At 33.7% G+C, this 72,089-nt stretch overlaps 4 protein-coding genes, 1 long non-coding RNA gene and 1 pseudogene across 8 annotated transcripts; 4 read left to right on the top strand and 2 right to left on the bottom strand.

Annotated features, from left to right (window-relative positions):
- The first annotated feature begins 1,841 nt into the window (after positions 1-1,841).
- On the top strand, positions 1,842-25,888 carry PIR121 (transcription activator). 3 transcript variants are annotated; one of them, XR_015018738.1, is made up of 30 exons: positions 1,842-2,032; positions 3,188-3,260; positions 3,430-3,494; positions 3,579-3,656; positions 4,217-4,336; positions 4,450-4,520; positions 4,595-4,687; positions 5,409-5,478; positions 5,638-5,702; positions 6,264-6,459; positions 6,793-6,944; positions 7,724-7,817; positions 7,926-8,117; positions 9,730-9,941; positions 11,681-11,828; positions 13,671-13,839; positions 14,776-14,852; positions 15,058-15,228; positions 15,544-15,620; positions 15,707-15,809; positions 17,259-17,378; positions 17,486-17,629; positions 17,842-17,985; positions 19,001-19,144; positions 20,131-20,218; positions 21,003-21,130; positions 23,020-23,237; positions 24,603-24,775; positions 25,007-25,216; positions 25,448-25,888. XR_015018738.1 is itself a non-coding variant. In XM_085725879.1 (30 exons), the coding sequence occupies exons 5-30, from the start codon at positions 4,312-4,314 to the stop codon at positions 25,640-25,642; spliced, it is 3,492 nt and encodes a 1,163-aa protein (XP_085582005.1). In that variant the 5' UTR covers positions 1,842-2,032; positions 3,188-3,260; positions 3,430-3,494; positions 3,579-3,656; positions 4,217-4,311; the 3' UTR covers positions 25,643-25,888. The 3 variants fall into 3 exon arrangements, 2 of the variants coding, with proteins under 2 accessions (XP_085582005.1, XP_085582004.1); XM_085725879.1 differs by having other exon boundaries at positions 4,217-4,359; positions 23,020-23,227; XM_085725878.1 differs by having other exon boundaries at positions 23,020-23,227.
- Positions 25,889-27,211: 1,323 nt separating this feature from the next.
- On the top strand, positions 27,212-32,469 carry LOC146911610 (uncharacterized; annotated as a pseudogene). Its single transcript, XR_015018739.1, has 4 exons — positions 27,212-27,344; positions 30,341-31,378; positions 31,470-31,633; positions 32,022-32,469. The product of XR_015018739.1 is annotated as an uncharacterized LOC146911610 (transcript).
- A 3,534-nt stretch (positions 32,470-36,003) lies between these two features.
- Positions 36,004-38,753, top strand: LOC146911611 (U-box domain-containing protein 9-like). Its single transcript, XM_085725964.1, has 3 exons — positions 36,004-36,507; positions 37,287-38,377; positions 38,583-38,753. The coding sequence occupies exons 1-2, from the start codon at positions 36,220-36,222 to the stop codon at positions 38,364-38,366; spliced, it is 1,368 nt and encodes a 455-aa protein (XP_085582090.1). The 5' UTR covers positions 36,004-36,219; the 3' UTR covers positions 38,367-38,377; positions 38,583-38,753.
- LOC146911612 (uncharacterized) lies at positions 36,509-41,734 on the bottom strand. The gene is made up of 2 exons (XR_015018794.1): positions 38,583-41,734; positions 36,509-38,377 (listed from the first exon to the last, which is right to left on the bottom strand). It is a non-coding gene; the product is annotated as an uncharacterized LOC146911612 (long non-coding RNA).
- Positions 41,735-46,578: 4,844 nt separating this feature from the next.
- LOC146911613 (ubiquitin hydrolase) lies at positions 46,579-48,486 on the bottom strand. The gene is made up of 4 exons (XM_085725884.1): positions 47,877-48,486; positions 47,565-47,777; positions 46,908-47,144; positions 46,579-46,799 (listed from the first exon to the last, which is right to left on the bottom strand). The coding sequence occupies exons 1-4, from the start codon at positions 47,880-47,882 to the stop codon at positions 46,743-46,745; spliced, it is 513 nt and encodes a 170-aa protein (XP_085582010.1). The 5' UTR covers positions 47,883-48,486; the 3' UTR covers positions 46,579-46,742.
- A 21,695-nt stretch (positions 48,487-70,181) lies between these two features.
- On the top strand, positions 70,182-70,731 carry LOC146911614 (uncharacterized). Its single transcript, XM_085729531.1, has 2 exons — positions 70,182-70,578; positions 70,715-70,731. Exons 1-2 carry the CDS (start codon positions 70,182-70,184, stop codon positions 70,729-70,731), a joined length of 414 nt encoding a protein of 137 aa, XP_085585657.1.
- The last annotated feature ends 1,358 nt before the right edge of the window (positions 70,732-72,089 follow it).

The following is a 72,089-nucleotide window of genomic DNA, read 5'->3' on the forward strand; positions in this document are numbered from 1 at the left end:
TTTAAGAGTTGGTGAATAAAATATAGAAACCCTTAAAAATCAATTGATGAATATAGAAACCCTTAAAAATCAATTGGAAACTTGGAACTTACTTCTATGAGCTTTAGTGTTTTGAATGAGCTTTAGTGTTTTGAATGATGATCTTTTGTGTTTCTGCAAAAAGAAAGGCTTATAACTATGATTTGAGCCTTTCTAATTGAAAGTATGCGAGCATTGAGGAAATACGTGGACATGGATTTACATATCGAAATTTACGTTCATGCTTTTCAATTTAGTCAAGCCTAAGCTCAAGCCATAACCATAAGCCTTAATTTTTGTGGCAAACACTAAAAGATCATCGTTCAAGACACTAAACTCGTAAGAACTAATTGTTTTTTTATCACACCCATTGTTTTCACCCTTACTTTCACAGCCCTTTTCCACAAACTTGGTTCACACTTGGTCAAAACCCATATTGTAAACACACACTCCTAAATCTAACCAAACAAAAAGATTAAGTTGAACTAATGACTTTTCCCATTTAAAAATTCGCATGTTACAACTGATATCATGAGAATATCTGGTAGCTTCTTTAGGCATATGCTCGATTTTGTTTTTATTTCATCATCAAAATTTAATGTCATAATATAATACCTAAAATAAGGATTGTCTTTTCTAAGAAAGAAAAATAAATAATCTAAGATAAAATGAACAATTCCATTGAGAAAGACAGACATGTCAAATTTTAAACTCCTATTACAAGTAAAAAAAAATCTCCAATGATTTTCCTTCAAACAAACACCTTTCTTTGGTTTATAAAATTTAACAATCCAAGAACGAAGATTAAAACTCGTTAGAGTTATCACATAAACGAAACACCATGCTATTATCCTTGTGATCACATTCAAGAACACCTTTAAGATCTACATCAACACTCATATGCAGTTGCTCTAGATTGGGATGGACAATCAATTTTATGTTGCTAATAAACATTGAACTTTATTGTAACTAGTTGCAGAACGAAAAAAATAAATATTCAAGTATAGGTTGAAGCTAAAATCTTACTTAATTTAGCAAAGAATTTTATAATATCTTTAAAAAACCTAAAAAATATTTTTTTAGGTAATTTGTATAATTGAGCAATTTTGTTATTTTATCTTTGAAAAAAAAATCTAGTTGAAGGAAGAAACTAGAATAACATTTTTATAATGCATTTTGAGCTTGTTTTAATGAAAAATATTTAACCTTTGAAAACCTTGAGAAAAACATCTTGGTAGACTCAAATTTGTAAATGACTTTTGCACGTAATCAAAATGATATTTTAAAAAAGAGCATTGCTATTTATCTGGAGAGTTTTTATCAAGAATTTATCAAGAAAAAGTCTCAACCAATTAAATTTGTTATTTGACGGAAATTAAGGAAGGTAATGATGTGTAATTAAGGAAAAATGTTAACAAATATACCGTCTTGAAATTTTCTTAATAAATTTTGTCACTGTATTATATCTATCATTTTCCTTTAAAAAATATGTCATGGTTAATCTTCGCCTTTACAAAATAAATGAATATTCAAATAAAGAGCGAATAATATTCACAATATTTTTTGTACGGTAAAAATAAGGATTTAATATTTCTTTTCTTGAAAACTTTGTTATTTTTGAATCTATCATTTACTATGTTACCAACAAAATCTATCATTTATTAATTATTTTTGCTTAGGTTCAAAGCAAATCAAGGAAGATTAGCTTAATACAAAAGAAATTTTAAAATCACCACCTTCCCTCATACAGTAAAGTAGCAGAAATGGAAAATAGAGCAAAGAAGGAGGGCATAATAGTCAACACAGAAGTTGTACCTGCTCAACCTTGCAAATGAAGACTCTACCAACTAGAGAGTGAAAGTGGAGAGAGAAACGAAGCAATTGTACTTGATCTTCTTCTTCTTCTTCTTTCTATGCTTCACACTTTCGTTTTCCTTCAAGATTTCTAGAACATTCTGTTATGGCAGTTCCCGTTGAAGAAGCCATTGCAGCTCTCTCCACATTCTCGCTTGAGGTATCGCATTTCTGCTACATTTTTCTCATTTCATTTGCTACCAAATTTCAAATGCGCTAATGGATCGTTCTTTTTTCTTTGCAACGGTTTGGTCGGATTCGGTCAATTATTCCCTAAATTCGCGTTAATTCTATTTATAGAAATGTTTAGTAATCTAATTATTATTATTATTAAGTGTAAATTCATAGATTTGAAAGAACTTTGTATCTTTCAATACTGACATAAGCATTTATGAGACTGTTTGGAAGAACTTATGAAAATAAGTTATGACATTTTCATCATCTATTTTCAGCTTATTCTCATAAACTCTCCAGGATAGATTATGAGAACAGCTTAAAATTTTTAGCTTATTCTCATAATCTATTTCTTTAATTCAAGTTAATTCTAATTATTGAAATGTTTAGTAATCTAATAAGCATTTGAGAATGTTTGGATTATGAAAATAGGTTATGACATTTTCATACTCTATTTTCAGTTTATTTCCGTAAGCTCTTCAGGATAGCATATGAAAACAACTTATAGCTTATAAGAAAACATTTTGACTTTATTTTATCTTTTCATTACAAAAATAGCTTATACATAAGCACTTATATGGTAAGTGTTTGTTCTTTAAGCTGCAAAATAAGCTGTTTATCCAAAATTTATGATAAGCTTTTTCCTTCATTTGCTACCAATTATGAAATGCGCTTATTATGGATCACTTTTTATTTTTTGCTACTGTTTTGTCTGATTCGGTCAATTAGTCCCGAAATCCACATTAATTCTAATTATAGAAATGTTTAGTAATCTAATAATCACTTAGGATTGCGTAATGGCATAAGCACTTATGAGACTGTTGGAAGAACTTGAGAAAATAAGTTATGAAATTTTCATAATCTATTTTCAGCTTATTTTCATAAGCTCTCCATGATAGATTATGAAAATAGCTTAAAGGTTATACCAAAACATTTTGACTTTATTTTATCTTTTATTACAAAAGTAGCTTATACATAAGCGCTTATATGATAACCACTTATGCTCTAAGCTTCAAAATAAGTTGTGTATCCAAACAGTCTGTATTTGCAAAATAACGCATTTCAGGAACTTGAAGTTCTTATTTCGGTATATACGAGTTAATTTTTCATGTGATTCGTATTTTGTTCATTAATTATGTAGGATGAGCAACCAGAGGTGCAAGGACCTGGAGTGTGGGTATCAACTGAGAGAGGTGCAACAGAGAGTCCAATAGGTAACTTCTTCTTCCATAGTTCAACTATTATTCTCCGGATATGTCACTAATTTGAGATTGCGCTGTAAATTTACTTGAAAATAACGTCAGAGTCTTTTGCATTTTGCTTGAAAGATGCAGAGTTATTGGTAATTGCTATTTAATGCCGTCTCTCTTTTTTTTTTTGTAGAATATTGTGATGTTGCGGCATACAGACTATCTCTGTCAGAGGATACAAAAGCTCTCAATCAGCTGGTATGATGCTTGCTCTTGGGATATTTTTGTTGTTTAACCCCGTCTGTTGTAAATTTTAACTGCTTTTGCTAATACACAATGCAGAATTCTCTTACCCAAGAGGGAAAGGAGATGGCATCGGTGCTTTACACATATCGTAGTTGTGTCAAAGCACTTCCTCAGGTAATATTTCTATCATCTATCGGTAGTTAAAGCCAGTCAATGGACATTAAGTATGCTGTTTTACTGGTTAATGAGGAAATATTTTCAGAAGGGAAAGGGTTACTTTTTAGACATGAAGTACATATTATATTTGAATTTTCCTGGCACTAAATCTGAAGTTACCGCGATTGTATGCTAGTTTCACATGAAATGTTTACCTTGCATTTTGCAAAGGCAAATTTTTTACAGTGCAAGAACGCAACAATGTCACCAGTTTTTTTTTTTTGTTGGATAGTCCATACACAAAGTTCTAATGTCAAACCTAGATTTTTGGGACAGTGAATGAAATCAAGTAGTTGAAGCTTCATAAGTAAATGATAGCTTTGCTTAATGCAAGTATGCAACATGATATCTTGCATGCATTCATTTTCAAAATCAATTTTTGGTCTGTTGATATATTTGATAATATTAAAATGACCCTATCAGAAATACATTTTCATTCCCTAAAAAAAAAAAAAAAATCCATTTTCATATGTTTATAGTTTCTCCTTTAACTTGTGCATTTTGCCACAATGGGACAGCTTCCTGATTCTATGAAGCAAAGCCAAGCTGACTTATATTTGGAAACATATCAAGTTCTGGATTTGGAAATGAGTCGTTTGCGTGAAATTCAGCGATGGCAAGCATCGGCTTCCTCAAAAGTACGGGTTGTGCTTTACATATTGTATGATCCTCTTTTTTATTTTTCAGAAACTTAATTTGATTCAGACATTTAGCATGTTAAGTAAATTCATTCATGTCTTTTTTTATGCAGTTAGCGACTGACATGCAACGTTTTTCTAGACCTGAGCGGCGCATTAATGGGCCTACAATATCTCATCTTTGGTGTGTTATAATGCTTATTTTGTTGTTTTTGTCACTGTTATTTATTTATTTAATAGCTTTATTCTTGACTCTAGGTCTATGTTGAAGTTGTTTGATGTTCTGGTGCAACTTGACCATCTTAAAAATGCTAAGGCAAGCATACCTAATGACTTTTCATGGTACAAAAGGTATGCATTTAGTTTCTGCCTATGTTACTTTATCTTCATGTAGAGGATCTTCAACTTTACTTTCAGGTTCTGTTCGTTATGACTTTCTTTTATTCCTTCTTTGAATCCTTTTATATTAATGGTGCTTTTAGGAGTCTGTAGTTTAACATGTAAATTAATGAGCAGAGATTTTGTCCATTTATCAATGTTGTTCTTGAATTTAACTTCTGTAGTACATTCGATCCAGTGCTTTGTTGATTGTAACACCTACTTCAAATTGAGGCACTTTAGGGATCTAACTTTTTGCCTCACCTAAAATGTTAACTATTATATACTATAGGAATAACCAGCTAGTGTTGACTACGAGATTTCCTGACGAAAGTGTCTGATTGGGTACTATGTGGTGACCAAAATGTGATTGAAGAAACTAAATGGGCATACAGTTGATAATATCACCTTCTTATAAAACAGCATGACCTAGAGTGCATGAGGGTTGCATGACATTCCTAGCTACTTTAGTTTGATATACAACATAAAAAATATTAGGCATCCACATTCTCCAGTAAAGTTACACTGTTTTGTTAAATTCAGTTTCTTTCAGTTTTCTTTGTACTTTAAGATGATGGATTAATTCTGTGTTTGGTTTGAGAGAATGAAGACATAAATTTTGAATATTTTAAATTTTCTCCTTTACTTAATGAAGTTTCTCATGCATTCATGTTGGTTCTCCCCACTTTGTCAGGACTTTCACACAAGTTAGTGGTCAGTGGCAAGACACTGATTCAATGAGGGAGGAATTAGACGATTTACAGGTGCATAATCGTTGAAATTTCCCAGTGTTTGAAATTCAGAAATATGTACATTTATTATTTATTGTTTGATTTCCATAATCTTCATCATTTACATTTTATTTTGATTGAAAATCCTGGCAAAAATGGATTATTGACCTTTCTTTATCATTGCATGTGCAGATTTTCTTGAGCACTAGATGGGCTATTTTGTTGAATTTGCATGTTGAGATGTTCCGTGTAAATAAGTATCCTGAATACTTCACATTTTTTCCCTTTCCACATGGCTACCATCATTTCCACTTTTCTGCTTTAATTGTAATTGTAATTGTTTGTTTATTTATTATTTATTTTTGGATAGAAGTTATCTATGCTTAGGATAATCGTGGGAACTGATTCCATCTGACAGATAAAATGGTCTATTGAGAAGAAGATTTGAGTGCTAGTTTATGTTGAAATTTTAGTTATGAGAAAGAGTGTAGGATATCAACGGACTTTCTCCTTGATGCATATTTACTTTCATTCAAAAGAAACGAGCAGATTTGGTTCGAGTCTCAGCTAGGAAATGAAGAAACTGTTCTATTCAAGTTTTCAATCTAAACCAAGTTGGAGGAAATCTAGCTGATTAGAATAATTTTTAATCTAAATTTTACTTCTTGGGTTTTGTCTTTAATACTGTCTGTGCAAATAATCCTGTTGTTTTATCACACCCCGACTAAATTTTTACTTGTATGTGTATCACCATTTTTAACTTTAATTTTTGTATACCCCCTCTTCTATTTTTTATTCAATTCCTTGACCTGAATTAGTGTAGAAGACATTCTTCAAGTTCTTATAGTATTTGCTGTAGAGTCCTTGGAATTGGACTTTGCACTTCTCTTTCCAGAGCGCCACATTCTTTTGCGTGTTTTGCCTGTTCTTGTTGTCCTAGTGACATCTTCAGAAAAAGACAGCGAGTCTCTGTACAAGAGGGTAAAAATCAACAGACTGATCAATATATTTAAGGTACTGTTACATACATACACCACACACACACACAGACACACACACACACACATATATACGTATATACGTATATATATATATATATATATATATATATATATATATATATATATGTATGTATATATGTATGTATGTATATACGTATGTGTGTGTGTATATATATATATATGTATATATGTGTGTGTGTGTGTGTGTGTGTGTAGTGATAAATTATAATTTATATCTACTGGGTTCAGAAAAGATGGTGCTATTGAATTACCTGAAGAACTTTACATTTCATGCACTGAATTCTTCTCTGTTGACTGGAAATTGAGATCTGTTTATCTTATACAGAACGAAGCAGTTATTCCTGCTTTTCCAGATCTGCATCTCTCTCCAGCTGCGATAATGAAGGAATTATCAACATACTTCCCAAAATTTTCTTCCCAAACTCGCCTTCTCACCCTTCCAGCACCTCACGAGCTTCCACCTCGTGAAGCACAAGAATATCCTCTAAATTGGTTTTCGTTTTAACTGATAATTTGATGCTAATATTTGTTATTATTGAGCCAATATTTCATTTCCTTGACCTTTGTCATGAACAAATATTACTTGTTACCACTTTCACCACAAATAGATGGATTGTGACTATGACATATACTTTAGGATAACAAATTGCATGCTTTCTGTTCTTTCGAGTTAAACAATGCAAGGAGGGTGCTCTGTAGTTCTTTCAACTTCTGGTTGATTAACTCTGTTTGAAATGAGAATGAGAAAGTGAAGAAAAATAATAGAAAATGAAGATGTAAAGAGAGATGAGACAGAAAGAGCTTTAATATGAAACAACCTCAAGATAAAGTTCTCATATATGTACATTCGGTTTAGCAGAATCTAGCAATAAATTAACTGCCTGATTATGTATATATAGAGGGGAACTAAAACACTGATCATTGAAAATTTTATTATATTGTATTTTAGCCAGAATTGAATAATACATTTGTTGAAAACCGTATCGGTTGTCTCAGCGTTGAAAATTTGGTGCAATAGTTTTTCTCTTCCTGCATAATTGTGCTTTTCGTGGTTAGATAGCGTGGAAAACTTGATAGGTTTAATATATGCTCTCACAACACATGATGTATTTGGATAATTAGATTAATTTATAGATAAATTTAATTATGGAATTTCGATTATTGAGAAATTCTTTACTTCTGAAGCTTTTAATTTGTATCAATGTATGAAGCATCTTCCTTCTTTGTCTTAAGAAAGTAACCTTGACATGAGACACGTATCAGCGACATTATCTAATTGTCAATCATATTGGAGCTGTTCGTGCTGAGCATGATGATTTCACAATTCGTTTTGCTTCAGCAATGAATCAGGTAATGCCCCCTGCTCTGCATTGGAAAAGCTCTCCCTGAAAGCTTATTTGTATTGTTTCATGCCATTTAAAACCTGCGTGAGTTTGTTATCTAACACTGTTTTTGCAGCTGTTGTTGTTGAAGTCCACCGATGGTTCTGATGTTGATTGGAGCAAAGAGGTCAAAGGGAACATGTATGATATGATTGTTGAAGGTTTTCAATTATTAAGCAGATGGACTGCACGCATTTGGGAACAATGTGCATGGAAGTTTTCTCGACCATGCAAGGATGCATCCCCATCTTTCTCTGACTATGAAAAGGTAAGGAATGATCAAATCTTCTAATTATTTTCATCCTCTATTATCTTGTGCTTTTTTCTTCTCATTCTTTTTGTAGCCCAATAATTGCTTGTTTTCACTGGCTGTGATGTTTAATCAGTGTTCTAATCTGGTACAGGCACTATGGTGCTGCTTTGCCTTATTTTTTTTATTTGTATAAAATAATTTACTATTCATGTCAAAGAGCAATTCTGACATTGCAATTTGTATTTATAGTGGTGTTGATACCGCCTGTAACTTTTCCCCATCAAACTTAAATCAACTGAATTTGTATTTATTTCCATTGCCCCCATCAAATTAGGTATTCTAATATTATTTTTTTTGAAAACTCGGTATCTGATCCAAGAATCGACTAATCCTAGGGGACCAATCCCACCGCCCACTTGCGGGGGCCCCGTTTAAAGCCAGAGCAAGCTCTGTATGGACTTAGCCCACCGAAATTGGCACCAGAGGGAATCGAACTTGAGATCTCTGGAGGAGCAAACTCCAAGATCCCAAGCCAACCACTAGGCCAACCCCAAATGGGTTAGGTATTCTAATATTAACCAATAGTTCCATCACTTTTTTTATTCGTATGCAACAATTAACTGTTCATGTTAAAAGAGTAATTCTAAAATAGAACGTGCTTACAGTGATTTTAATACTCCTTGTCACTTCAATCATGTTAAACTTGAATTATCCATTTGCGTAGTGGTTAATAGCGGATAGCGGCGCGTAGCGGCCGACCCCAAAAATGCTATGGCGGGATAGCGCATAGCGCTATGACCGCTATTTCATAAAAACAAAAACAACAAAAATAAGGAAACAGAGAGAGCATAATAGAGTTTTATATGAACAAAACAGAGGATTGTTTGTACAAACTACAAACGGAAACAGAGAGAGCAGAATGGAGTTTGGAATCAATAATAACAGAAAACTAGAACAAAAAAGTAACAGGACAACAGAGTTTTGAGATTGTTAAACAAAAAAATAACAGGATAACAGAGCAAACACGACAAAGTAGAGGAAGATTTACAGCAGAGGTGAAGAAGTTTCACAGAACAGCAGAAAAGCAGAGGAAGATTTACAGAAATACCCTTGCTTTTTTTTAAACCAAGGACAATTTTGTATTTTCTCTTAAAATGAAATAGCGGTTCTAAACTGCAAAACCGCTACGAAGCGTTGCACCGCTATAGCGCCGCTATCTCACACCGCAACGCTATGGCTTGTTGCGTAGCGCTCTGGCACCGCACCGCATCGCGCGGCCGCTATAGCGGCGCTATTGGCCGCTATTGACTATCAACCGCATGAATCTGAACCATGTATCACTTAAACTCATCTGAACCCACTTGGGTTGGTCCGGTGGTGTTGGCTTGGGACCTTGGAGTGTGCTCCTCTGAAGGTCTCAGGTTCGATTCTCTCCCGGTGCCAATTTCGGTGAGCTAGTTTGGCTTCTTCAAAAAAAGAATTATGCACAAACATGAACTAGGTTAATTGTTGCTAGGTTTTATTTAATTAAAAGTTGCCACTGTACCACTTGTGTACCTTGAATTGTTTCTTATTAAAATATTGAAATATATTATATAATAACATAAATACTATTTTTTGCTTGTAGGTAGTACGATATAATTACAGCGCAGAAGAAAGGAAAGCACTGGTCGAACTTGTGAGCTACATAAAGAGTGTTGGTTCTATGATGCAGCGGTGTGATACACTGGTTGCCGATGCTTTATGGGAAACAATACATGCTGAGGTCCAAGATTTTGTCCAAAACACATTAGCTTCTATGTTGCGGACAACCTTCAGAAAGAAGAAAGATCTCTCTAGGTAGGATTCTAATTTCAGTTGTGTGGTATAAACTTGTTAATTTTGTAACTTGCTATGCTCCTTGGACAAATGATTGATAGAGGTTTTGAAGATGTGCTCTTTGACTGTGTCATGAGAACATAATTCTTCTCGAGCAGAATCAAATGTAAAATATCTTCATAATGCAAATTGATGATAGTTGGCTTCAAAATACAATTTCACTTTTGTAGAATTAACTGGAATTGAAAGAGAAAACCCTTCTGTTGAAACTACAGAAGTGAATAATTCCTTATGTTTCGTCTTATTTATCTAAATGTGTGGACTATGTAGACTGTATGTAAATAAAACAACATAAATAAGACAACTAGCATTAATCTGCCACTGTTTTAGGCTTTTAGCAATACAGGCCTATTTTATTTCTAGAATTTTTATAATCGAAGAGTTTCAGCCTGCAAGGAGCTTTCTGCAGAAAAGTTGTTTGTGTAAAAATTTAGCCAAAATGTGCAGTCATTATAATCTATGTTAGTTCTTTTGATATCTGTGAACAAAGAAGATTGAATGTGTTGTGTGCAAGTGAGTTATATGTCCCACATCGGATAGGTGATGGCCTAACAATCTGTTTATAAATGAGGGGGTGTGTTAAGAGTCCCACATCGGATAAGAGATGGTCTGACAATGTGTTTATAAGTGGGGGCAATCCTCACCTCACAAGCCGGTTTTGTGGGGCTGTGTTAGGCCCAACCGCCATTTCTAAGAGAATGATTATAGGGAGTGTCCTTTCAAGGGAGTGTCCTTTCAATAAAAGGGGTGTGCGTGTGCTTTATTTTTAGTATGAAACTGAAATAAACATTCGGAAAGACGTAACAGATCCAGGAGAGTTTCAGTTTTAAATAATCAAATGCTCGTTTGAGCTGATGTAAGTTGCATGCTACTTGCACTTGCACATATGTGAACAGATTATTCTTTGGGTTAATTATGTTTCTAGTCCCTATAAAATAGCGACCTTGTAAGTTTAGTCCCTACTTAATTTTAATAGCATATTTAGTCCCTATAAAAAAAAATTTACTTATAATTTTAGTCCCTGCTAAAACAAAGTTTGATTAATTATCCTTAAACTTTTAAATTTTTGAACGATTTTTTTGAGACAAGATTAGAACACTATGAAAGGTTCGTTTACTAAAATTTAGAATTTTCTAACATGAAATGAATTAAATATGAATTTTTTAAAACGACAAAAGTTAAAGATAAAAAGTAATAAAATCTGGATGTAGAAATCAAATTTTGCGATAATTTTTTGCGGACGAACTTTTAGTAATGTTCTAAACATTTCTGCAAAAAATTGTTCAAAAATTTAAGAGTTTAAGCATAAATTAAACAAATTTGAATTGAGTAGGGACTAATACTCAGTGCAGAAAAACAAAATTAGGGACTAAAAATGCTATTAAAATTAAGTAGGGACTAAACTTATAAGGTCGCTATTTTATAGGGACCAGAAACATAATTAACCCTTATTCTTTTATGTGAAGTGATTGTAATGCATTCTGTTGATCATGTAAACCTTTTCTCTCTCTTATGTAGATTTAATGAGTATGGGTAGATTTATTAGTGTTATTTTTTTTTATTGGAAGAGTAATTAGTGTTATTGGTTTCACCTTTTTGGTAAGGTTGAGTTTTATTTGATATGGGGTCTCTGAACTTTATCCTTTTTGCCTCAACTCTTTTAGATTGCACCTATCAATTACCCAAATGTGGATTTTCAGGATTCTTTCTGATATGAGGACCCTTTCAGCTGATTGGATGGCTAATACAAATAAGTCAGAATCTGAGCTACAGTCCTCACAACATGGAGGTGAAGAAAGCAAAGCAAACATATTTTATCCAAGGGCAGTTGCCCCAACTGCTGCTCAGGTCTGCATTATTTCTGTTCTCTTTTTGTTGTGTTGTAGTAACTTGTTACCATTGGTATGCCTAGAAGTGAATTGATAAGAGCTCAAAGCGTCAAAGCTATTTATTGAACTGTGCCATTTGCGTAGATGTTTTGTTAAACTTGCACATGAACTTACTATGCTTTGATAGAAAATAGGCCAAATTACACTGTGGGTCCTTTAAGTTTGAGGTTTGTAACACATAGGTCCTTTAAGTTATTTTTTCCCACATCAGTCCTTAAAGTGTATAAAAGTTTGCAGCGTCACCCTTCAATTAACTTGCCGTTATTAAAAATCTGAATTGGCTGTTAAGTTGGTGACATGGCATGACAAGGCAGTTATAGTGTAGATGTGGCTGTACAAATCATCAAATTGATTTTTTTTTAATGAAATTTTTTTAGAATAATCTATCTTCATCATCTTCATGATCTTGTTCATATCTTCATCGTCATGTTCATATGAATCCAGAAAAAGGAACAAAAAAAAACACCAATTCATCACAAAAGATGATACTATCAATCTCAAATTTGAAAACCTAATAACGTTGATGGTCGACAAAACAACTAGATGGACAACCTACACAAACTCGGAAAATACACAAAGCAGTACATTACATTACCAGTAACACCTCCTTCATGTATAGATTTAAGAGGCAAAACATTACCAACAACAAGAGTAGTTTTCGGAAAAAGAAAAAAGCAAAGCTTTCTCGCATAATCATTGATGGTGGTGTGATAATGGTTTTTTTTTTTTTTTTTTTTTCAAATTAAGACATTTTCACATCTACATCGAATTGTTTTTACTACTTTTTTCTCAATCTTTTTTAACCGTATGAAATTGTGAAAGGGAAGAAATGGAAGGAATTCCTTTGTTTGAATCTAATTAATTAGTAAACCCTTTGTTTGGATTTTATTAGGAAAGGAAAGAAGGGGATAGGAAAATGCCCAATTTATAATGAAAATTAGTTCTCTAAAGGTTTATATCCCCTTAAAAAATTCATGTGTTTTCTTGAAATTGATTGAGGGATTCTCTTAATTGATGTCCAACGATTTTATATCCTAAAAATCTCAGTAAAATCTTGCATGTACAAAGAGATCGAGTCGGGTCGCAATCCGGGTAAAAACCCATTTGCAGTGTGCGGGCGATGATGAATCTTCTTGGATTTTTTTGTTCCTTCTGGTTTTTAATAAAAAAAATCATTTTTTTTATTTACTGTTTTGTAGCGCCACATCAGCACTATAACTGCCATGTCACCAACTTAACGGCCAAGTCAGCTTTTTTGTTAACGTCAAATTAACAGAAGGGTAACAATGCAAACGTTTATATACTTAAAGGAGTGATGTGAAACAAAAATAACTTAAAGGACCTATGTGTTACAAACCTCAAACTTAAAGGACCTCTGGTGTAATTTAGCCTAGAAAATAAATATGCATAAAGAGGTTCACACATGCTTTTGGTCTGAAATGTTGAACCAACGTTGTTTATGGTGGGAATGCATGTAGGTAGACATGTACGTATGATTATGAAAAAACATTTTCTTTTGTTTTTGTAATTACTTTTTTCAAACTCAGGTCTTTTGAACAAATTTTCTTGTGTATTCACGTTCATTGTACTCTGATGATTTAGAGGGCCTTCCCTGATGATCTTTTATTGCCTTAGAGGGTCTTCCCTGATGATTTTTTATGGGGAAGCTTATAAAAAATTGTTGGCAAAGATTTGACATATCTAGGCTTGAGTTGCTTTATGAATTATTTCCGTTGATATGTATAAATTTGTGGTTTGTACTTCCCACATTATAATTGCTTAACCAATGTCTTCAATACAGGTGCACTGTCTGCAGTTCTTAATATATGAGGTGGTTTCTGGTGGTAACCTTAGAAGACCAGGCGGACTTTTTGGCAATAGTGGCTCAGAAGTCCCGGTTAATGATTTAAAACAGCTGGAGACATTTTTTTACAAGCTTGGTTTTTTCCTGCATATTTTAGACTACTCAGGTAATGATGTCTTAGATTGACCCTAGCATCAATTTTACTCCAAAAACTTGTCCTTTGGGATCATTCTCCATTTATAGATTAAATATCTTCACTGACAGCCCCCCTCCTCTGTCTTGATATCCACTTCCACTATCAGTAGTTCCTCTCCTATATTAGTGAGCTAGTTTGGAATCATTACATTGTGTTATATCTGTGTTAGTGATTAATATTTGGTCCCCAAAATATACATGGCTTCACAGCGAGCTTCTTCCGACAGGGCTTTTCTACCCTCTTTTTTTTCTTCTTTTTATCTGATTTAATGAATGGGTTGCTAGTCGAACACCCTGGAATTGAAATGGTACATACATGCAGTGGGCTGACAGATGCCTAATATCATTCGTGTGTTTATGAAATCCTTCGACTTTTACCAATGTTAAAACATCCAATACAAAACTATAAACCATTGGGTTGAGAAGGCAAATGGATGTTTAAAGAATAGTGGAATGCAACATTAAGCTGACATCTCACTTTCTTAATTAGGAAAATGAATGAACAAGGTTATGCTTGTTGGGCGCATTCTAATAATTCCAGTTATGAAAAATTATAGGCCTCCCCTCAAATTTTTTTGCTCCTTTCATGAGTACTAGAAAACTAAGATTGTTCGTTTTAAAGCATCCAAACAAATTTTGTGCTTGTGATTTTACAGTCACATTACATTATATATTCACTGATTATTATAGGTCTACCAAATGAGAGGCCATAATGCCGCCGATTCTTTTAAAAAGTATCCCAGAAGATTTTATTTTCTCTGACTAGAGAAGAAATGTATTAGAATGAAGGAAATCCTGAAAGATTTGTACTCTCTACCATTTAAAACAATTAAATAATATAGAGTGCTTTGCACCATTGCTTTTTTGCATCCTCCGGGGTAATTGACTTGGGTGGTGATGCTTGCAGTGACTGTTGCCACATTGACAGATCTTGGTTTCTTATGGTTTAGAGAATTTTATTTAGAGTCTTCACGAGTCATTCAGGTAACACTTATTACTTATTACCACACAATTATTTGAATTTGAAAATCTATATTGTGACCTAAGAATTCTTCTAAATAGGAGCAGCTGCAAATTTCCTAGATACTTGCAACATATTGCATTGCATTTCGACCTTTCACTTTTAGTTGCAATTGATTCAAACCATCAAATTATGATAGGCTAAAATTAATTAATTTGTTCCCTGCAGTTTCCCATTGAATGCTCTCTTCCCTGGATGTTGGTGGATTGTGTACTCGAGTCGCCAAACTCTGGTCTCCTTGAAAGTGTTCTGATGCCATTTGACATCTATAATGATTCAGCTCAGCAAGCCTTGGTGTTGCTGAAGCAACGGTTTCTCTATGATGAAATTGAGGCTGAGGTATTACACACTCTGAACTTAGTGCTAGATGATTGCGTGGTGAATTTCACGAAGCAGTATAATGTCTGATTCGGAAGGAAGCAGGACCCCTCAAGAGCACATTTTTATGTCTCTGCTTTCATTTAATTTTCTAATTAACAGTTACTTATAAATCCTACCTTGCGTAAAAAAATAATAATCCTACCTTCTCTTTTTGATATCAGTTTATATCAGTGGCAGAGTGAACTTTAATGTTAATACAATTTCAGCTCTGAATACTTGTTTCCTATCATGGACTCTCTATTGATCAAATGTTCTGTTTACCTTTTTTTACAGGTGGATCATTGTTTTGACATATTTGTTTCCAGATTGTGCGAAACCATTTTCACATATTACAAAAGTTGGGCAGCAAGGTCTGTCATTTTTCTGTCTTATCAAGCTTTTCTTTTGATACTCCTCGTACTAACCTTTCCTATTGATGGATGCCGCAATCATGCAGTGAATTGCTTGATCCTACCTTTCTCTTTGCCTCAGAAAATGCAGAAAAGTACGCTGTGCAGCCTATGAGGCTCAATATGCTGCTAAAAATGACCAGGGTGAAGGCAAGTGGGTTACATTATCATAATGTTTCTCTTCTGTGATTTGATTTGATGCTTTGAAATATAACCTGGGCATATCTAACCTGCTCAACAATTTTTGGATAAGTCAACTTTCATTTAAAGTGTCCAGAGTGGGGAAATAATGGGGAGATTGAAAAACATAATTACACAAGTATTATGCTACTATGCTCATCTTTATATTTTGTCCGTTTAGAATGTAAAACACTTGACTGATGCCTGCTCAAAGTGAAGAAGCTTAACTCTATTACTCCCTCCGGTCCTTTTTATAAGAGACAAATTGAGAGATTCACACAGACCAAAGAAAGGAGTTTGTCTATTATTAATTCTAAAAACTTATTTTTTATTTAAAAATTATCCCTTGATTAAACGACTGCACCGATAATTAATGTACTCCTTTTTTTTTTTATAAGCAATAAATGTAATCCTATAATTAATGTTCTTGTAACCAATAACACCAATTATACTTAATTCCAATGACTCAATCACCCAGCTAGTCATAAAAATTGACGTCTCTGTTCGTTAATTTAATTCAAGAATAACTAATCATAATATGCTATATTAACTGATTGGTCTGGGTGCCAAACAATTTAACATGGGGAATAGTTATCTTACATATGCAATTGTATTGAAAGGGGTTATTCGGTGTTTATATAATAAGGGTATAAATGGAATTGTATATTTGATAAAGTTTAAATTTAAAGAGTGTTTCTTATAAAAAGGACCAAAAGAAAGTCTCAGATTGTCTCTTATAAAAAGAACCGGAAGGAGTACCATTTTAGCATTTGCTAGGGTGTTACCAATGGAAAAGGATAAGTTGTTCAAACATTCTTCCGCAAAAATGTAATATTATACTGATGCTTATCAGTTAGTTTTGTTAAAATCTTTTGGTTACTGTTGCTTGTTGGTTAGAGTGGCAATGTCTTAGATTTGGAGTCTTGTGAATTGAGAAAAAACAGGCATGGATTTAGTTTTATTACCCCAAGTAAGCCCATCTAGCCTATCTTGGACTATCCAAGGCTCGAAGTTGTTTCTAGATATCTAGGATCTCAAATGGTGTCTGAGAGAAGAAATATGTTTTTTTCATTGGTTGAGTTTTAAATATTGTTTCCAGTGTAACTCCAGTTTCTTGAGTTGATAAAGTTCTGGTGTTAGAAGCATGAAAAGCACGTTATGTCATCACAAAGTCCAGACGCAACCTGCCGCACACTAATGGAGACTGTTTAAGAAAATGCTTATGAATATTATGATTAAGATTGATACTTAACATTATTTATGAACTAATAGTTTCACGGTGTACTCTCCTTTCATTTATAAGATCTCCGTGTGTCTCTATTTTTCTTTCACACAAGTTCTGCTGGATATCATTATTAGAATTTAAGCGAGTTACAATTACTCTCCCATGGGATTAATTGTTTTGTTGTTGATGTGCAGCTACTTGGAAGGATGATCAACTTGCGAAGTTTGATAACTGAACGGATAAATAAAATTTTCCGTGAAAATATTGAGTTTCTGTTTGATCGTTTTGAGTGTCAAGATCTGTGTGCCATAGTGGTTAGTGATTTTACCTTTACTAATTCCTTTGCATGTAATCATGAATTTTTTATTATGTTTTTTCAGTATTTGTCAAACTAAAATAATACTCTGACTATTTATTTCAGGAATTAGAGAAGTTGTTGGATGTCTTAAAACATTCCCATGAACTACTGTCAAGAGATCTTTCTGTAGACTCTTTTAGTCTCATGTTGAATGAGATGCAAGAGAACATCTCCCTTGTGTCATTTTCTAGCCGACTGGCCTCACAGGTTTTTCCTTTTGAACTCTAAACGTGTGCTTCAATTTGATGTCTCTCTTTGTTCTCTGCTCAGTAGCATTACACAACATCTTGTATCGAAATTAAATTTATGTTATTTTGTATTAAATGCTCACGTCAAACCCGCTAGTTGAATGATTATTGATGATAAAATGAGTTGATCTGTATTCTGCAATTTCATTGATCAACTTTTGTGTATGCTAGATTTGGTCTGAGATGCAAAGTGACTTTTTGCCAAATTTCATCCTCTGCAATACTACTCAACGTTTTATCAGATCATCAAAGACAGTTCCTGTTCAAAAGCCCTCCATACCCTCTGCTAAGCCTAGTTTTTATTGTGGTACTCAAGTAAGCATCCTTTTACTGCCATTTTCCAATCTTTGTAAAATGCATTGCAAATAGTGTTAATGGTTTACTTAGTCATATGTGTGATAATAAACATATTACATACACATATTACAATTTTAGACCATATGCATCTGTACACTGTTAGGACCCAGGCTAGTCAGTGATAAGTAATAGGCAAGAGTGCCAAGTCAAATCAATTTATAAGTGGTGAATAAAAGTATTGTTCTAAAGGGATTGTATTTTAATTATGAACTCACCAAGTAGTCGCTATCTGAATCTGAACTCTGATTTGGAAATTGAAAAGAATGAAAGAATTTGCATTTTAAAGAATTAAGTACAAAATTACTGTAATGAATTCAAAGAATCAACATACAAAATGGTGATGGTTAGAATCCTTTCAATCTTCATTTACATTTCGATTCAACTATTTATTCTAGAGAAGTCCATTGATTGAAGATCAAATTCACAATTCAGGCTAGCACCAATTTCTCGATTTTTAATTCTTTTCTTTAAAATCAAAAACCCTAATTCCTGAGGCATTTCTGATTCGAACAACCATTAAGCTTGGGAATTTATAAGTTCACACAATGATGGAGTCTTATTCCTAGGATCTCAACAATTATGGTGATTTGCCTCAAGTACCAATTTTCCAATTGAGCATAAGATAAATTTTTAGGTGGCCGACCCAATAAGAGAATTAGGCATAAAAACAGCCACTCAATTTAGAAAGGTAAATTTGAATTGAGGTAAAAGACGGAGACATTAGAATCAGATTCATACTTCTCTAAATAGAGATATAGTTACAAATGCTAAAAGAAAAGAAAATAACAAGAGAGTGCAGGGGAGGAGAGAGAGAGAGAGCGAGCTGAGGCTATTTAGGTTTCATGCGTGGTTTTCTTTTTTTCCACCCATTTGTAGTGAGAGATGAATAGTTGTTGTGTGTATATGTATGTTATTGTTTTCTGGGTAAATACAAAGTTCTCGAATCTCATTAGCTCACTATATGTAATAATAGGATTTAAATTCTGCACATCAAAGTTTTGCGCGACTGCATAGCGGATTCTTTGGAATACCTCATATGTTTTCTATCGTTCGACTTTTGGGATCCCGCTCATTACCTTGGCTTATTAGAGCCCTTCTTGATCATATATCGAACAAGGTATACTATCATTTATCTTTATTTTATTTTTTTGACAAATATCTTAAATTGTTAATAAGTTTATTGCATGATATTTTATTTTCTTTGAAAACCTCCTAAACAGTATAATATGTTAAAATATGTGATAATATCTTTGATTTTATTTTAGAGTAATGTAGATAATCTGAAAATTGTTTTCCATATTTCCTTATATATCTCGGTTTGTTTCTTTGTTTAAGGATTGGTATATTATCTTCTTTAGTAGCATCTAACATACCATTTTTGTTGGTATCAATATTCTTTGAATTTGGGCTCAAGCCTAAGTCATCCTCACAAAATTGGTTTAATAGGCAATGAATGCCTGAACCTTATAAGCTCTTCCAAAGCCATATCTTTAATAGATTTGGGACTGTCAAAATACTGCATCACATTCATGATTGAATATCTGAAGTATGGACTAATGTGGGTGGAATAATAAGGATCTCAATACCCCCTCACACCCAGGACTAGACGTCTAGAGAGTGAATTAGTGCTAGTAGATTTACAGAGATCTTGGCTTAGTAACACTTACTAGACATCCTGAGGCTTTTCTAATAACAAGTTACTTAGTGCAATGTTGTTTGAGCTTAGTAGAACTTATGAAACTAAATCAGAAGCAATGAGAAGATTGTGGCAAGTTTTTATTGAACAAATATTGAAGTGACAAAACTTTTCAGGATATGAATGAATGTGAAAGTTTAACCATACTGTCTAATGTGTTGGTCAATTCACACATATGCTAATAATATGAGAAATGAGTGAGGATACACTGCATGAATTTTCAGATATATAGATTCCACAATGATGTTAACTAAAAGTTCTAACTTTTTTAACGATATTGGGCAACTAATTTTCATCTAGAGAATGGCAGCCATACTGGTTGCATATAGTTTGCGCATGTCTATTTTTGTTGATTTTATAATAAAAATAGTTGTGCTTTCTAACAATGTAAGGTGTGTTATTCCTAGATTACTTTGCTTGAACCAATGATAACAGGATTACAAGAATCCATGCCAAAATCAATTGGCCTTCTTCCTTTTGATGGAGGCGTGACAGGTACATGACATTTTTCCTTTCACTTTTTTTAACCTTTATTCTGAAATTTACATATGTCCGAATGCTTACAAGTGTAGCTTATTATAAATAAGATTACAAGGACATTTAGTTCTACCACATTACTCCCTCCGTTTCAAAATGAATGTCGTTTAAGGTTTTTACACACATATTAAGAAATGCATTAATGAGAAGAAAGAGAGATGTTATTTACCAAATTATTCTAATCAACTATTGGTTTGTTTTTCATTAAAGAAAAAATAATACTTTGGAAGTAAGGTATATAGTATTAATTGAAGGGTAAAATTGAAAAGAAAAAGTTATTAATACATTGGAAACTGAAAGTGACATTCATTTTGAAACAATTTTTTTTGGCTAAAACGACACTCATTTTGAAACAGAGGGAGTATTATCTTTGGAAAATAGTGTCGGTATACATTTCTAAAGATGTGTGCATAACCTTAAACGAAAGTTAATGTGAGACGGAGAATTAATCATTAGTAGCATGTTTTACCTCATCCTTTATTTGAGTTAAAAAAAAAATGCCACTGTCGTTGATGGGGGGATTGGGACAATTTTCAATGTCTCAGAGCACTGAAACCACCTAATGGTATAAGGTGTTGTCTTCGTCTAAGTGCCGTAAGATTTTGCTGGAAATTTATTGAGACAGCTATATTTCATGCTCGTTACAAATAGTGTTTTCTGACAAATTATGAGTACTGATGAATCAGGAACATAAATGCATGGTCAAATCCAATTAATTAATTATTTTATTGTTTCTACACAGGTTGTGTAAGACTTGTTAAAGAACATCTTAACTGGGAGACAAAATTGGAGCTGAAAGCCGAGGTTCTTCACGGTATCAAAGAGATTGGGAGTGTATTATACTGGATGGGGCTTCTAGATATTGTGTTGGTGGGTAATCTAATGCTTTTATCAATTTATTTATTGTAATGGTCATCAGCAGAAGTGAATAAATATGTATTTTGAAGGTAACTGTTTTGAAAATAATGTATTTTGAAGGTAACTGTTTTGAAAATAATTTGCTGTTTTTGTGAAACAAACAGAGCCTTAAAAGAAACCAGACAGGTTAAAAAAACTAAAGAAACCAGACGGGTTAAAACAAACTAAACAAGCCACTGAAGAAACCAGACAGGTTAAAAAAACTAAAGAAACCAGACGGGTTAAAACAAACTAAACAAGCCACTTATAGCATATTAAGTATAGCATATTAAGTTTGTTGAAATTGGGGCCTATCTCATATTACAAAACCTGTTCATAACGTGTGGAGTGCTTCCTTTTTATAAACTCTTATCAAGAGTCTTATCTATCTGATGTGGGACTTGAGTTTTTCCCAATACACCCCCCTCACGCCCAACACTCTCTGGGCTTAGTGCGTGGATAGGCAGGTGGCCCTTGAATTTGACAAGCTCTGATACCATGTTTAATGGGCTTGGATCTCATCCCAAAAGCTAGCTCTACTTCCTAAGATACATTGAACTTCTTCTACTTGCTATAAAATGAATTTAAACTATTTGGGAAGTGGAGCATTGAAGAGGTCTAGGAAAGTGAAACATTAATTAGCTGTTTGTTTCCAACAAAGTTAAATGATACTACCTCCGTCCCAATTTAATTGACACAATTTTGTTTTTCACACATATTAAGAAAAATGTATAAATAAAGGGGAAAGTGGAATATATTGTATTGGGAATGATAAAAGTAGTATTATTTAGTGTTATATTGTATTGGGAATGATGAAAGTTGTATTGAAAATTGAAATGGGTCAGTTATTCCGGGACGGAGGGAGTATATTATTAGACATGATTTATGACAAGACGCTATGATGGTATTTGGTCCAAGCTGGCTCCTTCTAGAGAGAAAAAGGGTTTAGTTGTTGTATATATAGGATATAAAGTACCAATGAAAATTAGACGAGTATTGAAACTTGAAACCCTAGAAACGTTTGATACTTATTATGATTGAAAAGAAACCTTTATGTTTGCAGTTGAATCATCCTTATTTAGTCAGAAACTTTAAATAAATGGACAGTGCAAAGTTATCTAGGTAGTAATAGAAGAACTTGTGCTTTGCAGGCAGATATGTGAGTGAGAAGTATAGTGTTCTTGGGCCAGGTTTGCGAATCTATTCCTGTTCCAATATTTTGATCAGGCCAATATTTTGGATTTCGATAGGGACGGCTCTATATTCACACAAATTTTAAAAATTCAAGAATAAATTATAAAACTTTAGTAGTAGGAAGACTTGGATGTCTTGACAATCTTCTATTCATTGAAACAAATTACAAAATGTCTAAATCTGGGCATTGTGTGTATTTAAATTATAAAATTTTGGAAGTAGGAAACTTAAAGTAAGGGATGTTTAAAAATAATATATTTTGAAATACGTTATATCAATTTAGATATACTATGCAGAATGTATTGTCCTTTATAATAGTCAAAAAGATTGTTTTAAAATAGGTTGCTTTGGACCAACCCAAAGTAGTGCACAAACTTTATCCGATAATAGATAGAGCCACCGTTAGAGCTATTTAGGGAGTTTGGAATCTCTCGCATAGGCTTTTAATGAATTTTAGCTAAAGGAGATCTCATGTCAGTCAACCAGTGATCATCATCAAACTCCAAACATAAATCTTACAAGGATATCGACATTTTACACAATGGTGATTTTGTTGCCTAAGGTGGGGGGAGGATAGCCTCACTCTCCTTTACTGTAGGTTATTAACATTTTCCTGTTCACTACTTTGGTTTGTGAGTAATAGTTACTAAATTTTGCATTCTTGACAGAGAGAAACAGATACTATGAATTTCATGCAAACTGCTCCCTGGCTGGGCTTGCTTCCTGGAGCAGATGGACAAATATTACCTTCTCAAGATGGTGGAGATAGCCCTGTTGTCAGTCTCTTTAAATCTACAGCTGCTGCAATGGTTTCATATCCTGGTTGCCCATCACCTGCTTCTTTCCACATCATGTCAAAACAAGCAGAAGCTGCAGGTGTGATATTGTATGTCTGTTCATATTTCCTTTGTTAGCTTGGCTTGATCACTGGCTAAATAAAAGGTGTATCTTTGATGTTAAAATAAAGTTGAGAACAAGCGTAGATTGTAACAATAGGAAATATAATGGCATTCAGGTATTTCAGAACGATAGAGTCATGGAAGAATTGAAATAAATGTAAAGCAAAAAATCTATAACTGAAATTAGTATAATATTAGCATTCTGCAGTAGACATAGCTGTTCTAAGCATATTCAATAATCGTGAAAAGTTGAAAGTGGAATCTCTTTATGTCAAAAGTGAGCTATCAGATATTCACTCGAAAAATGAATTGCCGTTACTTCTTAGTTCTTGGTTGCTCTGATAGTACTATAGCGATCATGAAAATGACGGTATATGTTTTAGACAAAGCATGTCAATTTGACTTTCACATGTTTTTCTTGGTCTTTGTTTCTTCTTTCCTCTCATAAGTTATAATTTACTACCCAAATTATAAAGAAGTTATTAAACAAACAAATAAAACTATTCTTTTTCGTTGTATTCTATTTTTGTCTAGTGATGGTGACGCAGTTTTTCGTCTATTATGATTGTCGTCTATATTATGAGTACTACACTGCAGCTTCAATACTCACTTTTATGTTATTTTCTCAAAGTGAATGTAAAAAGAATTAAACACGGAGGAAGCTAATTGATGATCCTGATGAGAAATGTTAAAACTGTAAAAGGGCAACCCGGTGCACTGAAGCTCCCGCATATGCAGGGTCCGGGAAGGGGTCCCACCATTTGGTGTATTGTACGCAGCCTTACCCTGTTTTTACACAAGAGGCTGTTTCCAGGACTTGAACCCGTGACCTTAACAGTCACATGACAACAACTTTACCAGTTGCGCCAAGGTTACCCCTCAGAAATGTTAAAACTGTAATGCTAAATATACTTGCTATTTTGAAAAGTTTGTTTTCATTTTTTTTTTTTTTTGCATCATTCATGGTCTGTCGTGTTTTATACTGGGTTTGTTATTTAGAGCTGTTCTCCCTTTTTCTTTGTCACTGCTTCTAGAGATCTCCTTGTTGTGTCTTCTATACATTTACTTTTATGTTGTTATGTCTTTTATACATTTACTTTTAGGGAAATGTTAACTTGTGTCCTTGGGGCATAAGTTAAGAAGACAAATGTAGAGCGTTTTTCTTGGAACTTGTGCATTCAATATCTTAAAAGTTGCAAAATTTATACTTTCAATATAAAAATTATTTTTAATTTCCTTTTTAAGCTCCTTAACTTGTGCCCTAAGGGCACAAGTTAACATGACCCTTACTTTTATGATATTTTATAATTTTATTTTTATTAATGGTTCAGGCATTGTCTCTTTTATTACAGATCTTTTATATAAGGCTAACTTGAATACTGGAAGTGTTCTGGAGTATGCGCTTGCTTTCACAAGTGCTGCATTAGATAAATATTGTAGTAAATGGAGTGCTGCGCCCAAGACAGGCTTCATTGACATTACAATTTCAAAAGATTTCTACCGGATATACAGTGGTCTCCAAATTGTAAGTAGCAACCCTCTACAGCTCTTGCATTTAATTATTTACACTATAATGTCAAAGGGTATACATCAATTACAGAACTCTTCTCTATTTGGCTTCATGTGTAAACCAAAAATTAACTTGAACCACTTTGTAAGATTTGGTCAAATTCATTAATGAATTTGCTAGTGTCCTTTTCTTTCTTTTTTATCTCTTAATTTTCTATTGACACGTGCTTTTACTTGAGCTACATAGGGATACTTGGAAGAGTCTGCCCAAGTACAATCAAGTAGTCCTGAAAGACTGGGAGATTCAGTTGCTTGGGGAGGCTGCACCATAATTTATTTGCTTGGGCAACAGCTACATTTTGAGCTCTTTGACTTCTCATATCAGATCCTCAATATCGCAGAAGTGGAAGCTGCATCTGTCGTGCAAACACAAAAGAACTCTCACTTTGCTGTTCAGGTTTATTTCCCGGTCGAGCCAAAATATTTTTTCACTGCTTTACATAAGCATAATGTATTATATTAATAAAATTATTGTCCTCCTTATAGTAATAACTGAAACCACGCAATGAAAATCATTTTCATTTTCATCAGAAATAATATCATATCTTATTTTTCTCTCATTTCTAGAATTTTATGATTATGTATAATTTATGCTGGTTATTGATTGCATTTACTTTTGTTTTAACAGGGATGGGAAGCCTTATTAGAGGCAATGAAAAAAGCAAGGAGATTAAATAACCATGTATTCTCCATGCTTAAAGCCCGCTGCCCCCTTGAAGAAAAGACAGCATGCGCTATTAAGCAAAGTGGTGCTCCATTACATCGTATAAGATTTGAAAACACAGTTTCAGCGTTTGAAACTCTGCCACAGAAAGGTGCTTAAACGAGTGCAAGTTACAGACTTCCGTCAAACTATGTGCATTGTTCTCTTACGTGTAATGTTGAGGTGGTTAATGTAATAGATAGATATATTATATATGCTAGGTGGCTTCTAAGATGAGCTCTAGCCATTATAAAAAAAAATAAATAGAGATTGTCCTTTGAGGCCAGAAACATGTCATCTTTGAAGATTCTTCGGTCTCCAATCGCATTCCCGAATACCAATTAATCTTAATTGCTTCATCGACAACTTTAGTATCTACCACAAAATCATTCCAATTAGACCTCGGATAATACACAACTTCAAATGCCCTATCAGTTAACTTCTCCTTTGTGTTGGTATTGGGTGATTGACCAAGGTATTGAGATGGTTTCCAAAACACAATATCTTTGAAACGTTGTTATGGAAATCAAGTTACCGATATTGTTCTCAGCATTTTATTCTAATAACTAACATTTTATTAAAATTTGATTTGAAGGATAACACCATTTTAGAAATGATGGAATCATATTGATTATTGTTATTTTAAACAGTAACATATATTAAGGATATTCATGAATTTTTAATGTTTCTTCATGTCAGTCATTTTTTGTTAGCTTTTAAGATATATATTTTTCAGTGCTGCTATTTACCCCGAAAAAATAATCCCGATTTGATCCTGAAAAGCCATCACCCAATTAAATTCTTTCCTGGCCCACAATACAAGGGAGAGGTGGGGTATAACTTAAGAGCTTTGCTATATATAGCGAAAGCAATTACACGAAATCCTAGCGAATGCACTCTCACCGTTGGATGTTTATATGGCACAATACATGAGTGGTTGGTACAATAAATGAGTGGGTGAATAAAAATTAGGAAAGACTCCAATACATGTCGCTATGTAATCGTGAAGAAAGTTTTCGCTATACATAGCTTTTTCCATAACTTAATAATGACACTGTGTAAAAATCTTATCGGGATGCTTTCGTGGAATAGTTGTTCGGGACAACCAGCAATATTCTATATTTTTTTCCTTCAAAACTCGCTTCTACCTTTATGGTTTACCTATAATCTCGTTCTATTACCGTCACTGATTCCGCTAAGTTTTTACATCCCATCCTTGTGGCTATAGTGGTTGAAATGCTGATACACAGAGCTGCTAGTGACAGAGAACCAGGAGAGATAGGCAGACAGGTTCGTCGGGAGAGAGACAACAGTGTAAAACGACGACGTGAGAGGCAACAACAATAACATCAACGATGGGAGAAAATGGCGGCAATACGAGACTATGAGAATATGGAGTAGTGGTTGTAGTGTGTCTCTATCTGCCATTTGGTATCTTTGAAGACAGCAACCATGGCGGCAATGATAACTACATAGATAAGCTCTGCTGAAGAGATCTGTTTCTAATCTTATTCATAATTAATATAGAATCCCAAACATAAATGTGTTATTTTCTCTTCCGCATATTGTTGTTCTACTTTTAATTGTTTGTTTTAAATAACAAATTTGAGTTTAAAAAGGAAACAATGGATAACAATGGAAAGTGCACGTGACTCTGAGTTTATAACGTTGGTTGGTTTTACTGTTATGTATGTTACGATTATTAAGTAAGAGTCTCACAAACAAAGTGAATAGCAGAGCGGTGCCGCTGCAAAATACATAATTCGGTGAGTTCTTCCTTGTTTCCAGAATCTCGACTCCCTTGCACAGCATCTTCTTCTGAGTGAGTTATCATCTAATCTCTCAAAATTCTCTTATTTCGATGATTTTTTAATTATTGCAATTAAAGCAGACGATAATTAGGTTCACATGTTGGAGTGGAATCATTTCATGATGGATTGGTGAAAGGAACTGTCACATGATTTTATTTTCAGAATAATAATACTCCATTTAACTAGTTTGTAACATCAGTTTTGATTCATTGTTATACAATGTTATTTGTTCTAACGCACATAATAAGATCAATATACTTTCATAAGGTGGCATTTAGCCTACACACTACACAAATTTGTGTAGCATACACAAGTTATAGAAAAGTTATTTTTAACCATTAGATTGAAGAGGAACATTGATCTTATTATAGTCTATCTACACTATATTTTTTTTCATTTTGTCTTCAACCTCCCACTTTTCATCACCACCACCACCACCAAACTCAACCATTTCTTACTCTCAACACTGTTTTTTTTATATAAAATCTTCCTCCACCACCCTTCTCTTCCCCACTCACCCACTTCTTGCTGTCAATCTCCTTCCTTCTCTCATCCGTTGCAATCTCCTGCCTCATCTTTTCTCTCTCTCCATGGTCTCCGATATCTCCAGTTTTAGATACCTTGTCCCTCCTCCGACAGTTGTTTTTCAACAAACAAGTTCTCCGACGCCGGCGCCGACGACGGTTCCGACGGTGGTAGCAGTTTCAGATTAAATTGGTTAAAATAACCACTACTTTCCTCATCAATATTTTCTTTTAATTGCTCAAAACCATCAACAAATGTGTGCTTTCAAGAAATTTCAGATCTGAGTTTTTTATGTTCTTGGTGTGGTTGAGTTATTGGTTTTTGCATGTGTTGATTTCAGAATATCTAATGGATTTATTACAAATTCGATCTTTGATTTCAGAAAATCTCACATCACTATAAAACAGTAACAAATTAATTTCAGAAAATCTAATTGGAACTTTGATTTCAAACAACTACAATTGAGGAACATATGAATTTGTTGTGAGTGGAGGAGAAGATGATGACAACGAAGAGGATGATGATGCAATCAGAACTTTTTGGGATTGTGATAATGAAGATTGAAGAACATTTTTCTTTAATGTTGATTTTTTTATAAAAATAAAATGTAATTCATGTGGTACAAAAGCAAAAACGGAGAGAGAAAGCCAAGTTTTTTATCAAGTGTTGAGTGACTGTTGTAATATTGTGTTCTTAACATGATCCAATGGTTCACATAAAACTTGTGCATTGAAGAAGTTACTTTGTACATATACACAAATTTGTGTTGTGTGCATGCTAAATGCCACCCTTTCATAATCTCACGGTAGGAGACCTACCAAGGGGTGCCATTTAGTATACACACTACATAAATTTGTGCATATTTACAAAGTTACTTTTTCAATGCACAAGTTTTTTGTACACCATTAGATCAATGAGTAGTACCAATTTTATCATGGTCTAGCTGTACTATATTTTTTTCATTTTGTCTTCAAAACCTCCAATGAGTACTGTTTTTTCAGATCTCAGAATTTTACATTCACACACCACTAATCAAATACTACCTCCGTCCCAATTTAATTGACACAATTTTGTTTTTCACACATATTAAGAAAAATGAATAAATAAAGGGGAAAGTGGAATATATTGTATTGAGAATGATAAAAGTAGTACTCCCTCCGTTTCAAAATGAGTGTCGCTTTAGCCAAAAAAATTTGTTTCAAAATGAATGTCGCTTTCAGTTTTCAATGCAATAATAACTTTTTCTTTTCAATTGTACCCTTCAATTAATACTCTGCACACTACTTCCAAAGTATTACTTTTAAAACTAACCAATAGTTAATAAGGATAATTTGGTAAAATAACAATTCTCTTTCTCTTAATCATTGCATTTCTTAATATGTGTGTAAACACCTAAAACGACACTCATTTTAAAACGGAGGGAGTATTATTTAGTGTTATATTGTATTGGGAATGATGAAAGTTGTATTGAATATTGAAATGGGTCAGTTATTTTGAGACACTTTTTTTTTAGAAAATGGGTCAATTATTCCTGGACGGAGGGAGTATCATTTTTCACCCAAGTCAAAATCTTATTCCAGAAAATCTCAAACAGTAACAAATTAATTCCAAAAAATCTAATGGATAATCAATTCTCTTAGTTCTTTTTACACCATATATGTATCAATTTTTTACTCTATAAATCACATGAGAAGCTTCATATCTAGACTTTAGTAATGGAGCGGCGGCATTAGACTACCATGAAGGTTTGTTCAATTGCTTCCTTTCCAACTTCTTCAACAAAAACCCTTTTGAGTGTGCTTCACAGGCTTCAGAGTCAGACAAGACAAAATCTTGTCAAAGCTATTCACGTTGTTGCATCCATCACAGTTTTGACGAATCAGAATTATCTTAACTCCATCATTAGCAACTACACCATCAATGACTTCAACATCATTGTTCAAAGCAGCACAATCAGAATCAATAAAGTTCTAATTTTAATCACAAAACAAATGATGGGTCTCTTCAATTCCAAAAAAAAAAAAAACCTTTTGACACTTTTAGAGCTGAATTTGAATTGGGATAAAATAACTGAACAAGGAAACGAGATTGAAAATTGACATCAGGATTAAGAGGGTGAGGTCTAATAAAGTGAAATAATTCGTGCTATTGGTTTGGTAGTGGTGGTGTTGGTGGTGAAAAAGGGAGATAGAACAGTGGTTGAGGATAAAGTAAGAAATATGTGGTGTGGGTAGCCTATAATAAAGATCAGTGTTCTTTTTAATCTAATGATTTAGAAAAAACTTTCCTTAACTTGTGTATGATACACAAATTTGTGCATTGTGTAGGCTAAATGTCACCCTACCAAGGTCCTCCACCTTAGATTGAGCCTCAGATTGCATCTTACATATAAACAATGATTTTGATTTTCACTGGGATTATATAAATTTCTTTTCCACTTTGCATCTTTTCATTGCAGCTACAAAAATATATTAAATTTCAGGTGCCCTGGGACCATTTTCTTTAAGACCAAAAAATGGATGATCGCATTAGTAAGTTGTCTGATGACATCTTATCTTATATCCTGACTATGATATCCATGAAAGATTTGTTGAAAACTAGTATACTGTCTAGAAGGTGGTATAATCTTTGGGCTCTAAGGAGGGATCTCTACTTTGATATCTTAAATGTTCTTGGAGGCACTGAGGAGGAACTACTACAAACCGGGTATCTCGTTGAAGTCCCTAGTGGTTCTACTATTGATAGATACATCGATTTGAATTTAAGTACGGATGAATTTATAAAACGAGTAAACCAGTTTGTCAAAAAATTTCAAGGAACAAAGATCGATTCTTTCCGGGTGAACTTCTACTTAGATTATAAACAAAGCAACATTATTGATCAATGGATAAGTTTTGCAATTGCAAGGGGAGTTGTAAAAGTGGATCTACTCTTTAAAGGAAGCCCTTATGCACATTGCACTACTCGACGCAATCAGTGTAAAATTGACTTTGCCTTATTTTTGGAGACCAATGCTTCAACTCTAAACCACTTATGTCTTGAAAATTGTATTGTTTTCCATCCCACCAATTGTGACTTTACTCCATTAAAAAATTTGAGATCTCTATCGCTTGATAGTGCAAAGCTGGATGAAACTTTCATTGAAAGTTTGTTATCTAATTGTCCACAACTTGAAGAGCTTTGCTTAGTTTTTTGTGAGTTGAAATCATCAATGCCGAAGATAGTAAGTTCATCTCTCTATCATCTCAAGGCTATAGGGTGCTATTTCGTATACGAAACTCTATACCGAGTGGAAGTAAACTTGATTTTACTCGATTGCCTTAATCTCAGTTCATTGGAGTTAGGTTGTCTTGAATTTACTTCATTGGAGAATGGTTTGAATACCATAAACTTTAATACTCCTGTGCTGAAGAGAATTGAATTCTCCATTTCATTGAAACAAGAGCTTAATACATATGTTGCTCTGTGTGCAACTTTTTTTCCTGAACTTGAGATTTTGCAGTTGACCACATTTTCAATGGTTAGTCATAAATTGTTGGAAGAATGAGTTTATTTTTTTAAATTTTTTTACATTTAAGTTTGTTTGATCTTACAACATACATTTTGTTTAGGTCACAACTTCCCTACAAACTACTCAACCACTCAAACATCTTAAACTGTTGAACCTCTTCATTTTCTTGTACTCAGAAATATTATATATGATGTGGAGTATGATCCTTTATGGATTTTAAACATCCTTCAAGCTTGTCCCTTTTTGCAGAAACTTTCAGCCATGGTGAGTGAACATATGGTTAATATGCATGTTTTACTTTCTTATTTTTTTAATAGCTATCATTCTGATTTATATACATAGCTACAGAAATGAATTAACACTTTTGACCTAGTTGATCTTGCAGTTAAGGCCACAAATTGAAACATCCTTATATTCAAAATCAATTTGACCGTATTGCAATTGGCACCCATTATCTTTGAAAATGATTTGATTCCTAAGTAGTAATTGTATTTATTTTTTATAATTATATAATATTTTGTTATTAATTTAGATGATTTTGATTGTCGAAATTTTTTTAGATGATTTTGTAAGATGTTTTGATTTACATTCTTTGTTACATGTTTGCCAACTTTTAATATCATTCTTGTTGTGTTTCTTTTAATTTGGACAGTTTGCAGATCCAAAGTTGTTTGACAATCAAAAAGATATCAGGGATGTTGAAACATTCTCTCATGACGAAGTAAAAGTTATTGAATTGGGAGGTTGTGTTGGCAATTGGTATGAAATTGAATTTGTTATGAATGTTCTAAAATATGCCCACAAACTTGAGCAAATAGTTGTGAGCCCCTTTTGGAGAGAAGATGAATCATTTGGATTGGAAGTCTAATCCTATTTGGTTTCAAGGTGGACGTGAAAAGATGAGTGAAAAGCTTCGTGGTCAAGTAGTACAAGGAGAAAAACTTGTGGCAAAATTACACTTTTAGTCCTTTAATTTAATTTCAGATAACAGTTTGGTCATTTATCTTTTTTTCATTTTAATTTGGTCCTTTTTGTCCATTTTCATATGAATTTTTAAGCTTAAAATTCATGATTTTATTTTCTTATGGATATTCAGTCTTCAAATCTATGATCCTCGTCTATGTTTGCATAAGAATATAAGATTTGAAGCTTGAAAACGTATATGAAAATGGACAAAAAGGACCAAATTCAAATTAAAAAAAGATAAAGAACCAAACTGTTACCTGAAATTAAGTTAAGGGACTAAAATTGTAATTTTGCCTACAAAAACTTGTGATCGTATAACATTGTTTTACGTTTTTTGCTGCTAATATCAACATTGATCATAACTTTACTGCTAATGATCATTGTAATAATAATATGCATTTGATTATCATATTTTTTTTGCTAAATTAATCTCTCCAGCCATACATATGATGGCAAACAATTCAAATTTTGTTTTAGTCTGAACTTATTTTTTTCAAAAAGGTACTTATAACTGTATTTTTATCATTTTTTTTTAGTTTAATTTCCATGCGCATAAAAATTACCCCGCAAACATATCTAAGTAAATTTCATAACGTCACATTTTATTTGAATTTGTATTTTATGCACCTACTATATCACAATTTTTTACATCAATCGTCTTATTTTAATCTAATGTTTGAGATTATTTTGAAATTGACTTTTTTTTTTAAGTAAACTAATGGTTTAAATAAATGGGGGTGTCTGAGGTTCTAATCCCGACCGCTGTATGTTACAGTATATTATCTCCACCAATTGAGTTATACTTATAGGAACATTTTAAAATTGATTTTATTGTAGTGTAACATGAATTGTATCATTTTATTGAAGATTGGGATTGTTTCTTGCACGTAAAAGTGTGGCTTTTCCACCGTACGATATTTGAATCCATTTTACTCTTATGTCATATGATATGTTGGCATGAATTTTACTTGCACAAAATCTCAGTTATTATTATTAATTAATCCCAAGGCTCATATCGAACAAAATATGGAAAGAGTGATGCTATTTTAATTTTGACAAAGTTGTAGAATTCTATGAAAACAAAAAGATATTAAGGATTCCCTCAACCAAAAAAAAAAAAAGATATTAAGGATGTAGAATTCTTTTAGACTTTTGATGAGAACAAAGTGAAAATTGATGAATTTTGATGAGAACGGTACTAAAATGTCACGAACCACACGCATGTTTCTTGCTTTTCAATGAGAATGGAGGAATAAAATTCCTTCACCACATTTTTGTTATGGGACATTTAGTGGACTACTACTTATTTCCTTTGAGTGCGTCCAACGCTATCTAGGGGATCAGGTAAGCGATAAGGAAATGGATCAGAGACATCCATTCCTTTTTCTGTGTAAATCTCGCTCATGGCTATGTTGGTTTGAATTTTGGTCAGGGTTGTTCATTTTGGAATTAAGGGTTTGTGATTTTGATTTAGGTTTCACCACCAAAAAGTGTTGGTGCATCTTGGTATTCAGATGACTCCACCGGTATAGAAGATTTGGTGTTGTTGGTGGTAATTTTGTTTGAAGATTGTGTAAATTTCATGTTGAAAAGTGTTAAGAGAATGAAAGAGATGAATGGTTTTTTCTTTTTGAAAGAGAAATTGAGTGAGAAAGATCGAAAGAGATTTGCTTTGTAGATTGGAGAACAAGAGAGTGGTGGGAGAGTGAGGGGGTATATGTAGGATTTAGCTTGTAGCGGTTTAGGAATATTCTTTAAAAACTTTGAATAGTACTTGGCATTTGTAGCAAAACATCTATCAAAGGGATATGGGAAAATACTTCCATGACATAGTTTTGGTGTCATTGGTGCCATTGGGGATATTTGAGTTGTTTCAAGACTTCAAGAAAGTTATTATATTGGTTCTCCATGGAGGTTTTCACTAACCTTTGAGGGAAAGGCCGTGAACACCTTACTTGAAAATTATTCTAGAGTTGTTTGGAGATGTAATTTTAGAATTGGACGCTATATTGTTAGGAGAAATTCTTACATGATCTTTCACCTAACACATCATATTTAGTCTCAACCAATGAAAATAGGACACATAATTTAAATTTAAAAAACTGTAAAATAAAAAAATCAATTTCTTTTTTGTTGTCTCTCTAGATCATGTTCAACCATTTTTTTCAAGCGGTTCCATTATCAAGATATGCAACTGAAAGTGCACCTCCATTAAATTTAAATGATGTGTCATATTTTCATTGGTTGAGACTAAATATGAGGTGTTGGGTGAGAGAAAGAGCGTTCTGTTGGGTGAGACTAAATATTTTCATTGTTAGATGTTGTAGTCGTAGCGTTCTGCTTCTCCTCTTTAGTATATATACTCCCTCCGGTCCTATTTATAAGAAAAAGTTGGGTCAACAAAAGTTAATGTATCTAGTTAAAAATTCAATCCAGATACATCAACTTTTATTGACCACACTTTCTCTTATAAATAGGACCGGAGGGAGTATTAGAGAAAGAGCGTTTTTGTTCATATGCTTCAATTGATCCTAGAGTTGCAGCGTTCTACATTTCTGCATCAATATTTTCTTTTATTTCTTTTATAATTTTCTTGATGAAATTTTTATTATTTTATATGTTTCAAACATATTTGATTATTGTTATTCCGTAATATTAATATAATTTTTATTATTTTATATGTTTCAAACATATTTGATTATTGTTATTCTGTAATATTAATTTTTAATATATTATATGTTATATTTTGAATCAAACCTATTACTTTACCGTGAATTTATAATATTAATAAAAAAAATACAATTTGGACATTTAAAAGTCAATCCAATTAAACTGCATTAAATTTGTTTGTATTGGATTAGACCTTTTAAAATAGTCATCCAAACTTAACTTTGGAATGAGTTTTCGTTTTAAAATCGATCTATACCACATTTCAAATACCTTTAAGACATAGTAAGATCTAAGTATGTCGCAAGTGGTGCCCAAGGGTGTGTTGACTACTACATTTTTCACTTTGGCTATTAATTAATGCTCCTTTGTTTGTTTTCTATGTACTTTGTTTTCGGTTGATGTAATCATATTCAAGATGTGAAACTTTCTTTTACCACATTGCTGAAGATTAACTTAGACCTAAATTTAAGATATGGGTTGTTCTTTCTTAATAAACATGAATGCATGCTATATATTTGCAATTATTAATATTAAATTAATTTAAACATGTTAATTTATTTTACTTAGAGTAATGTTAGCATGCCCTTTACTTGTTAATGATTTTAAAAAGCAAATAATGACAAATTCTATGTAAAAAAAGAATTGATTTTTAATATCGAAATGTGTTGATTAACAATTCTCAAAATAAATTTTCAGTTTAATCTTCTTAACCAAGACACTTGTTATCTCTTCCTTTTAGTGAGTACAATTGATGTAAGTTTTTATACATTCCTCCTTGAAAGTCTGGTGGTGTTTGTTTGTGGTGTGTTTGGCGGTAGAAAGAAACAGCCAAAACTGCATTTCCGTGAGTTTGGTTGGACTCATTTACTCACCCGGGTCGGGTCAACCATGTTTTTTCCTCTTTAAAATTAAAATCACGTTCCTTATTTTTTGTTCTCATTATTTTTACCTTACCCCTCCTATTTATTTTTTTTCTGTTCTTACACACACACACACATATATTTACGCAACGCGTTATCTACCTGATTCGACACACACATACACATACACGGAGAGAAAAAAACACACAAAGATTCAAAAAGAAAAAAAGTGTTGTGTTATTATTTGTTTGTTTGTTAGTGATTTAATTTAAATAGAATTAATTGAGAGTCAAAAGAGAGAAAAAGAATGAATGGTAGTGATGAACGGTGAGTGAGTGAGCGAGTGTTGAAGCAATGCAGCATTCGGTTATGGCGGATACGAAAGAATTGAAAGAGCGTTTATGGAAACTTGTTAAAACTATCGTTGACTCTGATGATGACTATTCTCTTCAAACCACCGATGATGCAATCGCCGCTCTTTCTTCTCTCAGAGATTTCAAAATCAACAACAACAAGAATGGAACAACGAAAACAACCAAATCTTTCTCTGATAAATTGGACCATTTTGCCCCTCCTCCTCATTTTCGTTGCCCTATTTCTTCTCAATTGATGATCGACCCTGTTATCTTGTCCACCGGACAGGTACCTCTTTTTCCTATTCTTCTTCTTCTTTTTTTATTTTTTATTTATATAACAGTAATAACCATAACTGAAACATAGTTTTTTCAAATCCTTTGGATTATTAGTGGATTCAATTCAATTCAATTCAGGTGGATGATTTCAAAATTTAATTTTTGTTTTTTGTTTACTCTTTTCTTTTGAGTTTACATGAACCCTGAATTGTGTGTGATGGTAGGAAGATGAATAATGTATTTTTGGATTAACAACTTATATGCAGATTATAGCACAAACCCTTAACATGAAAAACGTTTATGTATAAGCTTGCATAAGCTATTTTTATAACAAAGGATAAAATAACTAAATTGTTTTTCAATATACTATAAGTTGTTTTTATAAATAATATTGGACAACTTATTAAAAAATGTTGAAAAAATCTTATGAAAATTGTTATAAGCTGTTTTCATACATTATCACAAACAGTCTCACAGAACTTATGCCAATAGATAAGCTCTATAAGCCAATCCAAACAGGCCCTAAGTACGATTAGAGTTTAATTTTGATGCACTGTCAATGTAAAATGTTTTACACTGTCAACACATTATAATCAATCATGTGTATGACTTTAGAAGTTGTTACGATAAAAGTCAAATGTTTCTAATGATTTGATGATTATGATTGATTGACGGTGTTTATGAATTAAATCTATATGTTGTGCATTTGAGTGTGAGGGTTATGTTATTAGTGGCTTTTTAATTCATTGTTGTGTTAATGTGTTCTGATTTATTGTTTTGCTGTTGTAGACATATGATCGGCCATTCATCCAGAGGTGGTTGAATGAAGGCAAAAGAACATGCCCTCAAACCCAGCAAGTTCTTTCTCACACAATTCTTACTCCTAATTACTTGGTCCGAGATATGATCGCACAGTGGTGTAAGGAGCGTGGACTTGAGCTACCACAGCCTTCTGCTCGGGACATGGATGAAGTGGTGACTAATGCAGACAGAGACCGTTTGAATGTATTGCTTCATAAGTTATCGTGTTCTGTTTCTGATCAGAAAGCGGCTGCGAAAGAGCTTCGGTTATTGACAAAGCGGACACCTTCGTTCCGAACCCTTTTTAAGGAGTCTGGTGATGTGATCACGCAGTTGCTTCATCCATTATCACCAGGCAGTGCTTGTCCTCACCCTGATCTTCAAGAGGATTTGATCACAACTATTCTGAATCTCTCAATTCTTGACGATAATAAGAAAGTGTTTGCAGAGGATCCAACCCTCATTAACCTGCTGATTGATGCCATGAAATGGGGAACCATTCCAACAAAAAGCAATGCTGCAGCAGCTATTTTCACATTATCAGCAATCGATTCCAACAAGCTCATCATTGGAAAATCTGGAGCTATCAAACATTTGGTTTGCCTTCTAGATGAGGGAGATACATTAGCCATGAAAGATGCTGCATCAGCCATATTTAACCTATGTCTTGTTCACGAGAATAAAGGAAGGACCGTGCGAGAAGGGGCAGTTAGGGTAATTTTGAATAAGATCATGAACAGCATTCTAGTTGATGAGCTGTTGGCTATACTGGCACTCCTCTCCAGTCATCCCACGGCTGTTGAAGAAATGCGTGATCGCGGCGCAGTTCCTTTCTTACTGAAAATTATAAGGGAGAGCACATCAGAAAGATGCAAAGAAAATTGCATTGCAATCCTATATACAATCTGTTATAATGACAGAACAATGTGGAAGGAAATCAAAGAAGAAGAAAAGACCAATGGTACGTTATCTAAGCTCGCACAATGCGGAACTTCAAGGGCGAAAAGGAAGGCTAGCGGTATTCTAGAGAGGGTCAACAGATCTCCATCCTTAACTCACACTGCTTAGTTAAACTAAACCTTCAAAAAAAAAGGGCAACCCGGTGCACTAAAGCTCCCGCATACGCAGGGTCCGGGAAGGGGTCCCACCATTTGGTGTATTGTACGCAGCCTTACCCTGTTTTTTACACAAGAGGCTGTTTCCAGGACTTGAACCCGTGACCTTCCAGTCACATGAAAACAACTTTACCAGTTGCGCCAAGGTTACCCCTCTGTTAAACTAAACCTTCAAAAATCAGAAAATCACCCGTGTAAATAAATTATTACTTGCTTTCTTCTGTACAAATGGGAAAAAAAAGGTTCACATTTTATGTACATCAACTGCATACCGTTCCTTATCACATGCAATCAGGCATATAAATGAATGAGTTGCTAAAGCAAAGTGTTCTACTTTTAACTTTAAGTTTCTACCATATACTTTATTCCTTTTGAAAAAGCTCTATTCTTTACTTTTTTTGTTATTTTGTTATTTGCCTTGCTGCTCGTGATTGATGTTTATGACACCTAAATTTGTAACTATTCATAGTTTGTTTGTTGCCTAGCCAACCAATTTGAAGAGGTGACAAATTGTGTATTTGTATTTTTGTAATTGGCACTATTGCATGTGGAACTTCTTGTTGGTAAATCGGTATCATCAAGCAGATAAGGGACATCTAATTATAGAGTGAGAGTGGGAATTGTGTAGGGTCTCCCTTTCCTTTGTTTTCTTTCCCCTTTGAAGATGTCGGCACCTTATTTATTGCTCCTGTTTACCCAACTTTCACTGTTTAAATTGTCAAAGCACCACCAATTAGCCATATGATTATTATAGTTATATGGTTATGATGATTTTTTTAATAACCCCCGGTAAGGGGACAAATACTCTAATAATTTGAAGTTCAGTCGGATGGTAACTAAAATCTAATCAATGATTGTTTTAACCAGAGTTTATATTCAGGTACTCTTTATCGATTTAAACTTCACCAAAGTTCATTAAGCCACTGAGGTCAACCTTTTAGTAGTCATATTCTCTCAACTTTAAATTAATAAATTAATATTGGTATTGCTTTCATTTTGACTTGGGCACTTATGTTGTCATTTTTATTAATATTATGTATACTTTCACCGACAGATTAGAATGTTCAGAGTTGCTCAGTCATACATAACAATATTCAGATTCATAATGTGCTGGCTGACTCTTCATGCTATGATGTGTTTCATTGCATGCAGATCAGAAATAGTTGCAGTGAATAGGTTTGGTCATATGTGAGTGAAGAAAGTGATTGAAAATGAGGAAAAAAAACAGGCTGAGTATTTGGATGATATCAGCCTTTGTATATATTTACAAGGTTCGTTGTACCAAGAGGTTTACTTTTGTTCACAATTAGTCACAATAAAGGATTAATGATTAATTCAATAAAATACAACATTACCATCCATTATAATCACTTTTTATGAATTGATGTGTTGCAATAAGTTGGTGAATTGAATGTAGGCTCACTCAAAAGGATGGCTGGTTAATTAATGGTTCTATTGGCTGGTTTTTACTTGTTAATTTCTTATTATTACTACTATTAGTGGACTAAAACTAGGTGTACATTTGACAAATGTTTCTTGCACGTTACTCTTTTTCTCATGTGAATATGAGTATGAGATGACCACATTAATATAACGCGTATAGAAGTTCTTATAAAACTATAGCTGTAATCAAATGAAATAGGTAATAAAGATTGTCATGATGTAAATTTTGTGAAATTACGTATGTTGATAGTAAAGTTGGAAAGAAAACAAGTGTATATAAATACTAAATAGGGGAATATCCAATAACGTCGTTTTCATGGGCACTAAAAAAACGCAAATCACTGAACTCAAAAAGTCATTATTTTCAAGCTATGTTAGTGTCCAAATGAATCCTTCACTTCACGGGCTCCACACTTCTCGTTCCAAAGCAAAACTATGTGCACCATTATTTGTGGTCTCAACAATAAATAGCTATATATATTTTGATGGCTCAAGATGGAAACTCATGTAGGAATCTTTAGTAATGGAATGCAATGCATTATCACTTTGTGGCTACAGTCTAGGATACACTGCATTTGAAATTGATACCTTTTAATTTTATGCAATTAATTATATATGGATGACATTAAATTGATCAAAAATGTGTTTACAATAATTTTTGGAATGGTGTTTCTCATCTTCTAAGCAAAAAATTGTTGATTTTTTAACATATATATGAAGTGACAAGTCCAGATACAGGAGCATTTTACTCCCCACCTTTTTCATGGCCCCTCTTCTTTTGATTTCAGTTAGGTGGTCCTTACAACAACAAGGAGTGGGGGTTGTATCCTAATAAGATTGACAAGCAAACAGCAGAGGATGGTAAAATGAATCAACAATCACCAATCAAAATGCAAACGTTTATAAAATAAATGGTCCTCCAAATTGACATGGTTTTAGACTTTTCTTCATTGTACCACACAAATCCGAATGATTTGTTTTTTATAGACAAATATTAATCGTTACTATATTGTTAAAGACGAGGGAGAAATATCAGCAACGGAGATCAAACCTTCAACTTTCTTCATAAATTTCTTCAATGTTTCAACCCTAATCACCGACCTACACCTTCGAGGACAAACCCAAAATATTTTGATTATTAGGATTATAGGTTATCTATTAATTAAAGAACTAATTCAACTTGAAAAATAATAATAAGAAATAAGAAATAGTTATCAATTGAAAATATAAAATCAATAAACTCCATCTTAATACTATTTGCTTTAGGGGTGTTATATTAGTCGTCTAAAATAAGTATACCTCTTACAAAATCTGAGATAAATATTCTACACTCTATCACTTTAGGCATAGCAACAAGGACCATGTACCCATGGAATTTCTACTCAAATCCACCCAATTCATGATGTAGACAAACTAGCGGCACTGATCGAATACGAAGGGTTGCGTAAGAAAGGTTCATTCAAAATGGTGCAGATTTTGCATCCGGTGTCGGAATGACCTGAATTATATCTTTTCAGAAAGCCCTAGAACTCACGACGTGGTTTGAAGGCTCGAAACCGCCTTTTAATATTTTAGCATATTCTAGAATTTTCTATTTTATTTCAGTTTATTATTTTTCGGTCCTACAAGTTTGTTATTTCTTTTAGTATTTAAACAAGACTTATGCAGCCTAAAAGACACTTTCCATTCAATAAAAATATTCGAGACTTTTCACTCAATTCTGATGGATTTCGAAAAACCTTATTTGATAGGTTTGTCTCTTGCAACCTATCTGTTTATCTTTTAAGTTAGCACCCTTTGCTTTCGTTCTGTATCAACTCATATGATAAAACTTACTTTCTTTAGCACAAGTTTGGTTCCTAAAGATATTATCTTCGTCTCAAAATATAAAATTATCTTAAGAAATTTTATTGTCACTTCGTATAAAATCTTTTTTTATATTTTTCAATTGCATTAATCATTTTTATAAACAAACAATTAATTATTTTACATCTTCTTTTACAACCAACAATAGGTACTAGTATGATAAAAACATAAAACAATTATCTCTTGAAGGGTAGATTTCAAAAATAACATCAATGGTTAACAAATTTAATATTTCTACTAATTTTATTAATTTTTCTAATTTAGTCAACATAATCTTTTTTTGATTATTATTAAAATTTTATTAGTATCATAATAATATTTGATTATTGAGAACATCATTTTTTTAAACAATTGAAACAAAATAAATTAGAATTAGTAAAAAAAAAATTAGAATTAGTAAATCAAACTTTTAAAAAAATTAAAATGAAACCACTAAAAGCAATTGGCAGCGTAACAAAATTGATGTTTCAAGCATCAAAGATAAGTTTGATTATCAAAATACTGTGAAGATCCTAAATTTAGAAGTGAAATTATGTGTTTAGAAAATTATAAACGCTTACATTCTACTTACGATCAACAATGTTACAAAACATATTGAATAGATTAGTTATTGTTAGAACAACAGCAGTAAAAGTGAAAGAAGATTAATGTAAAGAACAACAACAATAGACACTATCGATCTTTGTTAACGCAGTTCGACCAATGATGAATTATGGTTTACTGTGTTACAACCGATATATATGGTACTGTCGTTCAGTTTACAATAATACCCCTGAACCTTTGCAACACTTCGCTATCTCGGCTCATTCTCCGCCTCTTGCCCCTCTTTTGCGTATATACGAGCCATACTCAACAATTATCTTTTGTTTAGACTTTGCTTACCTTTCAGTCAAACTTTGAATTTTCATAATCTCATTTTTCTAAGAATCAAAGGGTTAAGACAAAAAAAAATCTACTTATATATAGTTTTTTAAAAATATTTCATGAGTCCTAACCTTTAAAATTTGTTTTATTCATCTTAGCATTTGTTTTTTCAAAACTAAATATACGCAATGATTTTAACACAAATAAACTTTTATTTAGTGCAAATTGCAAAACAAACTTTGTGGAAGTATTCCTATCCAAAAAAATATTGGTGGAAGCTATTTGTAAGCTTTATTATAATTTTGATCATTTCAGTTTAGGCTATGTGTGATTTTGGTAAAAAAAAAATTGGGTTAGGTGAGGTAATTGATAGAATGCCAATGATAGTTGACATGAGGTGTGTTTTGGAGGGGATTAGGATTGGAATCCATAGCAATAGAGACAGCAAAGTTGTTGAACATGAGGTTGTGTCATGAACAACAAATCACAAGTACAATACACACCTTTGTAGTATGCAATGCAGGTACACAAAGGTAGTACCAACCTAGTTAAGCAAGGCAACTCTGCTAGAAGAACAAACAACACCAATGTCCAATTGACAGTACAACAGAACAAAATTCATACCAATCCAAATCAAACCAACATCCACTATTCACTCTACAACATTCTCTCAAACCCAAAATAAAACCAATGTTACCTATCTAGGCATCAAGAGCGCAGCCAATTAAGTCATTCCTTTTTAAACATTAAGAAAATATATGGTCTTAATGCTCGAATTTATTTCACCTAAAATTCTTTTTTTTTTTGAGAGACACCTAAAATTCTTAAAAGTGGCATTTTTTTTGTTATTATTAATATCCATTGACGTCAAGACTATATTTGAGAGTTTGGATGAGAGAGGAGAGAACTTTAGAGAAAGGTTGAGAGAGAAAAGAAAGAAAAAAAATACATTTTTTTCTTTTTTGTCTTGGATAAAGTGGTAATCCACTGAAATTAAACTCACACACAACTGTGAGGTCTCGGGTTCGAACCCGGATCACGACGTGCGGCCTTGCAATTTCAGCATTTGGTAGTTGAGCTATGAGTTCTAGACAAAAAACACCTTATTTAATATTCCATCCGTTTCAAAATGAGTGTTGCTTTAGCAAAAAAAAAATTGTTTCAAAATGAATGTCGCTTTAAGTTTCCAATGCAATAATAACTTTTTCTTTTCAATTGTACCCTCCAATTAATACTCTGCACACTACTTTCAAAGTATTACTTTTAAAACTAACCAATAGTTAATAAGGATAATTTGGTAAAATAATCATTCTCTTTCTTTTAATCATTGCATTTTTTAATGTGTGTGTAAACACCTAAAACGACACTCATTTTGAAACGGAGTAGAGTATTTTTTGTTGAAAATGTTAATAGATTGTATATAATTAATATGTTTTTAATTTTGAGATAATTAAAGAGGATGAAAATGATTTGAATAATTTTTCTAAAACCTTTAAAATTATCTTTCAATACTTTTTTTTTTGAGTTATCCATATCCAAATATTTTGTATTATGAAGGAAAATAAATTTCTCATTCAAATTGGAGATTATCCTTCCTTCTCTTTTCAATTCATCCTTATTTTTTCTCTTAGTCCTTCCTTATCAAACTCTCAAGTAAAGTCTAAGGAAATCAAAGCGCTAAATCAATGTATAAATATCTAAGAAAACATAGAAAGATAAAAATAGATAGGTTATTACTTTTTTCACACTATGAGTTTCTCGTGCGCCCTATTTAGATTCTAAAACCCGAAATATTTTAATGTGTCTTTGAAGTTTTTATGAGGTGTTTATGCCGTTCGAATTCTATAAACCGAACTGCATAGAGTATATGAGAAATCAATAGGGTAGAAAAAGGAGTCAAATAGATATTAAGAAGCCAACCCGGCATTAAAAGGCCCAAATTATGGGGGCCTAATTCTGTATTTTTGTTGTTGAGGATTGCTGTCTACACTCCAAACAATGCTAAGAAACACCAGTTAACTTAATTGCCGCCAGTTAAAACTCATTTGCAGTTAACTGCCGATGAGGTTATATTGGTATTTTCTTGATGTTTTCTAGCACCCTTTGATGTGGGAACAATAATCATCTTTGTTGTTAGGAACAAGAAGGAATCCTTGGAAAAAAAAATATTGGAGAACAAATAGTTCATATAATCATTCAAATAATCAGTTTAGATGATAAAAAATTGATTCATAAGAAACTAATTCATAACATCATCCCAATCTTGTAGTACCACTTTGTCTTAAAACTGAATTAAAATCAATAGTGTACAGAATTGAGAAAAATTGGTTGGGTCAACGAAAAAAATAACAAAATGTGAAACATAACTATCATAGAAGTTGGGCCAGGGACAGCTAACAACAACAACGAAATTGCTCTTCTAACCTCACATCTTTAAGACCTCAAAAATATCAAAATACTCGTTAACAATTAATTGCAGCTTCTTAAGATTAATGGAAGACTAATCCAACAAATAGACGATGAATTGATTAATCCATTGAATAGAAATTGGATAAATTGAGTCAATGGAAGATTAATGGAATCAATGGGAGATAATTGATTAACCCAAACGGCTCTTTAAGCTTCCATTGAATCAATTGTTAATAAGCAAATAAGAAAAGCCCATGGAAGAAATAAGGGTTAGAGTTTTAGAATTTAGAATAACACCATACAATAACAAAAACATATATTGTTTGAATTATCTTGTTTTGTTTGGTTTCTTATTTATGTTCCTTTCTATGTTAAGTATAGACTGATTAATTGACCATGATGCATGTGGGACAACTTATCCTCCTTTTGGGTTCTACTCTGATCATTTTTGGCTGTACTCCAATTTTCGGATTATAAAATACAATGTTTATTTAACTTTTGAGATATTTACAAGATTCGTGTTAAGTGTATAAAATGAAAAGTAAATGAAAGATAGAGATTGAGATATACAGGTTTGGTGTCTCAAATCTTATGTTGAACTTGAAATAAGACAAATTAAATAATTATCACCACGTTCTACATGCGTTAAAAGACATTTTTTCAAAGTAAAACAAGAAAAAGTATAGAGAGAAGACAATAACCCACTTTCATTCAATCTAGTTTTGTTTCTTTTCGAAACTTTATGGATCTTATGGTGTATTTTTTCACATCAATACTCGTAATTATAGTGCTTTGTTGAACATAATTTTAAGATGCATTTGCACAAACTATTTTTTTTATTTTTATTTTATAAATCAATAGAGAGACTCATATTTAGAAGGAATTAGATGCAGTAGAAATAATATGGATAAGATGGAGTAGAATTATGACGTGGTGACTGGCGAGCTTCTCTTATCTCTTCTATTAAATGCTTAAAGCATAGTAATAAAAGTGTATTAAATCATTCAAAGGTGGCACCAACGCTGATTTTTTTTTTATTTTTTTTTTTCGTTTAAAAGTCACACCAACACTTGAAGGACCTTGAAATGAATCAACAGGTGTGCCATAACATAACGAATTTTGTGTGACAACCGACATTTTAATTTAGACACAATGGTCAACTTAATAATCCCAACGTACAAATGATCACTAACTTCAAAAAAAAAAAATTACTTACATGAGTGCAAAGCACCGACCAAATTGAATAAAGGAAATCAACGCCAAATTAAATTTAAGAATGCAATAACTAGATTCATTTCATTCATTAATAGTACTCCCTCCGTTCCTTTTTAAGTGTCACTTTTGAAGAAAAATTTTGTTTCAATTTAACTGTCACTTTCAAAGTTCAATGCAACATTAAATGTTGTTTTACCATTATTACCCTTAGTTATTTATTGTGGAGAGAGAAGTATATGAAAGAAGATATTAAATGAATAAGGTCATTATGGTAAAAGTATAAATTATTGTATCAAAAGTAGTAACATTTATTTATTGTCTTGGTATGTGTAAAATGTCAAAATATGACAATTAAAAAGGAACGGAGGTAGTAATTCATTCTTATCATCATACAAAAAAGTCATCATATAAGTAGCATCTGAGTGCACAAGAAAACCAGCACAACATGCGTTAGCGTTACTAACATAACAACAAACCAAAAAATTAAACTTCCTTAGTGATTGATTATAGAAACGAGACATGACATGATCCCTCATGAAACACAAGCAGCAGGCACCAGACACTTGGAAATGAAACCCAACATTTTTTTCTGCACAAACATTAAAGTCAAACATAACATTAACAACATTTCAAATCACGGATAACACAATTCACAAAATACTATAATAATAAAATAAAATAAAAAAAAGTGACCAACCCTCTTAGTTGTGCGAAGTAGCTCAGGAGGGATCTTATAGAGATCTTCATCAACAGGTTTTGGAAGTCTCGTTGGTTGTAATGGAGCACTAACATGTACCTTCTTGTTCATTTGCTTCCTTGGATGTTCCATTACGTCGTACACTTTCCCTTGCTGCTTTCTCATGTTCATGTTCATTGTTGTTTCTTTCTCATTCACCATAACATTTTGGTACTTCCTTTCCCTATTCCTTGTTGCCTACACATAACAAATCATATAACTTGTTCTCATCTCATGTGAACCAACCAAAAATTATTTTTGTACTACTACTAGCCCACTAGGAAATAAAAAAAATAGGAGTCATGTGTTATTCAAAATTCATGTCCTTTCTCAACCATCAATCACATTATTAACCATATGGGTCATCATGACTCGTGACAACACGCGCATTTATTTATGTACCACAAATTTCAGAGTAAATAGTACTAATCATTAAAAATTTGCAAATCACTCTAGCTACAATCACATCTTTGATTGATGATGATTATGTAACATACAATCAATGAGTTAGATTTTTCATTTGAGGTAAAGTATGCAATGATTATGAAAGTTGTAAGGTTAAAATTTGGTAAAAGTAATAAAAGAAAGAACAAGAAAAAACAAAAAGGTGGTTGTTACCTTTCGAACTGGTTTCTTATTATAATCAACAGAAACAGCATAAAGATCATGTTCTGCTGCACGAACATGAACGTAAGGATCACTTTCACCAGATGAAGAACTGTAACGAATCAAACCAGCTTGTCTTGCTGTTTCAAAGTATTGAGTTATTGGTAACTCATTTGCAAAATCCCAGTTTCCGAAAGCTGGTATTTGACAACTTCTCTTCCATTCCTATTAACAACAACAAACATTAATGATTATACTACTCATGAACGTAACTTTAACAAAACTAGAAAACAAAAAGAAAAGTGTAACTGAAAATAAACTTACATCCATATTTGGATTCTTAAATCAAAACAAAGAGATTGCTTGACCAAGAAAGTGACCGTTTCTTCTAGTGTTTTTGTTGTGTCTTACAAAAATGGGTGGGGTTGAGAACTTTTTAAAGGAAAAAAAGAAATAAAAAAGACAGGAAGATGTGGTTCCCAAGAAACCTTAGACAAGGATATTAATTCCCTGAGCAGAATTTATAGATAAAGAATCTGAACAAAAGTGAAAAAAAGCAAAGTAAATAGGTGGTGTGGGTTAAAGGTTTTTACTTATGAAGACAGAGAAAAGAAAGGTTGCATTGAATAGATGCAGAGACAACAGAAGCAGAAGAGAAAAACAGAGCCAGGGTTTATGAGCTTATGAGAAGAAGAGTGAGTCTGAGATACTATTATTAAGAACAAAAACGGGACCAGGCATATGTTATGTTAAGACACTGATTTTGTTCCTTTTACTACTACTAAAATTCTATGGAGACAATTGGTTCAACAAAAATAATAACTAGTAAGATAAGAAATTGGTGAGGTAGTTGAGTGGGTTATTTATGTGTAAAATTGAATTCGGAATGTGTAAAAAAGCATAGCATAGCATAGCATAGTGAAGTGGGTGGGGTTTAGCATGGGAAAGGGGAATTGTTTCCCACCATGGGAAAGTTTTTTTTGTCCATTGGATCAAATGAGAAACATAATCTTATCATGGTCTATCAATACTTGATTATTTTTTTCACTTTGTCTTTTACTCCAATTCTCTCTGGTCTTCAGCATATTGCATACCTCAATCACCCACCACATCAAGCATAAAATAAAATCCACGAATGGCTTACCATCAACAAGTTCCTTTCACTTGACTCACTACAAAAGTCCTTTCTTTCATTCATTAAATCGAAAGCAAAAACTAAAAAAAAAAAAAATTATGAAAGGTAGTGGTGGAATTATATTAACAATCAATAGCAACTGTTGTTCTTTTATTTATATTTGTATATCGATTACTATTACTGCTTTTCTTATAATCATTTTTGTTTTTCTTTCTGGAGTTTGTGTTCTTCATTGTTCTTTCTGTATTGTGTGGGCTGTGGAATCTAGGTTTGAAAAAGGGGGAAAAAATTAAATCTTGATGGATGGATATAGAAGCAGAGATTAATACCCAAAACAAATTAAATCATGATAGAAGAATGGAACGGTGGCTTCCGGTTTTTAGGCTCTCTAGCGCCCAGCTTATGCTTGTTTTGCTGGGCTGCTCTGTTGTTCTTGTTGCTGGGCATTTCTTTTAATAAATTGGCTATCAAAAAAATATGTAGAATGGTGGAGAGAGAGTTGTAGTGGAAGAGAAAGTAAACAAATAATTAAGTGTTGATAGACCATGATAAGATTGTGTTTCTCATTTGATCCAATGGACAAAAAAAAACTTTCCCATGGTGGGAAACAATTCTCCTTTCCCATGCTAAACTCCACCTAGTGAAGTGTGGGTGACAAGTTGGTGAGTGTTACTGTTGAAGAGTATGACCTATCTGAAAAGGCTTAGAATGAATTTGAATGCTATGAAACTGTCACTGTTGACTCTGTTCCGTTTCACTTTACCACTTATAAAGGAAATGGCCCCTCATGAATCTCTGTGTGGAATTTTAGCTAATAAAGTTACAAAACTTTTTCAATGGGAAAGGGTTCACTTTTATTTATTTCATATTTATGGATCTCATGTTTTTTCGAGCATACTGGATCTCACGCTTTTCTTTTACCCTTTTACCCATATGCTACTAACATATCCACACATGGCAACCTAAATATATTTTTTTTTTAAAAAAATGTTTGTTAATCAAGGTGTACACCTGTTTGTATTTAACTTTGACATTTAAATTTTGATTACAAATGGTGCCAAAAAATAATATAAATAAATTTGAGAGATAGTGATGAAGCTAGATGCGTTCAATGAGCCATTGCCATTTATCGATGTAATGTGATTTAAAAAATAGAATAAAACGAGGAAAAGAGTCAATGGCAGGTAGCATAGTGTAAGTAAAATCGGCGGAAAAAACGGATATCATATCATATCATAGGATGAATTAATTAGTTATTTTTGCATTTGCAACAACAAATAAACTATAGTCAAAGAAGAAGACCTAATGAGTCAACACATTAAATAGTAGTATACTAGTAGTAGTCCTACCTAATATTTAGACGGAAAAATCTTTGATAAAAAAAATTAACAAATTAAGCTGGGAATGAGCTGTATGAAAACTTGGAAAGAAAGTTTTTGGAGGCTTTGGAGTTTGGAGTGAGAGAGGGGAAGGAGGGAGCATGAAAGAGTACAAGGCGCAGTGTGGAAGGGAAGCACAAAACATAAACTGATTTCTTTGTTGCAACTTTGACTTTGACCATTAACAAGATGTATACAAAATTAGTATTGCTAACATCAAAGCATAGATAGAAACGTGCTATGGGGTCTGTGCATGCAATTAGCAACTATCCATTCATTCATTCATTCAATTTAAGAATTTCATTTCACATCCATTCATTGGATTTGGATGATTCATCATCATATCAAGTGATAGAAACGATGTTCTAATTTCTGCTAAAATAGTACTCCCTCCGTCTCACAATAATTGTCACTTTACCATTTTTTCTTTTTCTCAAAATAATTGTCACTTTAGAATACCAATACAACATTTATTATTTTTTTCCATTAATATACCCTTATTTATTGAATTTCATCAAACTTAACTACTCCACTAACTACAATTAATAAGGGTGTTTAAGTAAATGACACTAATTTTACTATCAAAATCAACCCAACTAATCATTTCCTTAATAACCGTGCACAAACCTTAAACGACTATAATTTAGAGACGGAGGGAGTAGTAGGTGTAAATATGTTAGGAGTCTTATACTAATCAAAAACATCTTCTACTAATAAGTGATATGACCAAATAAAGTTATTTGAGTTAAACTCTTATTTGAACTTGGACATTACTAATTATTATAGAGAGAATGGGTGGGGTTGGCGGTGCTTTCATTTTCAAACCAAATTAAGTACTTTGACAAAATGTGACGTTAATAAGTCAACACGAATGCCTAATTCATCAAATCACATGACGTGCCAAAACATTGTTGTTTGCTTCCTTAATACGACAGTTATGCACACCACTCTCTATTATCTCATGCACATGGGAAAAAGATTACACTATCTTCCTTCCTACCAATCACACAATGAGTTGCTTGCGTAATTCGTTCGTGGTGGTGGGTGATGGACTTTGGATATTCATTCATTCTTGGAATAATGAATGCATCGAGCACTTAAAATATTACTGTAGTGTGCCGGATATCAGATTTATCCATTTTAATTTAATGTGGTTTTGTTTGAGATAAATTGTTTCACTAATACCGATAGTGTAATTTGAATAAGATATTTTGAATCTCTTCTTATTTTTTCCTAAACAATATTGTTTCACTAGAACCAATAGTGGTTGACATTTTCAATAGAGTAATGATATTTTGACATTCATTTGATGACAACTTTGTTGACAACCTTGTTTTTCTCACTTCTTATTGGTCAAAAACAATGGAGAGAGAAAAAGGAAGAGAGAGGATAACAACATCATGTGAGTATGAGAGAGAAAGTTGTCCAAAAGTTGTTAAAAAGTGGTTGTCAAAATATCATTTCTCTTTTCAATAATTTGTTGGGGTAAAGGATTAAGTGTAGGGTGTATGTATAATTTTCGTCATGTTAATTAGTGTCGTAAGGGCACTAGTTAGCATTTCCCTTTTTTAAATTAAAAGTTTTTAGTTTGAATATAGCTTTGAAAATACAAAAGCATTAAATTAATGAGCTAAATCTTGTTGTCTATCGGAGTTATGTTCGACTCGAGAGAATAATTTTGTAGTTGCATGGTGAAGCTAGCAAAAAATTTATGAGGAGTTCAAATACAAGTAAATGAATTTAAAAATATTTTTAAAACTAATATGTTAAATTTAATTTATAAGAAAAAATTCACAACAATTCTACTTATATAAAATGTATTTTTTTAAGGATCGTATAAAATGTAAATTAAAGCAACAAAATAAAAATAAAAACTAATAATATAAAAAATGGGGCTGGTGTGGGAGGTGGGCGGTGGTTTGATGATAATGTTGGGCGGGAAGTAGGCGATGGTGCTCATACTTTATTTTGGTGGGATTCTTGGATTGATGGGTTAGTTTTGATCGCCTTTTTGATCTTGCTACTAATAAAATGGCAACGGTGGCTGAAATGTATTCGCTTGGGTGGGGGGAAAAGGGGGGAAGCTTGGACGTGGCGGCGTTGTTTGTTCGCATGGGAGGAGGAGAAGGTGTGAGAGAGTTGTGATGTTTTAACTAATATTGTTTTGCAGCCTAATCAATCTGACAGGTGGATTTAGCACTTACATGCTTCCAGTACTTATAACGTCACAAGTGCTTATAACCATCTGTTGACACCAACCAACGACAACTTGGCAACAACTCACACGACATAAATTTGGAATAAGGAAGTGCCCATGAAAATCAGTCTCTTTGCTTGGCGTTTGATGCGTGATAGGTTACCAACAACAGACAATCTAATTAAAAGACACATTTTACTTCCAAATGCTCAGTTATGCGTGGGTGGATGCGGTATGATGGAGGATGCAGAGCAATTATTCCTCTCATGTGATTTTTTTGGTAAACTTTGGTACGGTATTTCTCACTGGCTTAGTTACCACATAGTGTTTCTTGAACATGTGCCAGACCATTTATATCAATCTGACACCTTCAAAGGCTTCTCAAAAAACAATCGCTCAGCTTTTAATCTTATATGGTTATCTTGTGTGTGGGTGATTTGGCTTGAAAGGAATGCTCGGATTTTTCACCAAACTGAAGCTTTGATTAATCAATTGCTAGATAAAGTTAAGCTTCAATCTTACTGGTAGCTGAAAGCGAATCGTCCTAGTTTTGTTTTCTCCTACCATTCATGGTGGTTAAATCCTTTACGTTGCTTGGGAATTATTATGTAACAGGGTAGCTGTAACGCCCTCCTTTTTATTTAATTATTTTTATTAAGTTAGAGTCTATTTATGTGATTTATTTAAATATGTGAGGTGTTAGTATTTTATTAAGTGGCATTATTCTATTATTTATAAGAATATGAGAATTACTAGAGTAAGTAGATTTGAAGGTAGTTTTGAGATTAGATGTCTTTTTATGATTTAGTCGATTTATTTTGATGAGTAGTATTTTGTTATGTTATATGTTGGTATTTACTAGCATAATATATTTGTTATCTGATGAAGAGATATATTTGTTATTTTGTGTAGAAATATATATATTATTTGGTGTAGAAATATATATGTTATTTGGTGTAGAAATATATTTGTTATTTTGTGTGGAAATATATATGTTATTTAGTGTAGAAATATATTTGTTATTTTGTGTGAAAATATATATGTTATCTAGTGTACAAATATATTTATTATTCAATGAAGAGGTATATTTGTTATTTGATGTTAAAATATTATATACATATATTTTGATGAAATATGCTATTATTTGTTATATGGTGTATTATTATATATTTTGTGGAAGACTATATTTAGTAGAGAAATATTATTTATAAGATTATGAGGATTATTAGTGTGAGTGGAATTGGGGGTTAGAATAGAAAGAAGAATAAGTTGTTGGACCTAAATAGATTTGGGAAGAATATTTTAGTATTATAAATAGAGAAGCTTAGGTTGGAAAGAGTTTACCTTAAACCGCTTTTTGGAAAAGAGGAGAACAAGAAAGAAGAGAAGAGAAGAGAAAAGTCAAGAGAAGAGGAGAATACCTTAGGAAAGAAGAACGCTGCTGCTGATTCAGGAATTAATCTAAGGTGAGGGTGAGACTATCTTGCATTAATATTAAGTTGTTAAATCATTAGATTACATCTAACAAGTTGGGGAGAGTTTGTGAGAATTTGAGAATTAGGGTTTTGAGAGAGTTTTGATGATTAGATGATGAAAACTTGTTGAATTGATGTAGAAATTGTGTAGAGACCTTAGATAATCCATAGGATGATTATTGGAAGTAGTTTTGAAGTTAGAACCATGAGATTAGGTGAAACTTGGAGAAAATCTGCATTCAGCCCGAATTTTGATATTAAAACTGATATTGATTGGTGCGGAATTGGTCTTAGGTGTAAACACGAAAGTTGTAGGTATGGATGTTAGCTTTCTAATGCCATTGGTCTCACGTCAATATGATTTATAGAACTTGAGTTATGGTTAAATTACTGCACGTAGGTCACAGTGAATTTTAATGGACTTTCAGCACAACTTTTCCGAATTTAAAATGAAAACTGGTATTGATCGGTACATAATTGTGAAGGTGAGAAAAACACAAGAAGGGGGGTTGAATTGTGTTTTGAAAAATTCTTCGTTTCTCCTAAAAACTGAACACACTGATCAGAAGCTAGGTGAGACAGCTTCTGAAGTGATAATCAGAATCTAAATGCAGCGGAATAAAACAGAGAGAGAGAAGAAGAACGACACAAAGCAATTATACTGGTTCCTTCCACAATCCGGAAGTAGTCCAGTCCCCCTTGCACTTCCAAGGAGATTTCACTATGAGTAATATCTGATTACAAATGCTCAAGCACACAAGCAAGAGACTTCCTTTGCTCAAGCACACAAGCTAGAGACTTCCTTTGCTCAAGAACACAATCAAGAGACTTCCTGCTCAAGCACAACTGCAAGAGACTTCCTAACTAAACAAAATTACACAGAAAATTGTTTAAGGTTGAACACTTGATATACAATCAGAGGTGCTCACAATACAAATCAGATACAGACTCAATGAACTTAAGAATTTCTAAGATATGACTTTGAGACACAGAAATTCTAAGTGAATGCAGAACAATTTCAGCAGAGGTTTGGTACTTGTGAAAATCTTGTGAGTCTTTCGTTTAGCGTTCTTGCATTACCAATTCTCTAGGTCTTCACTCCTTTATATAGAGGTGTGAAAGAGACGTTATGAAATTGCCAGCACACCAAAGAGTCGTTAGTTGAAGCTTGATCTTTCACCAATGATCTTTTGCCTGATTTGGTTGTTGTCCTATGAAGAACCAATTTGAAATCCATTCCTTATCCAAAGGAACATATATGCAGGCGAGACCGTATTCTGGAGCTGTTTTCTTGTCTTGAAGCGTGGACACAAAACAGAGTAGTGGAGAACGTGGTTGTACAATTCGTACAAAGTACAATGTCAACGCTTTCGTCCAAAATGCAAGCACAAGCCTTCAAACATCTTTGAAATGACCGTTGCAAAATTCCACTAATCCTTTGTTTGTGTTTTCGAATCCAATGGACAGCTTTTGCATTGATAATTCTTCAATTCTTGAATCTTTTGCAAATCCAGTTGAGATTCAGCTTCTGGTGAAATAGCTTCTGATGAGGCAGCTTCTGATGATATGACTTCTGCAGCTTCTGATGACGCAGCTTCTGATGATGTGGCTTCTGGACCTCTTGTCTTCAGAAGCACTATTCTTCAGGAGCAGCTTTACTTCAGGAGCGCTATTTCTTCAGGAGCAGCTTGACTTCAGGAGCACTTTGCCTTCAGAATCATCTAAGCTTCATTTTCTTTTGCTCTTTATTTGCTCATTCAGAACCAATGATGATGTAACTTTATAATTATGGTCCTGTACACTTGAACAAATATTAGCTAGTCCAATTTACAATTTTTAATACCTTGTTATCATCAAAACTCTTTAAGGTTCATTGTTAAACACATTTTGTTCCAACAATCTCCCCCTTTTTGATGATGACAAACAAAAGTATTTAAAATTGATCAATTGTTGTTAATCTAATTAACAAGTTGACTTTGGGGTTCTAAGGTTTGTAAGCTCAGAATCTGAGGTTTGTAAGCTCAAACTCCCCCTGAGTCTGATAGTCTTTAAGGTGAGGTTTGTAAGCTCCCCCTAAGTTCTATCTAGGTTAATTAAATTCATTTTTCGCACAATAAAAAATATCAGAGCTTAAAAACAAAATTGAATCATTGAAAGAATTAACTTATAGATAAGAAGAATGGTTCAATTAATTTTACTTGAATTTTGATACTCCTTCGTTCGTTCATAGCTTATACCAATAAGGTAAAAAAAATGATAGAAGTTTTTCAAAAAATTTCAAATGCCATTAATGGGGCTCAGAGCCTTTAAATACTTGTCACATATACTCCCCCTTTTGTCATTATCAAAAAAATAAAAAAAAAAACATAAAAGACAAAAAGAGAGTATACAAGAAATTAATCAGATCAAAAATATATGAACATGAATATCTAAAATATCAGAAGCAGCTAAACAGTCAGAATCAGTAAGCATTCAGAAGCAAAGAGAATTAAAACAGAATGGTTTCAGAAGCAAGGACTAGGAATTCAAAACAAACAACAAACAAAAAGAAAAACACAAGGGTGTGCAACTAAGTGTTGGTTTGATGTTGTTTCTTCATCTCCTCCATTTCTTCAATCTTCTTCTGCAACAGTTCTTCAAGCTGTTGTTGCCTCTGGAGAAGAGCTTGTTCCCTTTCTCTAGCTTCTTGCTGCTGCTGTGCCATCTGTTTCTTCAGAAGCTTACACAACCTTGCTTCTCTGGTCAAGTAATCCGTTTCTAAGAAGAAAGGCTGGTTTGCCAGGAGCAGTGTAGAACTTCTTACTCTAAGACTCTGATTCAGATTTTCCATTAACCTTCTGACTGATGCTTGCTTGACTCTGATGCATTTAGCCTTGATCTCTTCAATAAGCTCAGCTGCCCGGTTCTGAAGAGATGCCCAGGAGTCTTCATATGCACTTGTGAGATCAATTGTCCTTCGTTGATCCACAAGATTATGCAATCTACTAAGGATTGTCAGAAGCTCAGAATTAATATATCCAGATTCCAGGATGTTTGTGGGTGGTTGTTCAAGGATTTCAAGATCAGAATCACTGATTTCCAAATCTTGAAAAGGGTTAGGAATTGGAATGGTAAAGTGTGTTTGAGTGTTTGAAGATGAAGGCTGGTCAGAGGCAATGTGAGTGGTAGAGGTTGAGGCTTGAACATTGACTAGAGAGATGTCAACATCCATGGGAGTTGGTTGTGGGGAGTGTTCAATTTCAGTTGGTGGTTGTTGTGGTGAAGTTGATGTTTGAGTGTTGAGTTGGGGGTCAATGGTAGCTGTTGGTGATTGGGGGGTGTTGTGGGTTTATGTGGTTCAGGTGTTTGTTGATGGGGGTTTTCTGATACAACGTTTTCAGAAGCAGCTGCTTCTGGAGTTGCTTCAGAGGCCTTTTCTGAAGTAGATTTGTCTATGGGTAACTCACCTGAGTAATGGAGAGCAAGATTGTCTAAGACAGAAGTGTCTTCTATTGGTTCAGGTACAGATGGTGAAGAAGGTGAAATGGGGATAGAGGTGACTGGAATCTGAATTACCTGATCTGCAGGGCCAGCTTCAGAAGTGATCTTCTGTGGATCAGCAGCTTGAAGAACTACTTCTGAAGTTCCCTCTTCTGGAGCATTTTCAAAAATGAGCATCATATCGTCTTCCTCATTGTCTTCAGTGGGCTTACCAACAATGGCTCTTACTTCAGCCAATTTATCTTTGTAGAACCTATCACAGTCTTCCAATCCCAAAGCCTTGAGCTTTTCATCTCTTTGATGAGTGTATTGTGATTTTAGATCCTTTTTGTCTGCAATAAGTTCAGAAGCACGTTCATCTGCCATCCTTTTCCTTATTGGAGTCATCTCAACCATAGGACTCACAAGTTGAAGGGGAGCCTTCTTCTTCTTCAGCTTGGGATCAGCCTCTTCTTTTTCCATTTCTTCAAGAGCTTCCTCCAGCTGCTCTTGAGTGATTACCAAGTCTGCCTTACCTTTTCTTCTCTTCTGAGGAATAGAAGCAGCACCAATCTTCTGCATCTTTCCTTTATCCTTGATAGAAACAGGTTTAGCTTCAGACTTAGCAACTTTAGCAATAGCAGCTTCTGACTCAGTACTGGTTCTGGCCTTCTTTCCTTTAGTAGGAGCAGCATCAGATTCAGAACTAGTTCTGGCCCTTTTCCCTTTAGGTGCATCAGAAACAGCAGCTTCTGACACAGCAACTGCTTTGGCCTTCTTGCCTTTCCCTTTAGCAAGAGCAGCTTCCTCCTGAGACCTCGCATCTTCCTCCAAGACGTACTCAGCTACTAATCTAGCTAAGTGTTCAGGATTACTTTCCTTAACTATGGAAGGAAAGTCTCTGATAATCTCAGATTCTTCTGTGGTCAACTCCAACCATTTCTCATCTTTAGGAGCTGTCTTGAAAAAGTGCATTGAATGCAAAGTCTTGCTACTGATAGTCTTCTCTGCAGTAGAAACTTCGAAGCATTTATCAGAAGCATCCCTTGTTCTTCTCAACAAATCCAGCACTTTCCCTTGATAAAAGATCTCAGAGAGCAATCTTCCATAGGGCACTTGTTTCCTTCCTTTGACTGTGCTTTCATTAATAGCCCAGCAGAGATGATCCAATACATATCTTGGAAAGTTTATCTTTTCCAGATTGGTCATGAAATAGATTGCTAGCTTCTGTTGGTTGTTGGGTTGATCAGACCCACCTGCTCTTTGAAAGAAGCAATCATTGCTGAATTTCACCAACATTCTATTGTGAATCTCCATTTCAGAAGGCTTAGCATCTTTGTTTCCACCCAGAAGAGTGTTGTAGTAGTTTTGCAGAAGGACATCATCCTTTTTAACAATTTCTTGAAACCTTCCTTCTGCATCCATTCTACAAGCTTTAGCAACTATCTCCTCTGTGATGATTACAGGAATACCCATCACTTCAGACCTTATCTCAAGGCTACTGAAGGAAGTGGGATTCAACTCAATCTCCTTCTTTCCTTTCTTCGACCCAGCTGGTTTATCTGCTGCCTTCATAGGCTTTCTATTGACGATTTCAGCCCTTAACCAGAAATCTTTGACCAAGTTCACATATGTTGGCCCATTTAGCATATTGAAGTAGCCAGACAGTTTCTGAGTTTCTACGTAGCCTTCCATGTCCACTTCGTACTTCTTGAGTGAAGTGAAGTCCACTGGTGATTCTACTTGGACGATTAAGGATTTCCATGGAATATCCATAGTCTTCTCTTTGTAGATGGACCCAGATTCTGATACGCTTTGCTTGTTTGATGTAGATTCTGAAACTTTTGAGCTTGATGATGCCATTTGATGATTGACGAAGATTTGAAGAAGATGAAGATTTTAGGGTTCTAAGGTTGAGAGAATGCGCTTACTTTGCAAGAGGTTTGAGAGCAAATGTGTTTGTTGTGAGTGAGTAGTGTGTGAATTGCCAAAGTGTTAAAAGTAAAACGATTGCAATTCAAAAGAGACAAACAAACATAACATTAATGACAAAATTGGGGGCGCGTGAAAAGTACTTTCAAAGCTATTAAATCATCATTGCCCTTTTTAGTTATACACCAACACATACAGGCCACGTAAGAAGTTCACAGAGTAACTACCAAGTTAGTGGGCCAGAAGTTACTTTTAAAAAGTAACTCCCAACGTTTCCACTAATTCAACTATTCAGAAGCAACAAATCCAGCTTCTGGACTTCAGATGCTGACGTCATCATCAGAAGCGAGTTTTCCTCAGAACCTCAATAAAGAGCTTCTGATGGACTACCGCTTCTGAACTAACTTCAGAACCTAAAATCCTATTCAGGAGCAAGCAAGCATTTAATCAGATACAAAGTGCATGTTCAAATTTTTCTTTATAAAATCAAATCTTTCAACAGTTAAAGGCTTAGTAAATATATCAGCCCATTGATTTTCAGTATCAATGAATTGTATATCTAAAATTCCTTTTTGAACATAATCTCTGATAAAATGGTGTTTGATTTCAATGTGCTTAGCTCTTGAATGCAAAATTGGATTTTTAGACAAACAAATAGCAGCAGTATTATCACAATAAATGGGAATACTGTTAGCAGTTATCTGATAATCTTCCAACTGATGTTTCATCCAGAGTAGTTGTGTACAACAACTTGCAGCTGAAATGTATTCTGCTTCTGCTGTAGACATAGCAATAGTTGTTTGTCTTTTGCTAGCCCAGGATATAAGATTATCACCCAGAAATTGACAATTGCCACTGGTTGACTTTCTTTCAATCCTATCACCAGCATAATCAGCATCACAGAATCCAATTAGCTTATAATCTAAGGATTTCCTATAAAGGAGTCCAAGATTAGTTGTTCCTTTCAAATACCTGAAGATTCTCTTGACAGCAGTCATATGAGATTCTTTAGGATCTGATTGGAATCTTGCACACAAGCATACACTGAATAAAATATCTGGCCTAGATGCAGTGAGGTATAACAAAGAACCAATCATACCTCTATACAGCTTCTGATCTACTTTAGCTCCTTCATCTTCTTTGCTTAAGGTGCACGTAGGGTGCATTGGAGTGTTCATCACTTTACAATCTTCAAGTTTGAACTTCTTCAGAAGCTCCTTTGTGTACTTTGATTGATGAACATAGACTCCATCTTTGCATTGATTGATTTGAATGCCAAGGAAGAACTTCAGCTCTCCCATCATGCTCATTTCAAATTCATCCTGCATCAACTCAGAAAATTCCTTGCAAAGAGATGCATTAGTAGAACCAAATATTATATCATCAACATATATTTGCACAACAAGAATATCTTTCCCAAGGGTCCTTCTGAAGAGTGTAGTATCAACCTGTCCTCTTTTAAAGTCATTTTTTATTAAGAAATTACTTAGTCTATCATACCAAGCTCTGGGAGCTTGTTTCAAGCCATATAGTGATTTCTTCAGTTTAAAAACATGGTCAGGATATTTAATATCCTCAAATCCAGGAGGTTGCTTGACATACACTTCTTCTTCTATGACACCATTTAGAAAAGCACTCTTGACATCCATTTGATATGATATTATGCCATGATTAACTGCATAGGAAAGAAGTAACCTGATTGCTTCCAATCTTGCAACTGGAGCAAACGTTTCAGTGTAATCAATGCCTTCTTGTTGACTATACCCTTGTGCAACAAGCCTGGCTTTGTTTCTTGTTACTTCACCTTGCTCATTCAGCTTGTTTCTGAATACCCATTTTGTTCCAATAATGTTCTTGTGCTGAGGTTTGGGTACCAGATCCCACACATCATTTCTTTGAAATTGATTCAACTCTTCTTGCATAGCTAGGATCCATCCATCATCTGAAAGTGCTTCATCAACTGTTGTAGGTTCAATCATTGAGATTAGTCCAATCATTGACTCCTCTTGTCTGAAATGTGATCTTGTTCTTCTTGGACTATCTTTGTTTCCAATGATTAGCTCCTCAGGATGTGAAGACTTGTGTTTGAATGTGTTTCTGGGAGGATCTGCTTGATGTGAGCCATCTTGTGCTTCATCAGAAGCAGCTTCATCTTGTGCTTCTGATGTGGGTTCAGCTTCTGGACTATCTTCAGACTCAGCTATCTGATCAGGTTCTGGAGTAGCTTCAGGAACCTGTATCTCTGCAGAACTTTCACCTTGCTTTGAAGTTTTATCTCCAAGCTCCTTGTCATCAAATTTAACGTGCATAGATTCTTCAACACAAAGTGTTTCTGAATTATACACTCTGTATGCCTTTGACCTTTCAGAGTAACCTAAAAAGATTCCCCTTTGGGCCTTGGCATCAAATTTCTTTAGGTAGAGCTTGTTGTTCAGAATGTAACATGTACATCCAAATTGATGAAAGTAAGAGATATTGGGTTTTCTTCCTTTAAAGAGTTCATATGCTGTTTTCTCCAAAATAGGTCTAATATAGATCCTGTTCTGAACATAGCATGCTGTATTCACTGCTTCTGCCCAAAAATGTTTTGGTAAATTGTTTTCATGAATCATGGTTCTGGCCATTTCTTGTAAAGTTCTATTCTTTCTCTCTACAACCCCATTTTGTTGTGATGTTCTAGGAGAAGAGAACTCATGGAAAATTCCATGTTTTTCACAAAAAGCTTCAAATGGCTCATTTTCAAATTCTCCACCATGATCACTTCTGACTTTCAAAAATTTTGATTCTTTTTCAGATTGAATTTGAGTGCAGAAGCTACTGAATACATCAGACGCAACATCTTTACTCTTTATGAATTTCACCCAAGTCCATCTGCTGTAATCATCAACAATGACTAATCCATATCTACTTCCATATAGGGATGCAGTACTCACTGGTCCAAATAAATCAATATGGAGTAATTCTAAAGGTCTGGAGGTTGAAACAATGTCTTTGGTTTTAAAAGATGATTTCACAATTTTCCCTCTCTGACATGCACCACAGAGTGCATCTGAATGATAGTCAATGTCTGGTAGCCCTTTCACAAGTTGTAACTTACTAAGCTTAGAGATTAACCTCCAGTTAGCATGTCCCAACCTTCTGTGCCACATCCATTTCTTATCATTCATTGATAGTAGGCAAACCACCTTCTGATCAGCCAGTTCAGAAAAATTGATTTTATAGACATTGTCAACTCTCTTTCCCTTGAACACAATGGATTTGTCTTTCTTGTTGATTACTGTACAGTTGGGTTTTTCAAAAAGCACATCATAACCATTATCACAAAATTGACTAATGCTCAAAAGGTTATGTTCAAGACCATCTACCAACCATACATTATTAATTGAGGTAGAGGAATTACCAATAGTTCCTATACCTATGATCTTGCCTGACTGGTTGCCCCCAAATTTCACATTTCCTCCCTCTTTCATTGTTAGGCTGAGGAACATGGACTTGTCTCCTGTCATGTGTCTTGAGCAACCGCTGTCTAGGTACCATGATCTTTGCTTTGGCACTGCTCTTAGACATACCTGCATCATTGACATTTTTAGATTTAGGTACCCATTGTTCTATGGGTCCTGGAAGGTTAGTACTTAAGGCTTTACTCTTCACTTCTTGTACCTTGTGCTGTGAGTTGGGTTGCTTCTGATTAATCATCACCTTAGGTTTTGGTACTTCAGAAGCAGTAACTATCTTCTTCTGAAACTTAGACTTCAGAACCCCAGATTTTGGTTTCACCAGACTCTGAGGAATAGGTTCTGATCTTTTCAGGATCCTGACCTTTGAAGTCTTGGAATCAGATTTGATCATAGCCTTTGACTTAGAGTTCTTTGGCGTTGAAGTAATCTTAGCCTTAGGACTAGAAGCTTCAGGTTCTGATTGAACAACAGTTTCCAACTCAGCCCCTTCTGGTACAAAGAATGTTTTCAGACCTTCCTTGATGCATTCACAACAAGATTTTAGATTGGTTTTCTCAAGTTTCACTTCTGGAAAACCAATTCCTCTGCCATTGTTCTTGTAAATGCTATAAATCATAGAAGCTACTCTGCTTCTGTCAATGCCAGATATAATAAAATCTTCAAGAGCAATTTCATGGTTACTTAAAGGTTTTTCATTACACTTTTCTTGTAGCTTCTGACATAAGAACCTGAGCTGATCTTCATATGTTTTACACATGAAGTCAAAGCCCCTAAGTCCTTGTTCAGAAGCTTTCAGATCCAATAGAGTTGATTTTTGCTGTTGTACCAAATCAGCATATTTTTCTTTTAAATCCTTCAACTCATTGGTTCTTACTTCAAAATGTGTAAGAAGTTCTTTAAGTGACTCAACAAGTTCATCTCTGGGAATTTTGGAATATACCTCGTTTTCATCTTCTGAGTCTGAATCTGATCCAGCTTCTGAAGTTGCTGTTGCTACCAACCCAACAGCTACCTTTGCATCTTCATCAGCTTCCTCTTTATCAGATCCAGATTCACTACCCAAATCATCCCAGGTTGCCATTAAACTCTGCTTAATCTGCTTCTTGAGTTTGCTTGGTTTGAATGTAGACCTCTTTGACTTGTCCTTTGACTTTTCTCTTTGAAGATCAGGGCATTCAGCAATGAAGTGTCCAGGCTTCTTACAGTTGAAGCATCCCTTCTGATCTTCTTTCTTTGAGCTTCTGGAGTTACCCCTTCTGGAGAGAAACTTTCTGTTCTTCTTGGCCAGATATTGAAGTCTGTTTGAGAGCATGGCCATTTCAGCAGCATCTGGTTCAGAATCTGAACTTGACTGTTCTTCCTCTTCAGATTCAACTACTTTGAGAGCTTTTGATGACTTGCCTTTGGATGGAAGAGCTATTGATTTACTCTTCTTAGTAGACTCATGTTCATTAAGACTTAACTCATGAACTTTGAGAGAACTAACAAGATCTTCGACACTTAAAGTGTTTAAATCTTTAGCTTCCTCAATGGCAGTCACTTTTGGTCTCCATCTGGCAGGTAAGCTTCTGAGTATCTTGCTTACATGATCAGAAGCAACATAGCTCTTCTTTAGAATCTGTAGCCCAGAAACTAAGGTTTGAAACCTTGAGTACATCTCCTCAATAGTTTCATCATCCTTCATCTTGAATAACTCATACTGATGTACAAGCAGGAGAGCCTTTGCTTCTTTGACCTTCTTGCTCCCTTCATAATTTGAACAGAGAGAAGCAAACATAGCTTTAGCAGTGGATTTGTCACTCATCTTCATATACTCTGCTTTGGGTATGGCAGTGACAAGGGCTCCTCTGATAATATGATGCTTCTTGTAAAGTTTCCTCAGTTCTGGAGTATGTTTCTTTCTATCCACAGCAGCTCCTTCTTCATCAAGGACTAAATCACCAACACCATCTTCCAGAATATCCCATAATTCTTCATCCAGGCTCATGATGTAACTGTAAAAGTTGGTCTTCCACCAAGAGAACTCTTCAGCATCTCCATTGAACTTTGGAACTTTTCCAACACTGGTTTTCTTACTATCACTATAATCATGTGAGACATGTTTATAGCTAGTATCACTAGAACCAGTAGGAGGAGGAGTAGACATGTTTTTCTCAGATCTTTGACTGTTGCACGGTTAAGTGTTACACAACAGACCAAGGCTCTAGATACCAATTGAAGGTGAGAAAAACACAAGAAGGGGGGTTGAATTGTGTTTTGAAAAATTCTTCGTTTCTCCTAAAAACTGAACACACTGATCAGAAGCTAGGTGAGACAGCTTCTAAAGTGATAATCAGAATCTAAATGCAGCGGAATAAAACAGAGAGAGAGAAGAAGAACGACACAAAGCAATTATACTGGTTCCTTCCACAATCCGGAAGTAGTCCAGTCCCCCTTGCACTTCCAAGGAGATTTCACTATGAGTAATATCTGATTACAAATGCTCAAGCACACAAGCAAGAGCCTTCCTTTGCTCAAGCACACAAGCTAGAGACTTCCTTTGCTCAAGAACACAATCAAGAGACTTCCTGCTCAAGCACAACTGCAAGAGACTTCCTAACTAAACAAAATTACACAGAAAATTGTTTAAGGTTGAACACTTGATATACAATCAGAGGTGCTCACAATACAAATCAGATACAGACTCAATGAACTTAAGAATTTCTAAGATATGACTTTGAGACACAGAAATTCTAAGTGAATGCAGAACAATTTCAGCAGAGGTTTGGTACTTGTGAAAATCTTGTGAGTCTTTCGTTTAGCGTTCTTGCATTACCAATTCTCTAGGTCTTCACTCCTTTATATAGAGGTGTGAAAGAGACGTTATGAAATTGCCAGCACACCAAAGAGTCGTTAGTTGAAGCTTGATCTTTCACCAATGATCTTTTGCCTGATTTGGTTGTTGTCCTATGAAGAACCAATTTGAAATCCATTCCTTATCCAAAGGAACATATATGCAGGCGAGACCGTATTCTGGAGCTGTTTTCTTGTCTTGAAGCGTGGACACAAAACAGAGTAGTGGAGAACGTGGTTGTACAATTCGTACAAAGTACAATGTCAACGCTTTCGTCCAAAATGCAAGCACAAGCCTTCAAACATCTTTGAAATGACCGTTGCAAAATTCCACTAATCCTTTGTTTGTGTTTTCGAATCCAATGGACAGCTTTTGCATTGATAATTCTTCAATTCTTGAATCTTTTGCAAATCCAGTTGAGATTCAGCTTCTGGTGAAATAGCTTCTGATGAGGCAGCTTCTGATGATATGACTTCTGCAGCTTCTGATGACGCAGCTTCTGATGATGTGGCTTCTGGACCTCTTGTCTTCCGAAGCACTATTCTTCAGGAGCAGCTTTACTTCAGGAGCGCTATTTCTTCAGGAGCAGCTTGACTTCAGGAGCATTTTGCCTTCAGAATCATCTAAGCTTCATTTTCTTTTGCTCTTTATTTGCTCATTCAGAACCAATGATGATGTAACTTTATAATTATGGTCCTGTACACTTGAACAAATATTAGCTAGTCCAATTTACAATTTTTAATACCTTGTTATCATCAAAACTCTTTAAGGTTCATTGTTAAACACATTTTGTTCCAACAAATTGGTCTTAGGCGTAAACATGAAAGTTTTAGATAATTTTGTTAGCTTTCTAGTGGCTTTGGTTTGACGTGAAAATGATGTTTGGTCTGTGAGTTATGATGAAAATACTACAGGGACGTCTTAGCAAAATTATACGGTGACAACATTCTCTGTTTCATGTTTTGCGTTTTGTTCATATGTTTCTGTTTTGAATTGATCTTTGTTGTAAACATGAAAGTTGTTGATATTTGTGATATATTTCCAGTAGCTTTGGTTTGACATGAAAATATGTTGTGGATAATTTATTATGTTTTTACAAAGATACATAGTGAATTATTGATGATGTTTAAATATGATGTTATATGAAGTTGTTTATGATTGGTGAATATGATGTCTTAAGATGTTGTTTATTATCAATGTGATATTGTTATATGAGTATTAATATGAATTATATATGATGTTTTAAGATGCTAAGATGTTAAGATGTTAAGACGTTAAGATGATATGAAGTTGTTAAGTCGTCGAGTCGTTATGAAGTCGTCAAGTTATTAAGATGTCATAGATGTTCATGAAGTTTCTAAGACGTAAGATGTTGAGTCCATGCATACTCATTTAAAGATGAGGGCTCATGCCCTGGAGCTTTTGCTCAACCACGACGATGGAGCTTTTGCTCAACCACGACGATGTTGGCTTATGCCCTAGGAGTATATTTATGCTCAACCACGACGATGAGGGCTTATGCCCTAGATTGGTACCACATGCATTTGCATTTTCATGATGATTCAAGATGATTTAAGATGATAAGAGTTGCATAGTCGAGTTGAGTCGCATTGTCAAGTCAAGAGTCGAGTCAATCATGAAGTTGTTTATGACTATGATTATGAAGTCGATTATGAGTTTGATTAAGAAGTTGTTATAATGATTATAAGATGCTAAATGATTATTGTTGTTGATGTTCATGATTGTTTTGATGATGATGTTTGTTTATGAGTTGATGATTATGATTTGATGATTATGGTTATGATTAGTATTTGATGTTATATGATGATGTTTATGTCTATGATTAAGATGATGTATGATACTATGATTAAAAGGATATATGATAATGCTTATGACCAATATTTGTAGATATGTGATGATATTTATATGATGATATGATACGAAGTATATGACTAATATAGGAAGAATAGTGACACTAGTTAAGGAAGTTTTAAGTTGTTAGATATGATTAATGAATTATAAGATGTTTAAGTTGTTGAATGTACTTTATATGATTTATATGCTTAATATTATTGTTTGAGAAATCTCACCCCTCTGCTTGGAAATGTTAATCTTCGTATGGGTAACTTGCAGGTAACCAGGATTAGTTGCGGTCGTGAGTGGACTCCTCACAAGTGTGTCTTAGGTGCTCTGATACGTAACGGGATGGGATTATGTCTTTACTTTCTGTTCCTTACGTATTACTTTATTTACGTATTACTTTATGAATCTTTCAAGAATTGATGTTGAATTAAGTTTTATGAAATTTTATATGGAGGCCCTTGTGCCAAAGATTATTTTTATTGTTGAACTAATTTCCGCTGCGAAGTTTTGAATTACTTATGTTAAATGATTTTGAAGAATAAATTGTTATTTATTCAGTTTATGAATTTTTAAGAAGTGTAGAATTCCGTTTAAAGTTGAAAAACTCTGATTTGTTTATGAAATTTTTACGTTGGGAAAACGGGGTGTTACAGTAGCTTTCTTTATGGTCATGTTTGTTTGTTCCCCGTTTGTTTTTGGTTGTAATTGACACTTTTTTAGCTGGAATTTCAGCACTCCTTGTGCTGAAATTTTCAGACTTTCAGTAATATATTTCAGTTTAGCTTCTTAAAAAAAAAAACTAATAATAACTATTTAAAAAAATGAGTTCGACGACATTTTAAAGAGTCAAATTGATCTATAGTTGAATTTGTATTTAATTGACTAGCAATATATATTTCAATATAAACATCTAATTTTCCATAAAAAAATATAAACAACTATGTTATTTGCAAGAAATTTATTGTCTATTTTATTTCTGAATTTTGGTTTGACAAATTTATTTATTTATTTTTTTGTCAAATAGTCTATTACCTAAAAATTCACCTTTAAGGTAAATAACTAGATTACATTTGAAGGATTTATATAAACTCTCCCAAAATTCTTCTCCAATACAATTTGTTAGTTGCCCAAATGAGGAGGGTTTTATATTTTGATGAAAAATAAACCATCCAAACCAAAGCCCTCTCATCCCAATATCCTCTATTTTTCCATTTATTCTTTCTTTTTCAAAACCTCCACACCCTTTCCCTTTAAACTTGCAAACAAAACTTAAAAGATCATAAATGTCAAAATAAAATGAAATGAATTATCAAATAAGTAGTAATCATTTAATTTTTTTATTTCTTTTTAATTTTTGACAAATAAATTTAGTTGTGGTAGCTATTTATACCTCATCCGTTTCAAAATACATGCCAAAGTCAACCACTTCACACATGTCAATGCACAATTTTGACCGTTAATATCTTTAATTATCTAAAGTAAAAAATTATAAAAATTTAATATTTTGAAAATATTTGTATCGAGACAAATCAATCAACATCTTACATTCTAATATTTGTATTTATACATTAGTTAAAAAGTATGGTCAAAGTAAGTTAAGTGAATAGTGCAGATTGCAAAAATTGAACATGTATTTTAAAACAGAGGGAGTATTTACTTAGGGTAGGTTAATGAAAAACATAGTAAGTTATTCAAATAAAATGATATTCTTAGGGTAGCTATCCCATGTGACTACATAGCATCGCCCCTGCGCTTAAGGGATATCGATTCAAAAAAATGATAAATTTGTTTCACGGTTTTATATTGTATATATAATGTTTTTTTTTTTTCATAAGGACACTGTGTATATATAATGTTATTGCTCATATATCCATTTAATCAGAAATTACCACATAAATATTTGTGAATATTATATAATGTCAAATTTATTTTTGAGTTTAAAAAATATTCATTCCTTCAAATTAACATAATATATAAAAAACAATACAAGTTATAACTTATACAAGTTCAACTTAGTTTGAACCAAAAAACGACATAATAACTAGATTGATGTGGCAATATTAAAGTGGAAGAAATATACATGTAACATTAAAGTCAAACCATTGATTGAATATGTAATGAAATAACTTTTGAGAATACTTCTTGTCACAAAAAACTTTTGAGGATACTTGATTGTAATGTCTCGACTTATTTTCATCGAAGAATAAGTATTTATAAAATTTCATTACATGAAACTAACTAACCTGATATCTTGATATTTGTAAAAAAATAAAAAATTAAAACTAAACTATGATCTCTAACTATTGAATATAATAGAATATTCTTTTTTATTTTTGAGATTGTTTGGGTTTTTATTTTTGATAAAAATAATTAAAAGTATTTTTTTTTTTGATGAGGAAGTTCATCGTTGTAGTCAACGACCACATCATCGTTGTTTAACATCATTATTTAATAGAATATTTATTAGAGAAAGAAGAAGAAAATAGGAAGAGCAATAATAGGTTACTTGGATCCACTGGTGGAAGAGTATGATCCACTGGTGGAAGTCCACTGGTGGAAGTTGATAGTACAATTGTACTACACTCTTTTACAATTGTACTACACTCTTTTCTCTATAAATACTCCTTGTAACTTCATTTCCAAGTAATGAGAATTGATACTTTTTCCATTCTTTGAGTTTCATAACATGGTATCTAGAGCTTTTTTTCTCTCTTCCATGGCGGAAGTTAGTTACAGAAGTTAGTTACGATCCAATTTCTCATCTTCTTCGTTGATTCTCGTTGATTTTTGCAGAAACCTTCACGGTTTTCTTATCTGCATTTGATTCTATCGTTGATTTTGCACTTCGTTGCACTTCGTTTGCACTCTGTTTTTCGCAATTTTCTTCGCAAATTCACCATGGTTCGTAACAACCAACCTGATACTGAATCAGTGTTCTATGTTCATCCAAGTGAAGGACCAAATTCAGTGATTGTTGCTCCTCCATTGGATGGATCAAATTATCTTGCATGGAGCCGTTCCATGATTCGTGCTTTTGGCGCGAAAAATAAGCTGAAGTTTATTGATGGATCTATGGAGATTCCAGATGATGATGATTTGAATCGCGCTGCTTGGGAACGGTGTAATCATCTTATTCAATCTTGGATAATCAATTCTGTTACTCCTCAAATTGCACAAACCCTAGTATTTCATGAAAACACCATTGATGCGTGGTTAGATCTCAAAGAACGTTTCTCCAAAGTTGATCGTATTCGTATTGCTACTCTTCGTTCCAAGATCAATAATTTGAAGCAAGGTTCAAAATCAGTGTTAGATTACTTCACTGAGATGAAGACTCTTTGGGAAGAGTTGAATTCACATCGTCCCATGCCACATTGCACCTGTCCTCATCCATGTCGCTGTGCTGCCATGCGTGAAGCTCGCAATTTCAGGCTTGAAGATCAGGTGATACAGTTTTTGACTGGTTTAAATGATCAATTCAATGTTGTTAAGACTCAGGTGCTCATGCTTGATCCACTTCCCTCCATTAACAAAGTTTATTCATTGGTTATACAAGAGGAAAGTAACAATAGTTCATTGCATTCCTCCATTGATGAACCTTTATCTGTTATCAATGCCTCTGATGCACGCAAACCCTTAGGCAGAGGGAGGGGCTATTACTCTGGATCAAAGCCACCTAGACATTGTACCTTTTGTGGCAAGAATAATCATACCATTGAATATTGTTATCAGAAACATGGATTTCCTAATCCAAATTCTCAGAAGTCCAATGCTTCTGTCAATGCCTCAAGCAGTTTTGATGATAATGAGGCTCAATCAGGAAGTTGCAATGATGCTTCTTCATCTTCCACCACTAGTATCTCTCAAGAGAAATATGATCAGTTGCTTAGTTTGCTACAACAAGTGAATTTGCTTCCTGCACCAACAGTTTCCACTCCTTCTTCAAGTGCCAATCATATTCACACTCCTTCCAATTCCACTTCTATCTCCAAACTTGAGTCAGGTATCTCTGCTTCCATATTTTCTTGTTCTATATCCTCTAAATCAGATATTTGGTTATTGGATTCTGGAGCCAATGAGCATATAGTTTCATCTTCACATTGGTTCACTTCTTTCCACAAAATTGCACCAAAACCTGTCAATTTACCTAATGGTTCTTCTGTGTTAGTTGAATATTCTGGCACTATCCACTTCACACCTCACCTTTATCTTGCTGATGTTCTTTTTTCACCTTCATTCAATTTCAATCTTATTTCAATTTCTAAGCTTTGTTCATCTCTCAATTGTTGTGCCATTTTTCATGACAATAAGTGTTTGTTACAGGATCTTCATTCCAAGAGGATGATTGGTTTGGGTGAACCTTTTGCTGGTCTTTATAGATTAGTTTTAGATTCCAATGCATTTCCTTTACATAATAGTGTATCTGTTAATCACATTTCCACCAATAAAACCTTTACCATTCCTCATTCTGCCTTATGGCATTTCAGATTGGGACATGTTTCCCATAAAAGATTGTCTCATATGGTTTCCCTTTATCCTTCATTAACCTTTGATCACAAAGCCACTTGTGATATATGCCATTTTGCTAAACAAAAACAATTGCCTTTCTCCAATAGTTTGTCTGTTGCTTCCAGTAAATTTGAATTGTTGCACTTTGATATTTGGGGCCCTTTATCCATTCCTTCTGTACATAATCACAGATATTTTCTCACCATTCTTGATGACTATAGTAGATTTGTCTGGATTGTTTTGTTAAAACACAAGTCTGAAGTGTCCCAACATGTCAAAAACTTTATCACTCTTATA

This window comes from Medicago sativa, chromosome 7, assembly GCF_051527215.1.
Source record: "Medicago sativa cultivar Bolivia chromosome 7, Bolivia_mono, whole genome shotgun sequence".
Lineage (NCBI taxonomy): Eukaryota > Viridiplantae > Streptophyta > Magnoliopsida > Fabales > Fabaceae > Medicago > Medicago sativa.

What these genes read in the sequence shown, in the direction of transcription:
- PIR121 (XM_085725878.1), top strand. Translation starts at nt 1,979, where the DNA reads ATGGCAGTTCCCGTTGAAGAAGCCATTGCAGCTCTCTCCACATTCTCG. An exon ending in TACAAAAGTTGGGCAGCAAG is followed by an intron (nt 15,621 to 15,706) that starts GTCTGTCATTTT and finishes GCAATCATGCAG; the next exon opens with TGAATTGCTTGATCCTACCT. An exon ending in TTGATCATATATCGAACAAG is followed by an intron (nt 19,145 to 20,130) that starts GTATACTATCAT and finishes TGTTATTCCTAG; the next exon opens with ATTACTTTGCTTGAACCAAT.
- LOC146911611 (XM_085725964.1), top strand. Translation starts at nt 36,220, where the DNA reads ATGCAGCATTCGGTTATGGCGGATACGAAAGAATTGAAAGAGCGTTTA. An exon ending in TTATCTTGTCCACCGGACAG is followed by an intron (nt 36,508 to 37,286) that starts GTACCTCTTTTT and finishes TTGCTGTTGTAG; the next exon opens with ACATATGATCGGCCATTCAT.
- LOC146911614 (XM_085729531.1), top strand. Translation starts at nt 70,182, where the DNA reads ATGGTTCGTAACAACCAACCTGATACTGAATCAGTGTTCTATGTTCAT.
- LOC146911613 (XM_085725884.1), bottom strand. An exon ending in ATAAGAAACCAGTTCGAAAG is followed by an intron (nt 47,145 to 47,564) that starts GTAACAACCACC and finishes TGTTATGTGTAG; the next exon opens with GCAACAAGGAATAGGGAAAG. An exon ending in TACTTCGCACAACTAAGAGG is followed by an intron (nt 46,800 to 46,907) that starts GTTGGTCACTTT and finishes ATGTTTGTGCAG; the next exon opens with AAAAAAATGTTGGGTTTCAT.